This window comes from Nicotiana tomentosiformis, chromosome 6, assembly GCF_000390325.3.
Source record: "Nicotiana tomentosiformis chromosome 6, ASM39032v3, whole genome shotgun sequence".
NCBI lineage: Eukaryota > Viridiplantae > Streptophyta > Magnoliopsida > Solanales > Solanaceae > Nicotiana > Nicotiana tomentosiformis.
The window spans coordinates 68,074,062-68,146,150 of record NC_090817.1 but is presented as its reverse complement, the minus strand read 5'-3'; the positions used below and the strand labels follow the sequence as shown (position 1 = coordinate 68,146,150).

The window sequence follows — 72,089 nt, the reverse complement described above, 5'->3', positions numbered from 1 at the left end:
TTCATAATCCAATTACCAAAAACGAAGATAAAATCACGAAATATAATCATGAGTCAAGAATGCTTACCCCAAGTCACTTGGTGAATTTTCTCTCCAAAGGCGCCCAAACCGAACTTCAAAATCTCAAAATTGAGTAAAAAGTCAAACCCTCAAACTTAAAGGATTTGCCTAGGCCTCTTCACACTTGCGACAACAGGCTCAGCTCTTGCGCAATCGCAGGTGCGGATCAGCTTCACGCATCCACGTTGCCTCACGCTTCTGCGCCCATTTTCCCCGCTTCTGCGAAGTTGCAGATGCGACTCAAATTCTGCTCCAATACCACATTTCTGAACTTCTGGTCGCAATTGTGAACCTTTGCTGCAATTGCGCACATGTGGTCTCGCAATTGCGAACTTTTGGTCGCAAATGCGATATCTGTAGCTGGGTGGAATTTCGAGATTTAGCTCATTTTTTCATGTTTTGAACCCTAGACTCGGTAGGAGGCGATTTGGAGAGGGGTTTTTCATCTCCAATCATTGAGTAAGAGGTTATAATCAATTTCCAACTATATTTCATGATTATATATTAGATTTAACATCAAATTTATAAGAATCAAAGAGGAAATTTGGGCATTTTTGTCAAAGTTTTGAAAAATAAAAATTTGGATTTTGAGAGTCGATTTGGACTCGGATTTGAAAACAAAATACATATATAGACTCGTGGGGTCATGGATAATCGAAATCTTCCCTTGGAACCAGGTTTTGACCGGGCAAGCTCGGGGTTGACCTTTTTGATATTTGGAAAATTATGTAAAGATCATAGCTTTATCTATCGTAATTAGTTTCCCTTGCATTGTTTGATGATATTAAGTCATTTTTGGTTAGATTTAAGCCATGTAGGGGTAAATTTTAGGGGAAAAGCTATTTTCAAGGGTTGATTTGGCCTAGTTGAGGTAAGTATCTTGTCTAACTTTGTGGGAGAGGGGAACTACCCCTTAGAGATTGGTTTGATTGCAATATTTAAATTACATGAAAGACGTGTATACAAGGTGACGAGTGTGTACATAGTCTTATATGTGGAAATTTGACCGGTTTAGACTCTTAGGCTTCTTTTATGCATCTAATTGAAGTTTCACTATCATGTTATATCTCCATAGTTATATTTACTCTTACATATTTTATTTGAAGTTGTTAGTACGTGTTCTATTTTTATTGTCAAATATACTCTTATATGCTTTAATTGAAATTGTTGCATCTTTTATTGACATGTTATCTCTTCCATTGTTGGTTTATTCTTATTTGAAATCATTGTTATATGTTATCTTTCTCATTGTTGAGTTATTCTTATTTGAAGTCATTATTACTTGTTGTCTCTTTCATTGTTAAGCTTATTCCTCTGTTTCATTGCATGGTTGTAATTCTTGTGTTGATTTACTTGTTTTACTCCTGTGTTGTTGTTGTTGTTGTTGTTGTACTCGGTGTTGTTGAGCAGTGGGCTATTGGTTGTGGTATCAGAATTGTTGTTATGGAAATATTTGTGGCAAATGGGCACATGTAGTGCGAGTTGTTATATTGTGTTATTATATTTTTAGTCCACGTGGGATTGTTGAGAGGATTGTCGGGGTGTTTTGAACGTGAGTTACCATGCTATTGCTATTATTAATATTTGCACATGCATTGAGACAAGGTGAGATGTATATATATGTCGGGTTTGTGCATATGGCGAGACAAGGTGGGATAATTATCTATGCGTGTATGGCGAGATAAGGCAGACATTTACTTTATTGTCATGTACGCAGCGAGACAACGTGGGCTATGTTGTAGATGATCTATGATAGTCCGGGGGCATTGTTATTGATGATATTTATGTGATGGTGTGACCTTCTTGTCATGCATATTACGGGTTTTGTGGTGATGTTTCAAACGTGCTACTTGGTTCTCTGATTTTACCTATTGACATGAACCGCGATAGTATACTTGCACAATACACCGTAACATGTCACCTATATCAGTCCAGGAGTATGAAACTTGATGTTTATTGATCATGTGCATGAATTCTTATATACCTGCCTACTGTGCGTGGATTGAACAGTTGTTTCGTGAGTTGTCCGAGCGGATATGAAGTATTGTTAGTATTGGTACGTGAGTCGTCCATGCAGATCTGAGGTATTAATGGTATTGGCACGTGAGTGGTCCGTGCAGCATGTAAGTAGTCCATGTGATTATAATTAGAAATGTGGGCATGAGATGTCGTGGGATTATGATTTGTGATTTGGGACCTATGACTTGTGATCATGAGGTGTAGTACATGGAGGTGATTCTTGTGTAAACCTTGTGAAAGAACGGTTGATTATTTGGTTGTTATTTATTTTTCTTAATTATGTTCACTTGTACTTTAATTGTGTTCTGATTACTTTGCGGCGTTATCACCTGTTTACTCCTTGTTGCTATTGGTTGCTTCTTCTTTTCATTTGCTAGTATTATATTGTTATTCTTTCCATGTTTAGCTTTATATTGATATTCGTTCCTCTGTTAGTTTGTATTAATATTTGCATAGGTTATTATGTCTAGTAGGTGTCTCGACTGTACCTCGTCACTACTCCACCGAGATTTGTCTTGATACTTACTGAGTACTGGTGTGGTGTACTCATGCTACGTTTCTGCACATTATTGTGCAGATGCAGGTACATCTAAGCGTGCCGGACGCTAGCTAGCTGTTGAAAATTTGCTACGGAGACTTCAAGCTTTACCTGCCACTACGCTCGCAGGCTTCAAAGTCACCTTCTGTAGCTTTATATTATTACTGTTTACTTCTATTCCAAACAGTGATGTACTTAATATTCTTAATTACGCTTAGAATGGCTTATGACTTCATACTATCGATTGTGGGATATTGTAAATCTATTGATGGTTGTTGGCTATGCATGGAAATTACTGATTCCTGTTTAATAGTTAAATGGTTTAAATCTGCTAATAACTCGACATGTATTTGGCTATTCTAGTCTTAGGGATTAAGTGCCATCACAATATCCTAAGGTGTAAATTTGGTGTCGTGACAAAATCCCCAGCCCGCAATGGATGTGGGAACTCAGCAACCCTCCACACCAACCGTTCATTAGTTCGCGTAGATTATATAAACACACTAACTGACAATTTGGAAACCAAATTCGAGATATTCCTTGGAAGGTGTTTTGAGTTTCACACAAGGAACCTTCTGCTTTGAAGGATAAATTATGACATTTGATGGAATATTAGGTCAGTCACGTAATTTGCCCTTATGTTGAACGAACTTAACATGCGCCTTTAGTGCTTCCATTAGTTTTATGACTTGTATGTCCTCATATTCCATCAATAAATTTTCTGCTTACTTACTAAAAATCATAAAATAATTACGAAAACCATGAGTATTTCTCTAGGAAAATATTTTTTGCGAAAAATATTTTTCTTTCTTATCAAACACCGCCAACATCTTTTACAATTTACATGCACTGAAATTACTTAATTGTGTTAATCAATATATATTTTATCCCTTAATCTATCATAAGGTTAAAGATGATCCATTATCTTATATTTGATAGAGCTTTCCAAGATTTACGCATATTTGTATATTTAATACTAACGAGTTCCTAGGAGTTAGCGTGGTGGAAATAATTTATTTACACCAATGTTTATATTAAATTAACAAGTAGATAACACATATATTTCATAATTTATATACACATCAATATGGCTGCTTATCGGGCGGATCAGACGGTTATTTACGCCTAACGGTTCGGCTTATCGGTTATCGATTTTTAAATGTATTAATTCGCTAGCCATTCGATAAGATATCGGGCGGATTGGTATCAGTTTAGCTATTATCGGGCGATTATCGAGCAGTTTATCGGTCTATTTATATATATTCTATGTATGTTTACATATTTTCTTAGAGATGCATATGATATTCTTTGACTTTTAGAAAAATAATTATGCAATTAGATGTTTAGTGACTTGACTGGAATTGTTACTGATTCATCCACCGAATTAATGAGATGCATTATTACCTTAATTAACAGTATAAAACAACTACAGAACTAACTAAATTTTGTTTTTTACTTTGTGAGTTGGTTTAGGCTGATCCTCACTTAAGCTTAAGAAAATTCAAATAAAAATAAACTAATGTTCGAAAAATAAATAGCAACAGAAAAGAGGTAGCAAACTAGCTTGCTAGTGTTCGAATTCTTACTAGATATATTAGAACTGAATCGAAATCGAATTAGAAAGTAAATTTATTTCCTGACAAAGTATGACGAGGAAAATGACATTCTTCTGCCACGAAATTCCTCTTTTAATCCCCAGAATAATTTTGACATTTTCTCAAAATTTTACATATATTTGGTCTATTTTATCAATAGCAGAACTAAAGATTCGACCATCAAGTAAAGATTCGAAAATGAGAAGAAAGAAACTTACCGTCTGTTGCTCTGGCTATGGCCATAACTGAGAGTCTGAGATCTAGTTATGAGATTAGAGCTATAGAGCTATGGAGGAAAGACCCTTGAGAAGAGAATGGGGGAGAGAGTGAGAGGCAACGGCTAGAGAAATTGGGAAGTCTAGATTTTAGGGTTTTTAAATTCTAAATTGCTAATAGAGTAAATTGTACTATACATCTTTTTCTCTATATTTAATACAATGGTGAGTGATGACCACTAAGGCACTAACCGGGAAAAATAAAAAAGAAAAGGCATGTATTTTGGCACCAATACCAACACTTGTTAATGGAAAATTGGGAATTGATACTTGACACTTGACAGAAGCTATATACTTGTTAATGGGAAATTGGGAATTGATACTTGACACTTGACAGAAGTTTATATATATATATATTTCTTAATGGGTTAACGGATTATCCGTTAAGAAAATTGAATAATCCGCCCCCAAACCGATAAGCCGTTAATAAAACAATTTCAATCTGTTCCCCGTCTGTTAAACCGTTAACCTGATACTAATAAACCATTAAGCTTCGGTTTCAGTTTGATTTTCGATTTTGGTTCGGTTTTGAACACCCCTACACATCAATCACTTAATTATATTCAATTTATATATATTTAGCTCAGTTTATAATTTAATTATAATAAATTAATGTAGTTTGATGTAAATATCGTACATGATTGAATTTTTATCCTGACAAGTTGCATGCAGGGGCGGATCTACAAAGGAGGAAGGGGGTGGTACGCCACCCGCACACCTCTGTCACGACCTAATTTCTCTTATAGGCTGTGATGGTGCCAACGTCGCCGCTAGACAAGCCAACGGTGAACTAACTACGTGATTACTCTTTTTTTAAAAAAAAGGCTTTCAAGTAATTAAATTTTATTTATTAAGAGATTTAAGAAGTAGAAAGTTTAATAATTAAAACGGAAGCAACTGAGTGCAATCATAGATATATAAATACTCCAAAACCATAAAGTTTACTAGAGTGTGTGCCAAGACCTGGTGTCACAAGTGTATGAGCACTAATAGAATGTACAAAACTCTAACTACTGTTTGAAATAACATAGATAGAAAATAAATACAAAAGAAAGGCTCTAGGTGTTGCAGAACGGCTCAAGAAGCAGCTCACAACTAGGCCTCAGGGTATCGGGGATGCGCGCCGGTGTGACCGCCAGATGCACCTGCCTCACATCCTGCATAGTTAGTGCAGAAGTGTAGCGTGAGTACATAAATAATATGTACCCAGTAAGTATCAAGTCTAACCTCGAAGAAGTAGTGACGAGGGGTCGACATCGACACTTACTATGGGCTAACAGTAAAGAAATACAGAAGTTCTAAATAAGCATAGGTTATGCAAAATAATAATAATAACTCAATAACAAGCGGGAAGTAAATAATTCTTTCACACATGGTAAGTCCCAAATAAATTTTTGTCTTATATAATATTAGCCTCTCAAGGCAGGAAAAGATATCAAATATATAATGACACTTCGAGTGTTATCACGCACAATTATGCCGAGGTCATACGGCCCGATTCAGAATAATGTGTACACTGCAGAGGGTCGAGCGGCATGAACCATAGATGCATGTATCTACTGCCAAAGCGTTCGACCCGCTCCACAAGAAGAGAGGATACTTTATAAACATCCGATTTAAGAGCTAATACAAGGCTAATGCGCAAAGAAGCACAAATTCTATTAACGATTAAGTAACCCGCCAAAACTTAAGTAAGTGAAATTCGGTCATTTACAATTCCTTAAACGAGTTCCTATATAATTTAGACACTTTAATTAACAAGCAGGGTGCAAACATTATAAGTATTTCATGATTCGGGTCCTAAACTACCCGGACATAAGAATAACTAGTAGCTACGCACGGACTCTCGTTACCTCGTGCGTACGTAGCCCCCACAATTAGAAGCAAATAGCAATTTAAATCACCTATGGGGTAAATTTCCTCTTACAAGGTTAGGCAAGAGACTAACCTTGTCTCAAAGCTCGCTTTCCGGCCTCAAATTTACCCTAAAGCCTTCCCTTAATGCTCGGGTGCCTTTGTAGAACAATATGCTTCAGCTATTCGTGCCTCGGGACTTGACACTTAGACACCGGGAAGCGGCCCGTATGGTTGCGGGAGAACTAAGGATTTCGTGCACGGTGCCGAACAATCCGAAACTAGTCAAATATTGTATAAATTAATCAATATACTCTCAAAAGTTAATGATTTAGCTATTAGAGTAATCCCCCAACCCAAATTGGAAGATTCTTAAAATTCACCCTGGGGCCACGTGCCCGGATTTCAGAAATTTTCGAAGAAAGTTATTATCCATAACCTTACGAACTCAAATATATAATTTTCACTCAATCCCATAACCATTTTAGTGGGTAAATCCCATTTTTATCAAAATCTAGGATTATTCATCTAAACCCATAATTTTTACAAATCTACATGTTAAAATCTACCCATAATCTATGTATTTAACTTACATTGGATAGAAATTACTTTTCTCAAATATCTAGGTGGGAATCTCTCTCTAGGAAGCTCCAAATTCGCCCCAAGAAATGAAATAAATGAACCAAAAATGACGTAAGTCCTAAATAAATGGACCTCACTGCCTCCAGGACTTTCATATCTGCGGCCCAAGGGCCGCATCTGCGGAACGTTTATCGCAGATGCGGTCCTCTCTTGGCTGGCCTAAATCCGCATCTGCGGAAGAATGGCTCGCTTCTACGAGCCCGCTCCTGTGGCGCGAGAGCCGCACCTGCGCCCTTCCTCACTTCTGCGGTCCCTTGACCACTTCTGCGGTCGCACATCTATGCCCACCGCATCCGCATTTGCGATACCTAGGCTGCCTAAGCTAGGCCACTCCTACGGCTGCTGGCTCTCTTCTTGCGAGCTCATACCTGCGGCTGGCCCTCCGCAGGTGCGATTGCACCAGAAGCTGGATGCTTCAGCTGATCACCCAAGGCCAAACTACTTCTGCGCGTCGTTCGAATGGATCCGAGGCCCCCGAGGCTCCGTCCAAACATACCAACAAGTTTGTAAACATCAAATGGACTCACTCACACCCTCGGAATGCGGAAAACAACATTAAAACTAGGAATCACAACCCAAAACCAATAGGATCTACTTATGAACTTCAAATTCTTCCAACTTACTCAAAATGCGCCGATTCATACTTAAACTACTCGAAAAGGCACCAAATTTTGGGTCTTAAATCACCATACGAAACTATTTTCAGGCTCGGAATACAAACTGACCTTGATAACACCAAAATCTACTCCAAACCAAATTCAAAGAACTTTTAAACCTTCAATAAGCCAACTTTCAACATTAAGCATCGAAACATTCCCGGAGTCATCCAAAACCCAATCCGAACATACGCCCAAGTCCAAAATAGTCATACGAACCTGTTAGAATTGTCAAATCCCGGTACTGAGGTCGTTTACTCAAAATATTTATCAAAGTCAAACTTATCCCTTTAAAGCCAAACTAAGGAACAAAGTGTTCCGATTTCAACCCGAACCCTCCAAATCCTGAACTAACCATCCCCGCAAGTCATAAAATGGTATAAGCAGATACTGGGAGTCTTATTTAGTGGTATGGGGATCTAGAAAGCAAAATGACCAGTCGGGTTGTTACATTCTCCACCTCTTAAACAAATGTTCATCCTCGAACGGGTCTAGAATCATACCTGGAGTGCTGAATAGGTGTGGATATCTGCTCCGCATGTCCTCCTCGGCCTCCCAAGTCGCATTTTCAACTGGTTGGCCCCTTCACTGAAATTTTGCCGCCAAAATCTTCTTGGACCTCAACTGGCGAACCTGTCTGTCAGTAACGGCAATTGGCTCCTCCTCATAACCGAGACTATCATCTAGTTGAACCGTGCTGAAGTCTTACACATGCGACTTGTCGGCATGATACCTCCATAGCATAGACACGTGGAAAACTGAATGAACTCCCTACAGACTGGGAGGCAAAGCAGGCTCATAAGCAACCTCTCCAACTTGTCTCAACACCTCAAATGGACCTATAAACCTTGGGCTCAACTTGCCCTTCTTCCCGAACCTCATGATTCCCTTCATCGGGGAGACTTTCAAGAGAACCTTCTCGCCCACCATAAATGATAAATCACGCGCCTTCTGATCTGCGTAACTCTTCTGTCTGGACTGTGCTGTGTGAATCGCTCCTGAATCAACTTTACCTTTTCCAAGGCATCTTTCACTAAATCAGTACCATATAACTTAGCCTCGCTGGGCTCAAACCATCCGATAGGAGAACGATATCGCCGATCATATAAAGCCTCAAATGGAGCCATCTCGATGCTGGACTGATAACTGTAGTTGTAAGCAAACTCGGCCAAAAGCAAGAATTGACCCCACTGCCCTCCAAAGTCAATCATACATGCTTTGAGCATATCCTCCAAGATCTGAACTGTCCGCTCCGACTGCCCGTCGGTCTGCGGATGAAAGGTTGTGCTGAGATCTAACCGGGTCCCCAACTCACTCTGTACGACCCTCCAGAAATACAAAGTAAATTAAGGGCCTCTATCTGATATAATGGAGACAGGCACATTGTGCAACTGAACAATCTCCTGAATGTAAATATGAGCCAACCTCTCTAAAGAATATGTGGTAACAACCGGAATAAAGTGTGCCGACTTGGTAAACCTGTCAACAATGACCCAAACTGCATCAAACTTCTGCAAGGTCCGCGACAACCCAACTACAAAGTCCATAGTAATGCGCTCCTATTTCCACTCAGATATAGTCATATGCTGAAGTAGGCCACCTGGCCTCTGATGCTCGTACATAACCTATTGGCAATTTAGGCACCTCGCTACATACTCAAATATGTCCTTCTTCATCCGCCGCCACCAATAATGCTGCCTCAGGCCGCGATACATCTTCGTAGCACCTGGATGAATAGAATACCGAGAATTGTGTGCCTCCTCTAGAATCATTTCCCTTAATCCATCAACATTAAGGACATATAGGCAACCCTGGAGTCGCAGAAGACCATCCTCCCTGACTGTAACCTCTTTGGCACCACCATGTAGTACCGTCTCTCTAAGAACCAATAAGTGCGAATCATCAAACAGACGAGCCTTGATCTGCTCGGATAGTGAAGACTGGGCGACAATGCATGCAAGAACTCGGTTGGGCTCTGAAATATCCAACCTTACAAGTTTGTTATCCAAGGACTGAATGTCCAAAGCTTATGGCCTCTCCTCTGCTGAAATGAATGCTAAACTGCCCATACTCTCTGCCTTTCTTTTCAAGGCATCCACAACTATATTAGCCTTGCTTGGATGATAAATGATGGTAATATCATAATCATATAGTAACTTAAGCCACTTGCGCTGCCTCAAATTGAGACCCCTCTGCTTGAACAAATGCTGCAAGATGCGATGATCTATGTAAACCTCACAGGACACCCCATAAAGATAATGCCTCCAGATCTTGAGAGCATGAACAATCGTGACCAACTCTAAATCGTGAACATGGTAATTCTTCTCGTGGGGCTTCAGCTAACGTGAAGAATATGCAATAACTCACCCCTCCTGTGTCAATACACAACCCAAACCAATGCGTAAAGCATCACAATACATAGTATATATCCCTGAACCGGAAGGCAACACTAACACTGGTGCTGAAGTCAATGCGGTTTTGAGCTTCTAAAAGCTTGCCTCGCAATCATCGGAGTATCAGAACGGAGCACCATTTTGGGTCAATCTAGTAAAAGGTGCTGTAATAGATGAGAAGCCCTCCACAAACCTACAATAATAACCTGCTAACCCCAGGAAGCTCCCGATCTCAGTCGCCGTGGTAGGATGAGGCCAACTCTGAACTGCCTCGATCTTCTTAGGATCTACCTTAATACCCTCGCCTGATACTACATGTCCCAAGAATGCCACAGTATCTAGCCAGAACTCACACTTGGAGAACATAACATATAGTTTATGTTCTCGCAAGGTCTGAAGCACCACTCTCAAATATTACTTGTGCTCCTCCATGCTACGTGAGTAGATCAAAATGTCATCAATAAAGACAATGACAAACGAATCAATATATGGCCTGAACACCCGATTCATCAAATCCATAAATGCAGTCGGGTTGTTAGTCAAACCGAAAGACATCACTAGAAACTCATAATGGCCATATCTAGTCCGAAAAGCCATCTTCAGAATTTCGGAATCCCGAATCTTCAACTGATGGTACCCCGATCTCAAGTCGATCTTAGAGAACGCCCTAGCACCATGCAACTAGTCAAATAAATCATCAATACGCATCAATGGGTACTTGTTCTTAATGGTAACTTTAATCAACTGGCGGTAATCAATGCACATCCGCATAGTCCCATCTTTCTTCTTTACAAGTAACACCGGTGCACCCCAAGGTGACACTCGGTCTGACAAACCCCTTTGCTAGAAACTCCTCAACCTGTTCCTTTAAATCCCTCAACTCTTTCGGAGCCATGCGGTATGGTGGAATAGATATAGGCTGGGTACCTGGAGCCAAATCAATATAGAAATCGATATCATGATCGGGTGGCATGCCTGGAAGATCAGAAGGAAACACTCTGAGAACTCCTGGACTACGGGCACTGAATCAATCGCCGAAGTCTCTATAGTAATATCCCGAACATAATCTAGATAAGCCAAACAACCCTTCTCGACCATGTGTCGAGCCTTCAGAAAGAATATAACCCGACTAGATGTACTGACAGACAAACCCTTCCACTCTAATCTAGACAACTCTAGCATCGCCAAGGTAACAGTATTTGCATGGCAATCAAGGATGACATGATATAGAGACAACCAATCCATGCACAGGATGACCTCAAAGTCAGTCATATCGAGCAACAGAAGATCCGCTCGGGTCTCATAACCACAAAAAGTAACAATGCAGGACCGATAGACCCGATCCACGACAACAGAATCGCTCACTGGTGTGGACACATACACTAGAGTACCCAAGGACTCACAAGGAACTCCCAGGAAATGAGCAAACATAGATGAAACATATGAATATGTAGACCCTAGATCAAATAGTACCGAAACATCCCTATCGCAGACAGAAATAATACCTGTGATCACAGCATCTGAAGCTACTGTATCTATCTAGCTGGGAAGGCATAGAATATGGCCGGAGCGCTTCCTGGCTGGCCTCTACCTCTAGGATGGCCCCTACCCACCTGCCCTCTGCCTCTGAGCGGCCGGATGACTGGTGGGGCAGCTGGTGTTGTAATCATAGGCTGCTGACCCTGCTATACTGCCTTGCCCCGAAGCCTGGGGCAGAACTTCCGCACATGACTCAGATCCCCGCACTCAAAACAACCTCTCGGTATGGTGGACTGCTGATCTGAAGCCTGACCCTGATGACCTAAATACCCACTGGAGGATCCCTGAATAGTTGGTGGGCGGTAGGAACTCTCTGGCATGGCGCTTAAATAAGGTCGCACTGGAGCACCCCGAGGAGGCGGCGGTGATGGATATGTGGGCCCGCTAGACTGACCTCTCATGAACTAACCCCTGCCCCCAGCCGTTGCACCACTGAACTCTCCAGAATATCAAAACCGCTTATCCCTCATCGCCTGCTCTCGGCTCCACTGAAGGACACCCTCGATCCTCCGAGCTATCTCCACAACTAGCCCGTTAAAAGTCCCAATCTTCATCTCTTAAGCCATGGTGGCCTGGATACCAGAGTGCAACCTGGCAACAAACCTCCGCACTCTATCTGCATCGGTAGGAAGTATCATAAGTGCATTGATAGATAACTTAGAGAATCTCGCCTCATAGTCGATCACCGACATCTAGCCCTGGTGAAGCTACTCGAACTGAAACCGCAACTCTTCCCTCTGAGAGGATGGAATATATCTGTCCAAGAAGAGGCATGTGAACTGATCCCAAGTCATGGGAGGAGAACCTGCTGGTCTGATGAGAAGATAGGACTGCCACCATCTACGGGTCCTACCCTCTAGCTAAAAGGTGGTAAAGTCCAAGCCGTGGGACTCCAATATCCTCATATTATGCAGTCTTTCCCTGCACCGATCAATAAAGTCCTGGGGATCCTCATGTCGCTCACCTCCAAAGACAGGGGGACGAAGCCTGCTCCATCTGTCTAATAGCTTCTGCGGATCGCCGACCGCAACTGGTCTGGGCTAAGGTATAGCTGCTGCAACTGGCTAAGCTCTGCCCACGGGTAGTGCGCCCTGGGTCCGATATACAATAGCTACATGCCCGAGAGCCTGAGCGGTAGGGGTCTGTGTTCCCCCTCCCGCCTGAGATATGGCCGGGTCTGCTGGAAATAAACCAGCCTAAGTCATAGAATCCATGAATCGCAGCATACGGCCCATGACCTCGTGGCATCCCGGTGTAGACATGAAATCCACAGGGGCTGGCTCTGCTGCAGGCACCTCGCCCTGCTCCTCAATAATAATATCCTCTACTAGATCCACTAGTAGCATGACTGGAACAACTCTAGGATGCCCTCATCCTCTACCAAGAGCTGGAGCCCTCCCTCGGCCTCTTCCTTAACCTCTAGCAGTAGGGGGAAGCAACTCCTCCATGATCTGGTACATCTTCCGCGCCTGTTCTCACCATCTGTGAGAGAATAAGAGAATGATACTTGGCATAACATCAACTGCACGATAGGAGATGAAGAAAAGAGTAGTTTCCTAACACCATATAGCCTCTCGAAGATAAGTATGGATGTCTCCGCACCAATCCGCAAGACTCTATTAAGCCTGCTCATAACTTGCGAGACCTATGTGAACCTAGTGCTCTGATACCATATTGTCACGACCCAATTTCTCCTATAGGTCGTGATGGCGCCAACGCCGCTGCTAGGCAAGCAGACGATGAACTAACTATGTGATTACTCTTTTTGTTTTTTTTAAAAAGGCTTCCAAGTAATTAAATTCCATTTATTAAGAGATATAAGAAGTAGAAAGTTTAATAATTAAAACGGAAGCAACTGAGTGCAATCATAGATATATAAATACTCCAAAACTATAAAGTTTATTAGAGTTTATGCCAAGAACTGGTGTCACAAGTGTATGAGCACTAGTAGAATATAAAAAATTCTAACTACTGTATGAAATAACATAGACAGAAAATAAGTATAAAAGAAAGGCTCTAGGTGCTGCAGAACAGCTCAAGAAGCATCTCACCACTAGGCTTCAGGGTATCGCGGATGCGCGCCGGTGTGACCGCCAGATGCACCTGCTTCACATTCTGCACAGTTAGTGCAGAAGTGTAGTGTGAGTACATAAATAACATGTACCCAGTAAGTATCAAGTCTAACCTCGAAGAAGTAGTGACGAGGGGTCGACATCGACACTTACTATGAGCTAACAGTAAAGAAATACAAAAGATCTAAATAAGCATGGGTTATGTAAATAATAATAATAACTCAATAACAAGCGGGAAGTAAATAATTATTTCACACATGGTAAGTCCCAAATAAATTTTTGTCTTATATAATATTAGCCTCTCAAGGCAGGAAAAGATATCAAATATATAATGACACTACGAGTGTTATCACGCATGATTATGCCGAGGTCGTACGACCCGATCCAGAATAATGTGTACACTACAGAGGGTCGAGCGGCACGAACCATAGATGCACTATCTACTGCTAAAGCGTTCGACCCGCTCCACAAGAAGAGAGGATACTTTATAAATAACCGATTTAAGAGCTAATACAAGGCTAATGCGCAAAGAAGCACAATTTCTATTAACGGTCAAGTAACCCGCCAAAACTTAAGTAAGTGAAATTCGGTCATTTACAATTCCTTAAACGAGTTCCAATATAATTTAGGAACTTTAATTAACAAGTAGGATGCAAAAATTACAAGTATTTCATGATTCGGGTCCTAAACTACCCGGACATAAGAATAACTCACAGACTCTCGTCACCTCGTGCGTACGTAGCCCCCGTAATTAGAAGCAAATAGAAATTTAAATCACCTATGGGGTAAATTTCCTCTTACAAGGTTAGGCAAGAGACTTACCTTGTCTCAAAGCTCGCTTTCTGGCCTCAAATTCACCCTAAAGCATCAACTCGGTGCTGAACAATCCGAAACTAATCAAATATTTTATAAATTAATCAATATACGCTCAGAAGTTAATGATTTAGCTATTAGAGTAATTCTCCAACCCAAATTGAAAGATTCATAAAATTCACCCCGAGCCCACGTGCCTGGATTCAGAAAATTTTCGAAGAAAGTATTTACCCATAACCTCACGAACTCAAATATATAATTTTCACTCAATCCCATAACCATTTTCGTGGGTAATCCCATTTTATCAAAACCTAGGGTTATACATCTAAACCCATGATTTATACAAATCTACATGTTAAAATCTACCCATAATCTATGTATTTAACTTACATTGGATAGAAATTACTTTTCTCAAATATCTAGGTGGGAATCTCTCTCTAGGAAGCTCCAAAATCGCCCCAAGAAGTGAAATAAATGAACCAAAAATGACCTAAGTCCGAAATAAATGGACCTCACTGCCTCCAGGACTTTCATATCTGAAGCCCAAGGGCCGCATCTGCGGAAGATTCATCGCAGATGTGGTCCTCTTTTGGCTGGCCTAAATCCGCATTTGCGGAAGAATGGCTCGCTTCTGCGAGCCCACTCCTGCGGTGCGAGAGCCGCACCTGCGCCCTTCCTCACTTTTGCGGTCCCTTGACCGCTTCTGCGCCTACCGCATCCGGATCTGCGATACCTGGGCTGTCTAAGCTGGGCCGCTTCTGCGGCTACTGGCTCGCTTTTGCGAGCTCGCACCTGCGGCTGACCCTCCGCATGTGCGATTGCACCAAAGGCTGGATGCTTCAGTTGATCACCCAAGGCCAAACGACTTTCGCGCATCGTCCGAATAGCATCCGGGGCCCTCGAGTCCCTGTCCAAACTACCAACAAGTTTCTAAACATAAAATAGACTTGCTCATACCCTCGAAATGCGGAAAACAACATTTAAACTAGGAATCGCAACCCAAAACCAATATGTACAACTTATGAACTTCAAATTCTTCCAACTTACTCCGAACATGCCGATTCATACTTAAATTACTCGGAAAGGCACCAAATTTTGCGTGCAGGTCTTAAATCACCATACGGAACTATTCCGAGACTCGGAATACAAACGGACCTCGATAACACCAAAGCCTACTCCAAACCAAATTCAAAGAACTTTTAAACCTTCAATAAGCCTATTTTCAACATTAAGCACCGAAACGCTCTCGGGTCATCCAAAACCCGATCCGAACATACGTCCAAGTCCAAAATCGTCATACGAACCTACTGGAACCGTCAAATTCCGATTTCGAGGTCGTTTACTCAAAACGTTGACCAAAGTCAAACTTGGCCTTTTAAAGTAAAACTAAGGAACCAAGTGTTCCGATTTCAATTCGAACCCTTCCAATCCCTGAACTAACTATCCCCGCAAGTCATAAAATGGTAAAAACACATGCGGGGAGTTATTTAGGGGAACGGGGATCTAGAAAATAAAACGACCGATCGGATCGTTACAACCTCGGTCGAAATGTTGTATGTATATATATGTATATATAGAAAATTGGATAAATAAATAAAGTGGCACCCGAGATAACAAATGACTGCTTGGTGCCACTGGCGCAGGCTTAAAGTTTCCTTCTCAGGGCATGGGATCGAGCCCAAGTTTATTGCATTTTTCGTAACTAATTCTGTTTTGCTGCTTACAGAAGATTCATTCTCCTTTTTTTTCCTTCTTCTTTTCTTTCTTTTCCTTGTTTTTTTTTTTTACTTTCCTCCAATTGTTGCTGACTCTTTTTTTTTCTTATGAGTTCTTATTGACTTTCTTAATTGCATTTTTCGTAACTAACTTCTTCTTTTCTTTCTTTTCCTTTTTTTTTTTTTTTTTTTTACTTTCCTCCAATTGTTGCTGACTCTTTTTTTTCTTATGAGTTCTTATTGACTTTCTTAATTTTATATATTCTTGCTTTTATTTCAAAGTTTATACTAGTGTTCTACCAAAAAAAAAACTTTCTAGTATTTATTAAGTAAGTTGTTGCTTTGAGTATCTAAATATGCATCTACGATGAGTTTTAGTCCTATTTGCCCATCTTTTAGTCAAACATAGCTCCAGTCAATTATAAATGAATAATACTACCTTTTGTTGATATTAGTTATATTATTGAAGTTTTGTGCTTTGCTCACCATAATTATTAAATTATTTTATTTAATCGATTTGTCTATATAAACCCAAAGGACGAATAATCCGAACCGAAACTCAAAAGAGATCAAGTCAAAGTCCAAAGCAATATGGCACCCGAAACCTTCAAATTCTGGATCCGCCTCTGGTTTCATGGTTTCTTCCATAGCTCCTTAGCTTACATACAATTTAGTGTCGTGTACTAGAGTTACTTACCGTTTGGTGCCATGTACTAGACCTGCAAATTTTAGCTTACACTTCCCATAATCAAGTTTTCCAACCAGGGGCAGATTTAAAGGGAAGATATAGGTTCAAGGGCGAATCTAGTAGCCAAATAAAATATATGTAATAAAAAATCTACTAAATATTAATAATATTGATATCAATTATTATCGTCAATTAATTTTATATTTATTATAATAACTCGTAAACTTAAAACCTGTCTAACCTAACTATGAGTTCCGAAACTAGTCTTTCATAGGTATGTTGTCGTTGGGTTTGTTACATGGCACAACATTTATCGTAATATGTAAACTCTTTGACCAAAAGAATAATGGAGTTATTTTCCAGGTAAGATATTCGTGTTGAATGATGGAAGTTCACAATCCAGCCTCTCTCCCCCCTGCGTTTATACTTAACAGAATTAACAACCCAAACTTCTTTAATTTATCAGAAAAAACTCCCAATATACATGAAGATAACACAGAGAAAAAAATAAAAAACTCAAAAATGGGGTCTCTTCCACCATCATCATTATCGTTGGACCATTGCTCTAAAGAATCCTCAATAGACTCAACCCATCTTCTTAACCTCTTCAAATCTCAACAAAATTACGTCGATCAATCACTTCTTCCAAAATTTGGATCTCTCTCAAAATCTAACCTTCACCTAGACTCTCCTCAATTCCAAAGGCACAATTGTTTGGAAAATCAGTCTAAGAAAATCTCACAAACCTTCATTTCTCTTGGAATAAATATCTTGGGTGGTTTTTATCCGTTGCGGATGCACGCACTTCATGGAGATACAGGAATCTTAGGTTCTAATTATGTTTGGACGTTATGTTCAGCAAGAGCGAGAATACAGAAGAATTGTTAAGGCTTGTGCCTTGTGCTAAGGCTAAAGGGGTGTATTTGATTTGTGTGACTTGTGTAATTGATGGGGTTGTGTGATATGAATGTGCATTTGCCTCAGGAGAGAGAAATGTGGTGTCCTTTTGATTTGGAACCCGTGACATCTACTGCTATTCAGATGGGGACCAGGAATTCTAGCAGAGAAAGGTTTGTCGTGAATCACCGTGCTGGGAGGATCGGGAAAAGCTTCATCTTTAAGGTGATTAATTAAGATAATTATCTCTCTTTTTTGTGAAAATGTGAAAAGACGTACGTGGTGTTTTTAAAATTCTAAAATAAATTTAGATTAGTTAATGCTTGAGTCTGATTCTATTGATGGCATTTTGTCCTTATCTTAAAATTTGTTGCATGTTCACCTTGCATAAAAATGCTGGAATGTATGAACATGGACAAGGTTCTATCTTGTTCCAGCTTCCCTCTGCCACTTCCTATTGAAAAACAATGTTTGGAATCTTAGTAATGAAAGCTTTGGTTTCTTTAATATGACTTTGTACGTCTAGCTTTAGAGAACCCTTAAATGGTACGACAGATTGAGGGTATTGGAATGAAATCAAACCAAGTAGCACAAAATGGATATAGACATTCATATTGCTAATCACAACTAGCTTGGGATTGAGGAGTTCTAGTAGTAAATGTCATTCTACTATGTACAGTATTGGTTGTTTCAAAGATTTCGAGTCTTAATGCTTCTTTCATTACATGCTAATGCAACCCTAGATAGTTATGCTCCATTGCAATTAGTTGATGGTAAGTAGAGGTGACAAAATGAGTAAAAAGAAAACAGTTATCCACCCATATTATTCATTAAAAAATAGGTTGGATAATAAATTTTTTAAAAATGGGTTGAGTATGGATAAGAACCATGCATATTATCCACTTAGAAAATGGTTAACCAAATGGATAACTAATATGTTTAACTTTTACATTTGTAAAGCCTCAAATTGGGGTTTCCTCAAGTTTGGGAGATTAGGAATTCCCCCATAAGTGATCATATTCAAAAAGCCATGGATAATATGGATATTCATATTATCCGTCGGATAACCCGTTTTTACCCGTCTCAAATACGGGTCGGGTCAGGTAATTTATCCATTTTTTGAATTACCCGTTTTCGATCCGCGAATATCCGACCCGACCCGCCCGTTTGCCAAGCATATCAGATAACACAAGTTAAATGTTGGGGCTTCAAATTCCAGCATCTTATGCGGTTGTTCCGCTTGGGTACGGATAATATCCCGTCAATCCTTGAAATGATGCTTAAATTCACTTGTTTTCCCTTGAGATGATTGGACATGCAAGGTAATATCACTTGGACTAGCTGATTTTTAATCTTCAGCAGCGTGCTAAGAATTGGACATGTCACGACCCCAGTTTCCCATCTTAGGATGTCGTAATGGCACCTAATCTCTAAGATTAGGTGAACATAACATACATTGAGGACTAGCAGAAATAACAACTTAGATATCAAGTTAAGTTGTTAAACTATCATAAATAAACTCAAACGGCACAACTGTCAAATAACTCCCAAAACCTGGTGGAACCGAGTCGTAGTTCTACAGAGAGTGCACTAATAATCTCAAAGTACAATACTGTTTTGAACGGGAAATAAACAGTAATACAACTAAATCAGAAGGTGACTTTGAGGCTTGCGAACGTCGAGCAGGTGTACCTTGAAGTCTCCGAATATAACTGATCAATCACTAACGTTCGACACGAGCAGATGTACCTGGATCTGCACAAAAATGTGTAGAACGTAGCATGAGTATACCATAACGGTACCCAGTAAGTATCAAGTGTAACCTCGATAGAGTAGTGATGAGGCCAGGCTAAGACACCTACTAGGACAAGAAAACTGAACAGAGTATCACATAGTCTAATAATGGAAAGCGAGAAAATAAATGACAACAAAGTAGTACAATAATGTAGGCTAACGACGAAATTTAAGGCAATAAAGGCAACAAAGAGTGAACACATGATAAGAACAACAAGTGATCAAGTACCGTAAAATATAAGTAAAAACAATAAAGAAAAGATAATGATTGTTCCAAATAAACAAGCCTTTTTAACATATAATGTACAACAAGAATCACAACCGAGGTACCACACCTCATAATCTCATTTCACAAGTCACAATCATAATCTTCCTTATATCAATGCATGAGCCTTGCATTTATTTTGAAAATATTTTTTCAAAATAGCTACATGCATTTTAGCCTCCTTATCTCACCGAGTGGCTTTAAGTAATTCCTTTACTAGCACCACGAGTATAAATCCCGCCTTATCTCACCTCATGCCTATCAACCCTATCCTTATACCACCTGTAACGACCCAACCTGTCGTTTTGCCTTCTAGAACCCCGTTCCCCTAAATAAGACTCCCCGTATATACTTTTACTATTTTATGACTTGCGGGGATAGTTAGTTCGGATTGGAAGGGTTCAGATTGAAATCAGAATACTTGGTTTCTTAGTTTGGTTTTAAAAGGCTAAGTTTTATTTTGGTCAATATTTTGAGTAAACGACCTAGGAATCGATATTTGACAGTTCCATTAGGTTCGTATGATAATTCTGGACTTGGGCGTATATTCGGATCAGGTTTTGGACGAACCGGGAGCGTTTCGGCGCTTAATAGTGAAAGTTAGCTATTTTAAGGTTTAAAGTTCTTCAAATTTGGTTTGGAGTAGGTTTTGGAGTAATCGAGGTTAGTTTGGAATTCCAAGCCTGAGAATAGTTTCTTATGGTGATTTAAGACTTGCACGCAAAATTTGGTGTCATTCCGAGTAATCTAAGTATGATTCGGCGCGTTCGGAGCAATTTGGAAACTCGAAGTTCATATTTTAATTCAATTCGATTTTGGGGTGTGATTCTTAGTTTCGTTGTTGATTTACTCATTTCGAGAATTTGAGCAGGTCCGTATTATGTTTACAGACTTGTTGGTGAATTTGGACGGGGTCCCGAGTGGCTCGGGTGAGTTTCGGACCGCCCGGAGCAATGTTGGAAAAACCAGATTTTCTAGTTCTGGCTTCCTTCTTCGCGCACGCGGAAGGACTCATGCGTTCACGATGAAGGATTTGGGGAGCTGGGCAGTTACCCTTCGCATTCACGGGAAGGGGGTCGCGTTCGCGACGCTTGGGGATCCCAGGCCTACGCCTTCGCGAAGGCCTTCTTGCGTTCTCATAGAAGGACGTGGCATGGGAGGGGTCAACATATTTTACCCTTCGCGTTCACGAAGGGTAGGCCAAGTAAGCCTTCACGTTCGCGAGGCACGTACCACGTTCGCGAAGAAGGATTTTATTGTGCCAGACAGAATGTCTTAAAAACGGGGCTCAGTTATTTTTTAGCCCTTTTTTCTCCATTCTTGGGCGATTTTAGAGTTTCTTGAGAGGGGTGTTCACCTAACAACTTGGAGGTAAGTTAATTCTACCTATTGTGAGTTTAATACATAGATTATAGGTAGATTATAACATGTAAATTGTGAAAATCAAGGGTTTAGATGAAAAACCTAGGCTTTGATAAAAATGAGATTCTAACCACGAAAATGGTTATGGAATGGGATGAAAATTATATATTTGAGTTCTTCCGAACATTTTCAGAATCCGGGTACGTGGGCACGGGGTGAATTTTAGGAATTTTACCAAATTGGGTTGGTTAATTACTCTAATAGATAAATTATGAAATATTGAGTATGCATTGATTAAATTATATAACATTTGGCTAGTTTCGGATTTTTCGGCACCAAATTGAGGCCTTAACGCGAAACCGTGACCGGGAAGTTAGCTTTGAGGTGAGATAAGTCTCTTGTCTAACCTTGTAAGAGGAAAATTACACCATAGGTGATTTAAATAAATATTTACTTCCAATTGAGGGGGCTACGTACGTACGAGGTGACGAGAGTCCGTGCGTAGCTACTATTATGCTATTGTCAGGATAGTTTTAGGACCCCATTCATGAATTATTTGGAAATATTGCATCATACTTGTTAATTTAAAAATACCTAAATTATATTAGTATTTATTGGAGAAATTGTGGAAGATCGTTAATGAACTTTGTATATCCTTCTCTTCTTGTGGAGCGGGCCGATCACCTCGGCAGTAGATAGATGCATTTATGGTTCATGCCGCTCGACCCTCGGGAGTATACATATTATTCCGGATCGAGCCGTATGACCTCAACATAAATCGTGCTTAATAATAATAAGAATTACACGATGTCTTGACATTATTATTGTAGCTTGTGAAGATAAATGACTTATTGGAAAATTTTAAATTGTGAAAGAATTATTTTTTTTCCTGCTTTTTAAAGAAATTTGTTATTATTCCCATAAACCGTGTTTATTTAAATATTCCTATCTTAATATTATTAACCCATAGTAAGTGTCGAAGTCGACCTCTTGTCACTACTTCTTCGAGATTAGACTTTATACTTACTCGGTACACGTTGTTTACGTACTCATGCTACACTTGCTACACTTTTTGTGCAGGATCTGAGACAGGTGCATCAGGCGGTCCCACCGGCGCGCATCTCAGATATCCCGATGCTTAGTGGTGAGCTGCTTTCTGAGCCGTTCTGCAGCTCCTAGAGCCTCTCCTTTGTATTTGTATTCTGTCTATTTCATGTTCAAATATTTGTTGAGTTTTGTATAATCTACTAAATGCTCATACACTTGTGACACCAGGTCTTGTCACACACGCTTGTAGAATTGTGGTTTGAAATTATTACTTTGGTTTTTATTTATTAGACTTTTTATTTTTCTTAAATCTTGCAAGTAAGGAAAGTTTAATTACTCGAAAATTTATTAAAAGAGGAAATATATGTTTAATTCACTAGTTGGCTTACCTTGCGGTGATGTTGGGCGCCATCACGATCTATTGGTGAAATTGGATTGTGACAACATGGTATCCGAGTACTAGATTCACGTAGGTCTCACAAGTTATGAGCATGCCTAATAGAGTCTTGCGGATCGGTACAGAGATGTTTGTACTTATCTTCGAGAGGCTATAGGGTGTTAGGAAACTACCTTTCTCCATCTCCTATCGTGCAGTTGATGTAATACTAACTATCTTTCCCTTATTCCCTCACAGATAGTGATGACACGCTCTACGGAGGTTCCAGACTAGGGAAGAACTGCTCCCCCTGTTGCTAGAGACTGAGGCAGAGGTCGGCGGAGGGCTCCAGCCCGTGGTAGGGGACGAGGATATACCAGAGTTGCTCCTGCTATGCCACCAGTGGATCCAGTAGAGTATCATATTATTAAGAAAAAGGGCGAGGTGCATGCTGCAGGGCCAGCTCCGGTGGATTTCACAACTGCTCCGTAATTTCAGGAGGTTATGGGCCATATGCTGCGGTTTATGGATACTATGACTCAGGCCGATTTATTTTCGGTAGACCCAACCACATATCAGACGGAAGGGGGGAGGCTCATGGGCATGCAACTGTTGTGCACTACTCGTGGGCGGAGCACAACCAGTTACAACAGCTATACCGGAGCCCATACCAGCCGTGGTAGGTGTTTCGCACAAGCTATTGGACAGATGGACCAGGCTTCATCCTTCTCCTTTCGGAGGTGAGCGACATGAGGACCCCCAGGACTTTATTGATCAGTCCAGGGACAAACTGCATAACATGAGGATACTAGAGTCTCACAGGGTAGACTTCACCACTTTTCAGTTGGAGGGCAGGGACCGTAAGTGGTGGCAGTCACATCTTCTCAGCATACCAGCAGGTTCCCCTCACATGACTTGGGAACAGTTCACACACCTCTTCTTTGACAAATACATTCGACCCTCTCAGAGGGAAGAGTTGCGGTTCCAGTTCGAGCAGCTCCAACAGGGTCAGATGTCAGTGACTAACTATGAGGTAGATTCTCTGAGTTGTCTCGCCATGCACTTATGATACTACCTACCATTGAAGAGAGAGTGCAGAGGTTTGTCGCCGGATTGCACTCTAGTATTCAGGCCAAAATGGCTCGAGAGGTGGAGATGGGAACTTTTTACGGGCTAGTTATGGAGATTGCTCGGAGGATCGAGGTTGTCCGTCAGTGGAGCTGAGAGCAGGTGGAGTGGGACAAGCGGTTTTGATATTCGGGAGAGTTCAGTAGTGCCCCGGCTAGGGGCAAAGGTCAGTTCGTGAGGGGTCAGTCCAGCAGGCCCCCATGTCTAGCACATCCACCTCCTCGGAATGCTCCAAATGCGACCTTATTTCAGTGCTATACCAGAGAGTTCTTACCGCTCACCAGCTATTCAGGGCTCCTCCAGTGGGTATTCAGGTCATCAGGGACAGATTTTAGGTCAGCAATCCACCATACTGAGGAATTGTTTCGAGTGCAGGGATTTTAGTCATGTGCGGAGATTCTTCCCCAGGCTTTGGGGCAAGGCAGTGCAACAAGGTCAGCAGTCTATGATTACAGCACCAGTTGTTCCACTAGCCGTATGGCCACCCAAAGGTGGAGGGAAGGTGGGTAGAGGCCGTCCTAGAGGTGGAGGACAGTCAGGTGGAGGCCAGTTATGTGGCGCTCTAGCTAGGTTCTATGCGTTTCTGGCCAGACCAGATGCAGTGGCCTTAGATGGCATGATCACATGTATTATTTCTATCTGCGGTTGAGATGCTTCAGTATTATTTGATCTAGGGTCTACGTATTTATATGTGTCATCTCTGTTTGCTCATTTTCTGGATGTTTCTCGTGAGTCCTTGGGTAATCATATTTATGTGTCCACTCCTGTGGGCGATTCTGTTGTTGTAGATCGGATCTACTGGACCTGCATTATTACATTCTGTGGTTACGAAACTAGAGCAGATCTTATGCTTCTTTATATGAACGACTTTGAGATCATCATGGGCATGGACTAGTTATCTCCATATCATGCCATCCTAGATTGCCATGCCAGGACTGTTACCTTGGCGATGCCGGAGTTGCCTAGATTGGAATGGAAGGGTTCGTCTGTTAGTGCATCTAGTTGGGTTATTTCCTTTCTGAAGGCTCGACACATGGTCGAGCAGGGTTGTTTGGCTTATTTGGCCTATGTTCGGCACACTGCTACAGAGAATCCAGCAATTGATTTAGTGCTCGTAGTCTGAGAGTTCTCCGATGTGTTTCCTTCAGATCTTCCAGGCATGCCATCAGATCATGATATTGATTTCTGTATTGATTCTACCCCAGGTACCCAACCTATATCTATCCCACTGTACCGAATGGCTCCGAAAGAGTTGAAGGAGTTGAAGGAACAACTTGAGGAGTTATTAGCAAAGGGGTTCGTCAGGCCGAGTGTGTCGCCTTGAGGCGCACCGCTACTATTTGTGTAGAATAAGGATGGGACTATGCGGATGTGTATTGATTATCTCCAATTGAACAAAGTCACTATTAAGAACAAGTACCTGTTGCCGCGTATTGATGATTTGTTTGACCAGTTATAAGGTGCCAGAGTGTTCTCTAAGATCGACTTGAGATCATCGTACCATCAGTTGAAGATTCGAGATTCAGATATTTCGAAGATTGCTTTCCGGACTAGATATGGCCATTATGAGTTTCTGGCAATGTCCTTCAGTATGACTAACAACCCGACGACGTTTATGGATCTGATGAACTGGGTGTTCAGGTCGTATATCGACTCGTTTGTCATCGTCTTCATTGATGATATTTTGATCTATTCGCGTGGTATGGAGGAGCACGAGCAACATTTGAGAGTGGTGCTTCAGACCTTGTTGGAACAAAAGCTATATGCTAAGTTCTGCAAGTGTGAATTTTGGCTAGACTCTGTAGCATTCTTTGGACATATTGTATCGGGCGATGGTATTAAAGTTGATCCCAGAAAGATCGAGACAGTTCAAAATTGGCATCGTCCCACTTCGGCGACTGAAACCAGGAGTTTCCTGGGGTTAGCAAGTTATTATCGTCGGTTTGTGAAGGGTTTTCATCTATTGCAGCACCTTTGACCAAATTGACCCAGCAGGGTGCTCCATTCCGATAGTCTGATGATTCTGAGGTGAGCTTTTAAAATCTCAAGAGAGTATTGACTTCAGCACCGGTGTCAGTGTTGCCTTCTAGTTCAAGGATGTATATAATGTATTGCGACGCTTCACGCGTTGGCCTAGGTTGTGTAATGATGCAGGAGGGGCGAGTTATTGCATATGATTCACGTCAACTGAAGCCCCATGAGAAGAATTATCTGGTGCATGATTTGGAGTTGGCTGTGATTGTTCACGCTCTAGAAATTTGGAGGCATTATCTTTATGGAGTGTCCTGTGATGTTTACACCGATCATCGCAGCTTATAACATTTGTTCAAGCAAAATGATCTAAATTTGAGGCAACGCAAGTGGCTTGAGTTACTAAAAGATTATGATATTACTATCCATTATCATCCGGATAAAGCAAACGTAGTTGCAGACGCCTTGAGCAGAAAGGCGGAGACTATGGGTAGTTTGGCCTTCATTTCAGTAGAGGAGAGGCCATTAGCTTTGGACATTTAATCCTTGGCTAACGGACTTGTAAGTCTGGATATTTTAGAACCCAATTGAGTTCTTGCATGTGTTGTTGCTCAGTCTTCACTATTTGAGCGGATCAAGGCTTGACAGTTTGATGATCCACACTTGTTGGTTCTCCGAGAGACGGTACTGCGGGGTGGTGCCAAGGAGGTTACTATCGACGAAGATAGTGTTCTGCGACTCCAGGGTCGTCTATGTGTTCCTAATGTGGATGGGCTGAGGGAAAAGATCCTAGAAGAAGCACACAGTTCTCGGTATTCTATTCATCCAGGTGCTACTAAGATGTATCGTGACCTGAGGCAGCATTATTGATGGCGGCGGATGAAGAAAGACATAGTTGAGTATGTAGCTAGGTGCCTAAATTGCCAGCAAGTTAAGTATGAGCACTAGAGGCCAGGTGGCCTACTTCAACAGATGACTATACCAAAGTGGAAATGAGAGCGCATTACTATTGACTTCGTAGTTGGGTTGCTGCGGACCTTGCGGAAGTTCGATGCAGTTTGGGTCATTGTCGATAGGTTGATCAAGTCGGCACACTTCATTCCGGTTGTGACTACGTATACTTTAGAGAGGTTGGCCCAAATTTATATTCAGGAGATATTTCGGTTGCATGATGTGCCAATTTCCATCATATCAGATAGAGGCCCTCAGTTTACTTCACATTTCTGGAGAGCGGTACAGAATGAATTGGGGACCCGTGTAGAGCTCAGCACAACTTTCCACCCGCAGACCAACGGGCAGTCAGAGCGGACAGTTCAGATCTTGGAGGGAGCATGTGTGATTGACTTCGGAGGTTAGTGGGATCGTTTCTTGCCTTTGGCCGAGTTTTCTTACAATAGCCGTTACCAATCCAGCATCGAGATGGCTCCATTTGAGGCTTTATATGGTCGGCGATACTGTTCGTCCATCGGATGGTTTGAGCCTGGCGAGGCTAAGTTATATGGTACTGATTTGGTGTAGGATGCATTGGACAAGGTAAAGTTGATTCAGGAGCAACTTCATACAGCACAGTCCAGACATAGAGTTACACGGATCAGAAAGCGCGTGATTTATCATTCATGGTGGGTGAGAAAGTTCTCCTGAAGGTTTCGCCGATGAAGGGAATCATGAGGTTCGGGAAGAATGGCAAGTTGAGCCCAAGGTTTATAGGCCCATTTGAGGTATTGAGACGAGTTGTGGAGGTTGCTTATGAGCTTGCTTTGCCTCCCAGTCTATCAGGAGTTCATCCGATTTTCCATGTATCTATGCTCTGGAAGTATCGTGCTGACCTGTCGCATGTGTTAGACTTCAGCACGGTTAAGCTAGATGAGAGCTTGGGTTATAAGGATGAGCTAGTTGCCATTGTTGATAGGCAGGTTCGCCAATTGAGGTCCAAGAGGATTTCTGCGGTAAAAGTTCAGTGGCGAGGCCGACCAGTCGAGTAAGAGTCTTGGGAGGCCAAGGAGGATATGCGGAGCAGATATCCACACTTATTCAGCAGTCCAGGTATCATTCTAAACCCTTTCGAGGACGAATATTTGTTTAAGAGGTGGAGAATGTAATGACCCAACCGGCCGTTTTGCCTTCTAGAACTCCATTACCCTAAATAAGACTCCCCGTATGTGCTTTTACTATTTTATGACTTGCGGGGATGGTTAGTTCAGGGATTGGAAGGGTTCAGGTTAAAATCGGAACACTTGGTTCCTTAGTTTGGCTTTAAAAGGGTAAGTTTGACTTCGATCAACGTTTTGAGTAAACGACATCGGAATCGGGATTTGATGGTTCCAATAGTTTCGTATGATGATTCTGGACTTGGGCGTATGTTCGGATCGGGTTTTGGGCGATCCGGGAGCGTTTCGGTGCTTAATAGTGAAAATTGGCTATTTGAAGGTTTAAAGTTCTTCAAATATGGTTTGGATTAGGTTTTGGAGTAATCGAGGTCCGTTTGAAATTTCAAGCCTGGGAATAGTTCTGTATGGTGATTTAAGAGTTGCAAGCAAAATTTGGATTCATTCCGAGTAGTCCAAGTATGATTCGGCGCATTCGGAGCAATTTGGGAACTTGAAGTTCACATTTTGATTCAATTCGGTTTTGGGGTGCGATTCTTAGTTTCGTTGTCGATTTACGCATTTCGAGAGTTCGGACAGGTCCGTATTATATTTATAGACTTCTTGGTGCATTTGGATGGGGTCCCGAGTAGCTCGGGTGAGTTTTGGATAGCCCAGAGCAATGTTGGAAAAACCAAATTTTTCAGTTCTGGTTTCCTTCTTCGCGAACGCGGAAGGACTCACGCATTCGCGATGAAGGATTTGGGGAGCTGGGAAGTTACCCTTCATGTTCGGGGGAAGGGGGTCGCGTTCGCGAAGCTTAGGGATCCCAGGCCTACGCGTACGCGAAGGCCGTCTTGCGTTCGCATAGAAGGACGGGGTATGGGAGGGGTCAGCATAATTTACCCTTTGCGTTCGCGAAGGGTAGGCCAAGTAAGCCTTCGCATTCGCGAGACTTCTGTCACGTTCACGAAGGGCATTTTTAGGGCCTGGGGAATTTTACCTTCGCGAACACGAGGCAATTACAGCATTCGCAAAGAAGGATTTTACTGTGCCGGACAGAATGTCTTAAAAACGGGGTTCAACCATTTTTAGCCCATTTTCTCCATTCTTGGGCGATTATGGAGCTTCTTGAGAGGGTGTTCACCTATCAACTGGGAGATAATTTAATTTTACCTACTGTGAGTTAAATACATAGATTATGAGTAAATTATTATATATAAATTGTGAAAATCAAGGGTTTAGATGAAAAACCTAGGTTTTGATAAAAATGAGATTTTAACCAAGAAAATGGTTTTGGAATGGGATGAAAATTGTATATTTGAGTTCTTGCGGTTATGGGTGACGATTTCCTCCGAATATTTCCGGAATCCGGGTACGTGGGCCCGGGGTGAATTTTAAAAATTTTACCAAATTGGGTTGTGTAATTACTCTAATAGATAAATTATGAAATATTGAGTATGTATTGATTAAATTATATAACATTTGGCTAGTTTCGAATTTTTCGGTACCAAATTGAGGCCTTAACGTGAAATCGTGACCGTGAAGTTAGCTTTGAGGCGAGGTAAGTCTCTGGTCTAACCTTATAATAGAGAATTTACCCCATAGGTGATTTAAATAAATATTTATTTCTAATTGAGGGGGCTACGTACGTACGAGATGACGAGAGTCCGTGCGTAGCTACTATTATGCTATTGTCCGAGTAGTTTTAGGACCCAATTCATGAATTATTTGGAAATCTTGCATCATACTTGTTAATTTAAAAATGCCTAAATTATATTAGTATTTGTTGGAGAAATTGTGGAAGATCGTTAATGAAGTTTGTATTATTTTTGTATAAAACCTAAGTAATATTTATGTGGAATGCTTATAAAATATCCTTCTCTTCTTGTGTAGCGGGCCGAACGCTTCGACAGTAGATAGATGCATTTATGGTTCGTGCCGCTCGACCCTCGACAGTGTACATATTATTCCGGATCGTGTCGTACGACCTCGACATAAATTGTTATTTATAATAATAACAATTACACGGTGTCTTGACATTATTATTGCAGTTTGTGAAGATAAATGAATTATTGAAAAATTTTAAATTGTGAAAGAATTATTTTTTATCCTGCTTGTTAAGGAAATTTGTTATTATTCCCATAAATCGTGTTTATTTAAATATTCCTATCTTAATATTATTGACCCATAGTAAGTGTCGAAATCGACCTCTCGTCACTACTTCTTCGAGATTAGACTTTATACTTACTAGTTACACGTTGTTTACCTACTCATGCTACACTTGCTGCACTTTTTGTGCAGGATCTGAGACAGGTGCATCAGGCGGTCCTACCGGCGCGCATCCGAGATATCCCGAGGCTTAGTGGTGAGCTGCTTTCTGAGCTGTTCTGCAGCTCCTAGAGCCTCTCCTTTGTATTTGTATTCAGTCTATTTCATGTTCAGACAGTTGTTGAGTTTCGTATAATCTACTAGATGCTCATACACTTGTGACACCAGGTCTTGGCACACACGCTAGTAGAATTGTGGTTTGAAATTATTACTTTGGTTTTTATTAATTTATACTTCTTATTCTTCTTACATCTTGCAAGTAAGGAAAGTTTAATTACTCGAAAATTTATTAAAAGAGGAAATATATGTTTAATTCACTAGTTGGCTTGCCTAGCAGTGATGTTGGGCTCCATCATGATCTATATGTGAAATTGGGTCGTGACACCACTGCATGCGTATCACAACACAATAATCAACTCGCACCACACGTGTCCATATGCCATAACAATTGTCAAAATCAATAATACCAATGTTACCACAATATATAGCCAACAACTCAACCACAATATGAACAAGAATCTCAATAATAACAAAATGAATGAGAAATACTCAACAAGGAAAGATATCTTAATAATCAATAACTTCGACCTCAATGTGTTAATAGCTTTCACAACTTCAACTTTAATAACTCAAAATGAAGGTATTTCCATGAAATGACAACTTTTAATTCAAGCGTATATCATAAGCTAAATGATGAATAAGATAGTATTAAATAGAAACTATGTCTAAGTGCATAAGAATACACAACGCGAAAAGACATCATGTAATAACAACTTCAAATAAGAATAATTCAACAATAAAAGAGGTAATCAAGATAATAAGAGAGGTAACAACTTCAACTAAAGCATATAAGAACAAACTTGACAATAAAAGATAGAACATGTGCTAACAACGTCAAATAGAGCTTGTGAGAGTAAATTTAATAATGGAAGATACAACATGTTACGACAATTTCAATTAAATGCATGGAAGAAGCCTAAGAACCTAAACCGGTCAAATACCTTATATAAGCATGTGTACACACTCGTCGCCTCGTGTACACGTCTTCCACATAATTCAAATAACATGATCAACCCAAATCCTAAGGGGTAGTTCTCCCCCTCCCCCCCCACAAAGTTAGGCAAGATACTTACCTCAACTAGGCCAAAATCAACACTCAAAAATAGCTTTTTCACAAAAATTCATCTCTACACGGCTCAAATCTAACCAAAAATGACTTAATAACATCAAACAATGCAAGAGAAACCAATTACGTTATATAAAGTTATGATCATCACGCAATTTCCCAAAAGTCAACCCCGGGTACGCCCCGTCAAAACCCGAGTTCAAGGGTAGATCTTGACTACCCATAACCCCACGAGTCTATGTATGTGTTTTATTTTCAAATCCGAGTCCAATTCGACTCTCAAATCCAAAATTTTTATTTTCCAAAACTTAGACAAAAATTTCCAAAATTCCTCTTTGATTCTCATAAATCTGATGTTAAATATCATATATAATCATGAAATATAGTTGAAAACTTATTAGAATCATGTACCAAATGATTGTAGGTGAAAATTCCCTCCCCAAATCACCTCCTACCGAGTCTAGGGTTCTAAAATGAGAGAAAATGAGATAAAATCCAGACTTTCTAGCCTTTTGTTCAGTTGCAGATGTCGCATTTGCGACACTGGGTTTGCAATTGCGAACCCTTGTAATTGTGAAGAAAGCCTCGCAATTGCGCTTCCTGACAGCCTAAGAGGAAGTCGCAAATGCGAGCCTACCCTAATCTGGTCCTGCGACACCAGAGACCCTCTGCTATGATCGCAATTGTGATGTTGGTGTTCGCAATTGTGACACATGAGACACCAGCACACCAGCAACCTGTAATTGGGTCCAAACCTTTCTAAAATACATCCGAAACTCACCTGAGCCTCAGGGGCTCCAAACTAAATATCCTTATAAGTCTAAAAATATCATACGAACTCGCTCTCATGATCAAAATAAGAAAATAACATCTAGAACTACGAATCGGACATCCAAACTCATGAATTTCAAAAGAAAACTCAAGAACCTTTAGAATTGCAACCAAGTGTCTGAATCCTATCGAACCAACTCCAAATAACACGAAATTTTGCAGACAAGTTACAAATAGCAAAATAGACCTATTCTAAGTCCCAAAACGAAATTTCGATCCTGATAGTCAAATGTCAACCTACAGTCAAACTTGGAAAAACTTTTAAACCTCAAATTGCCAATTTTCGGCAAAACAAGACAAATTAACCTAGGGACCCCTGAATTCGATTTCAAGCATATGCCCCAGTCCAAAATTATGATACGAACGTGTCAGTGCCATCAAAATACCGTTTCATGGTCGTTTTTACAAAAGTCAAACTTCGATCAACATTTTCAACTTAGGCTTCTCAACCAAGAATTAAAGGGTCCAAATCAACCCAAAACCTTTGCGGAACGAACCTAACTAACCTCGCAAGTCATAAAACCACAAATGCACATGTATGAAGTATAAAAAGGAAAAATGGGGCTCAAATACACAAAACGACCAATCGGGTCATTGCATGACCAAATATCTGCATCTTGATAAGTCAAAAGGAGTCTTGACTCACAACAACTGCAAGCCATTGAGTGAATTGAGAACTTTATGTTGCTAAAGTTGAATGGTTCCAGATACCTGAGCTTATCGTTATTCTGCAGAGTTTCATTGAAGATAAAAGATTGGTTTGCTAACAGGTTGCTTTTCAGGTGAGAGATGTGATGAAAATGAAAGAAAACCTTCTAATATGCAAGGAACAAGATCTTATTATGGATCAACTGGTAGGGATGATTGGAAAAGCTGTGGGTCCCTGCTTGTTATTGATGACGGGTTTCATCTACTGGGCATATTCGCTGATGGTGATTTACGTCAGACATTGAAAGCTAGTGGGGCAAGAATCTTCAAGTTTACTGTAGGAGAGATGTGTAACATGTCATTTCTAGCTTATGCATATGTTTAATATTTGTTGCATTAATATGTCAGCACTAAACACTGCCCACATAAGAGAATCACTTATGTGAGTGGCATCTGATGCTCAGAAAGGGAAAATAAGATTTTCTTATCGATGCATTTTTGTTGTGCGTGAAATGTGTGCAGTTTTCTTATTTATTTCCTGTTATAATTCTCCATTTCCGGATTCTTGCTTATTGGCTGGAAAAATTTCCAAGCAATGCATGTATTTTCCGTTGTTGAAATGTGATTAATCTTTTTGTTGTTATTTGCCTGGAATTTGTTTTAGTAGGACTCTTCCCAATGTGATTGGTTGGAAAGAGTTTTGCAGTTTGAGCAAATGCATGGTGGCATATATTATATTTCCTTAGGGGTAAATATGTGTAACGATCCGATCGGTCATTCTGATCATTAGCATTTCGTTTAGTGGTTTAAGGTTTGAGAAGCTTCATATTATGTATTATGACTTGCATGTATGGTCGGTTTCACTTTTCGGGCAATTGGGGATTTATGTGGAGGATTGATTCTTGTTTTAGAAGCTTAAGTGGTAAGAATTGACCGGAGTTTGCTTTTTGTGTAGATGACTCTGAAATGGTGTTTTGATGATTTCAATAGTTTCGTATGGTGATTTTGGACTTAGTTGATATTGAGAGTTGAGAGGTTTGACTGGGAGTTGACTTTATTGATATCGGGTTCGGATTGTAATTCCGGAAGTTGGTATAGCTCCATTGTGTCATTTGGGACTTACATGCAAAATTTGTGGTCATTCCGAGTTGATTTGATATGATTCGGCGCGAGTTGTAGAAGTTGAAAGTTCATTACTTTCATTTGGCTTAAATTGGGGTGTGATTCATAGTTTCGATATTGTTTGGTATGATTTGAGGTCTCGAGTAGGTCCACGTTATGTTTTGGGACTGGTTAGTATGATTGGACGGGGTCTCGGGGGCACAGGGTGTTTTTCGGATGAGTTGCAAATCATTTTGGAACCTTGTTGTATTGATGAAAAATTTGTGTGTTGATGCCTTCGCACCTGCGGATAATGGACCGCAGATGCGGTGCCACAGAAGCGGCCAAGGGAATGCAAGTGCGGACTTTGGTAGGAGAAGGTAGGGACCGCATATGTGGTCGTCCAATCGCAGAAGCGAAACCGCACCTAATGGGCGCAGAAGGTCTCTATGAACCGCAGATGCGGTGGGGCGCCAGTTGTTGGGTTCTCACTTATGCAAGACATTTACCACAGAAGCATCCATCGCAGATGCGATAATTGATCACAAAAGTCGATTTCACTGGCAGCATGTATATAGTTCGAGGGTTTGGTTATTTTATCATATTTGAGTTATAGAGCTCGGATTTGGGTGATATTTGAAGGGTTTTCATGATTTGGATTGGAGTGAGTATTCTTGATTAGAATTTGGTTACATTTCATGATTCCATCTTTGCTTTTTTCATTTAATTAGTGATTTGAATTGGAGAAAATTTGGAATTTTTGTAAAAACTTTCTAAAATATAAAATGATGATTTGAAGGCCGATTTGACGTCAGAATTGGATGATTTTAGTATGGTTGGACTCGTATTAGAATGAGTGTTCGAATTTTATATGTTTTGTCGAGTTCTGAGGTGCGGGCCCGGGATTAACATTTTGGGTTAACTTTTTGGTTTTCATTAAAGATCGAAGCTTTATTATCCGTAATTATTTCCTATTGCTTTTATTTATGATATTAAGTTATTTTGGCTAGATTCGAACAGTCCAGGAGGTTGTTTCACATGGAGAGGACCTTTTAGATTATTGATTTTGTTTCTTTGAGGTAAGTATCTTGTCTAACTTTGTGTGAGGAAACTACCCTTTAGGATTTGGGTTAGTTTTATTGTTTGAATTATATGGAAGACATGTACATAAGGTGACGAGTGTGTACCCTACTTATACGTGGAAAACTTTACCGGTTTAGACTATTAGGTTACTTTATGCATTTAATTAGAAGTTGTTATTACTTGTTACATCTTTCGTTGTTGAGCTCATTCTTATATGCTTAGATTGTAGACGTTATTTCATGCTCTAGCTTCCATTTTTGAGTTTGCTCTTATGTGTCTTAATTGAAGTTACTATTACGTGCTATATCTTTCATTGTCAAGTTTATTATGCTTTAACCACAATTGTTAGTACATGTTCTATCTATCGTTGTTGAGTTACTCTTATATGCATTCAATTGAAGTTGTTAGTATATGTCATGCCTTTCATTGTTAAGTTCATTCATAAGAAAGTAATTGAAGTTGGAGTTATTGAGATTTATTTACCTATTTAGGTTGAAGTGTTATTTATGGAGTATCCTTCATTGTCGAGTTATTTTCCATTGCATTATGTTGTTTTGAGATTCCTGTTCACATCGTGGTTGAGCTGTAGCATATGTGTTGTGGTAACATCGGTATTGTTATTTTGGGAAGGTTGTGGCATATGTGCACTTATGGTAGGAATTGATATGTCGTATTGTTGTGATGTTAGAACATGTGGATTTATGTGTGGATTGATTGTTGCAGTGCGGAGCATAAGGGTGGCATCTCACTGTTTTTTATCATGTAGAGTGATATGGTTGGCTATTGTGATTTATTGTCTGGTGGCATGATACGGGTGGTTATTTTGGTTATTGTCTGGGTGGAGCGATAAGGGTGGCTATTATGCGGAGTGATACGGGTGGCCATTATGATGTATTTTCTGGGCGGAGCGACAAGGATGGATATTATGATATTGCCAATACGGAGAGACAAGAGTGGCTATGTCAGGGATGATATTTGACGGTCGAGCGGGCATAATGTTGATGATATTCGTGTGATGGAGTATTTTCCTTGTGTATGTCAGGCACCTTACGTGTCTTGTTGTTTTATTTCCAATAAGCTACTCGATATCTTTGATATTACTTGTTGACTTGGACCGTAATAGTACACTCGCACAAGCATATATAGTAGCATGCCACTTACACCAATTCAGAAGTATGAAACTTGAGATTAATTAATCATGCACATGTATCCTTGTATTATTGGCTTTCATTGTGATATTGAGCCTGTGACCACGCTGGGCGGATTGTGATAGTGAGTCTGTGATTATGCTAGGCGGATTGAGATATTGGCATGTGAGTTGTCCATGCGGTAGTGATTGATAATTTGGGCATGAGGTGCCATGAGCATATGATTTTTGATTCGGGACTCATGACTTGTGATTTTGAGATGAGGTATCTCGGAGTAATTCTGTTGTAAAATTATGCTAGAACAACTTCATTATTCGGTTGTCACTTGTTTACCTTATTTGGTTTTACTAGTACTTTAATAGTGTTCTGATTACTTTATTGTTTTTATCACATGCTTATTCCTTGTTGCCATTTATTGATTCTTGCTCCCATTATTAGCTTCATACTTATATATTGCACAGGTTATTATGACTAGTAGGTGTCTTTTGTACATCATCACTACTCCACCAAGGTTAGTCTTGATACTTATTGGGTACCGACTGAGGTGTGCTTATACTACAAAATTGCATATTTTTGTGCAGATCTAGGTATTGGAGATCACAGACTTAGACAGAGTTCGCTTCTTGATCGCGAGGATTCAAGGTAGAGTTACTTGGTTGTTGCACTCCCTTGGAGTCATTGTTCTTTCAATTGTACTGTTAATTCGTTATTCGAACACTATTGTATTTAGTTTTTGAGATATCTTTATGTATTCATTTAGAGTTCGTGACTTTGTACTACCTAGTCTTGGGAGGATTATTGTGATTATTGCTGCGTGGCGTTATATCACCTCCATATATGTATATATATTAAACTCTTTTTTTAAAAATATCACGTTTAACTGGCTTAACTGTTGTAAGTAACCGATTTACCTAGTCTTAGAGACTAGGTGCCATCACGACGCCTAATGTGGGATTTTGGGTCGTGACAAAGTTGGTATCAGAGCTCTAGGTTCATAGGTTCTACGAGTCACAAGAAAGTTTAGTAGAGTCTTGAGGACTGATACAGAGATGTCTGTACCTATCTTCGAGAGTCTACAGAACTATTAGGAAACTTCAACTTCTTTCATTCGTATCATGAGGATTCATTGCTTTCGTAGTTTAAGCCTTTGCATTTCTATTCTCTCACAGATAGTGAGGACACACACTACCAGATCAGTTGAGTAGACCCCCGCGCCTACTGCTAGAGCTGCGAGAGGCCGGGGCTGAGGTAGAGTCAGAGAAGGGGCACGTGCCGCAGCTAGAGCACTTGCCAGAGTAGCACCTGAGGAGCCACCGGTAGCTCTGGTTGAGGGACATACATCAGATGTGCATGTTGCTACCCCCAGAGTTCAGGAGCCTTTAGCGCATTTCTTGAGCATGTGTGGTACATTGGCTCATGCGGGATTGATCCCAGTTATACCAGCTACTTCAGAGATTGGGGGAGGAGTTCAGACTCCCGCCGCTCATACACCAAAGCCGTGGGCTCACATTGGTCAAGTTTCGGGTGTTATGTTGATACAACCTGTTATTCCGATTCAGCCTGAGGTCAGGCCGAGGTCATCAAAGGAGGAGCAGAAGAGGCCTGAGAGGTTCAAGAAGTATGATCCACCTACTTTTAGTGGCACAACTACCAAGGATGCACAAGGTTTTCTAGAGAAGTGTCATTGTAGTCTCCGCACCACGAGTAATTATGGAGGTAAGTGGAGTAGTTTTTATTATATTTCAGCTATCAGGAGCAGCGTATCAGTAGTGGAAGAATTATAAGAAGGTTAGGCCAGCTGATGCAGCACCACTCACTTAGACTTAGTTTTTAGAGATGTTTTTGAGGGAATTTGTTCCCTAGACCCCTAGGGATGCGTGGAACACAAAGTTCGAGAAGATGCACCAGGGCGCTATGATAGTGTCAGAGTACGCCATCAGGTTCAGCGAGTTGTCCTGACATGCATCTACCCTGGTCCCTAAAGTCATAGAGCGAGTCAGCAGATTTATCGAGGGACTCGGTTATGGCCTTAGATTCATCATGGCTTGGGAGTTGGAGACTGATACTCAATTTCAGCAAGTTGTGGAGATTGGCAGGAGGTTAGAGCGTATTCGAGCTGAGGATAGGGAGGATAAGGACGACAAGAAGTCTCGAGGTTCTATAGGATTCAATGGATTCTACTCTTCAGCTATGACCCATCATAGAGGAGGCTCAGGCAGTCGGCTAGCCTAGTCCGCCCTTCAAAATACTCGTGGTGCTCCAGCTAGTTAGGGACCTAAGGGTACTCATATGGGGCAGTCATCATTTAGTGCTCCACTTGCACGAGGTTCCTACAATAGTTATTCCAGTTATCCGACATAGACTCAATACCAACAGCCACGCCTGTAGAAGGGTTGTTATGAGTGTGGCAATACTATACATATCATGAGAGGTTGTTCCAGACTCGGGAGAGGTGGATTTTATTAGGGCACTCAGTCTATGGTCTCCATTCCAGTTGCTACTCCACCTGCACAGCAAGCTAGAGGTAGAGGACGGGCGGGTAGAGGGCGTCCTAGAGGGGGAGGCCCAGCCGTTGATATGCTTTCTTTTGTAGAGGGTGGTTTTGGTTTGTTATAGAGGAACATCAATATTATTTTGATCCGGTCTTATTTATGAGTGTGAGTCCTCCTATCTGCTTCATATATGGGTGAGTTTCGTGATTCCTGTACCCTACTTATGTGTTTACCTTTGTTGAGATATTCTATAGTTGTAGCCCATGTCTATCATTTCGGTTTGTTCACTATTGAGAGCTATGAGACTAGAATGAACTTTCTATTACTCATTACTGTAAGTTTTGATGTGGTTTCTAGATGGTTTGACGATGACTTGTGATTTAGGCGCCCTACAAGTATGGGAAGTCTGTTACGTGTTGTGATTTTGTTCTGCAAAAGTTTTTCACTGGTATGATGTGTATACTACTTGTGATTCAGAGTTGAGGATAGAATCCTCGTATTTCCATGTGGATTGATATGTTTGGACCGGGCTACGTGCCGTGGTGGAGTTATATTAGGATGAGATCCTTGTGATTAGTTCATATATTTTGTTTCTCCCTTGTGGAATGGATTCGTAGTATGATACCGATGGTGAGCTGTACCTGTTGGACTTGTTTGTAGTTCTCTCATGTATTTCTCTTTTCATATTCAGTCATATTCGTGTTGTGCTTGTTGGGTTCAAATTTTGAGGTATGTGCCTAGGTGGAGTTGGATGTAACTTGTTGATTGTGTGAGTGGTTATGAGATGTTCATGTTTCTTACATCATTATAAGTGTTGTGAAAGTTTGAGACGAGTTTCTATCTTATATAAGGTTATTTGCCGGTGCTGGATTTAATTATGGACAGTTATTGCAGTCAGAGTTGTTGATATGGGCAGATGGCTGATGTGTTATGTCGTGTGGTTATAGCTTGTGGGTGTATGCATGAGCTATTGTAGTTGGTTGAGACTGATACAATATGTATGTGTTGGGAATTGGGTCTTTGGAAAAATGCTGGGATGTTGAAATTTAGTTCTAAGACTTATCGGTGTAGATTGAAGGAATAATCTTCAGTTGAGATAGTGTTGTCGGGCTTATGCGGATTGGGGTGGGGTGGGACCACCCGTGAGTATGTGTATGGTGAGTTCATTCAGCGATTTGATGACTTCGGAACAGTTCTTGGCACGTTCAAGGATGAACATTTATTTAAGAGAGGGAGAATGTAACAACCCGACCAGTCGTTTTGAGCCTTAGTATTTCGTTTTGTGGTTTAAGGCTTGAGAAGCTTCACATTATGTATTATGACTTGCGTGCATGGTCAGTTTCGGTTTCCAGGCGATTCGAGATTGATTTTGTGTAGACGACTCTGGAGTGGTATTTCGATGATTCTAATAGCTTTGTAGGGTAATTTTGGACTTAGGCATAAGTCCGGATTTAGATTTGGAGGTCCGTAGGTTTATTTGATGCTTTTTGGTGAAAGTTGAAAAGTTGAAGGTTTGGAAGGTTGAGAGGTTTGACCGGGAGTTGACTTTGTTGATATCGGGTTGGATTGTGATTTTGGGAGTTGGTTTTGGAACTTTGCATGCAAAATTTGATGTCATTCCAAGTTAATTTAATATGATTCGACGCGAGTTGTAGAAGTTGAAAGTTCATTAGTTTCATTAGGCTTGAATTGGGGTGCGATTCATAGTTTCGATGTTGTTTGGTATGATATGAGGCCTCGAGTAGGTTCGCGTTATGTTTTGAGATTGGTTAGTATGATTGGACGGGGTCCTGGGGGGGGGGGGCATGTTTCGAACAAGTTGCAGATCATTTTAAAACCTTGTTGTATTGTTGAAAAATCTGTGTACTGATGCCTTTGCACCTACGGATAAGGGGCCGCAGATGTGGTGCTACAGAAGCAGCCAAGCAAACATAGGTGCGGACTTTGGTTGGAGAAGTTAGGGACCGCAGATGCTGTCATCCAATCGCATAAGCGAAACCGCACCTGCAGCGTGCTGGTCACATAAGCATAAGTGCTGAAGCGCTTTGTGAACTGCAGATGCGGTGGGGCACCAATTGTTGGGTTCTCGCAGATGCGAGACATTTGCCACAGAAGCGTCCATCGCAGATGCGATAATTGACCGCAAAAGCGGATTTCACTGGAAACATGAATATGGTTCGAGGGTTTGGTTATTTTATCATATTCGAGTTGTAGAGCTCGGTTTTGGGCAATTTTGGAGGGAATTTAACGATTTGGATCAAGGTAAGTATTCTTGACTCGGATTTGGTTATATTTCGTGATTCCATCTTTGTTTTTATCATTTAATTAGTGATTTGAATTGAAGGAAATTGGGAATTTTTTGTAAAAACTTTCTAAAATTTAAAATAATTATTTGAAGGCCGATTTGAGGTCGGAATTAGATGATTTTGGTTTGGTTGGACTCGTATCGAAATGAGTGTTCGGATTTTGTGAGTTTTGTCAAGTTTCGAGGTGCGGGTCAAGGGTTGACTTTTTGGTTTTCATTAAAGATGAGAGTTTTATTATCAAGAATTATTTCCTATGGCTTTTATTTATGATATTAAGTTATTTTGGCTAGATTCGAGCTATTCAGGAGGTTGTTTCACACGGAGAGGACCTTTTAGAGTAATGATTTAGCTTCTTTGAGGTAAGTATCTTGGCTAACCTTGTGTGGGAGAACTATCCCTTAGGATTTGGGTTGGTTGTATTGCTTGAATTATGTGGAAGACATATACATGAGGTGGAGAGTGTCTACCCGGCTTATATGTTGCAAAATTGACCGGTTTAGACTCTTAGGTTACTTTATGCATTTAATTAGAAGTTGTTATTACTTGTTACATCTTTTGTTGTTGAGCTCATTCTTATATGCTTAGATTGTAGACGTTATTTCATGCTCTAGGTTCCATTGTTGAGTTTGCTCTTATGTGTCTTAATTGATGTTACTATTACATGCTATATCTTTCATTATCAAGTTTATTATGCTTTAACCGAAGTTATTAGTACATGTTCTCTCCATCGTTGTTGAGTTACTCTTTTATGCGTTCAATTGAAGTTGTTAGTATACGTCATGCCTTTCATTGTTAAGTTCATTCATAAGAAATTAATTGAAGATGGAGTTATTGAGAGTTATTTATCTGTTTGGGTTGAGAGTTATTTATCTGTTTGGGTTGAGAGTTATTTATCTGTTTAGAGTCATGATTGAAGTTCATTCCGCTTACACCAGTTCAGGAGTATGAAACTTGACATTCATTGATCATGAACATGTATCCTTGTATTATCTGCTTCCATTGTGATATTGAGCCTATGACCACGCCGAGCGGATTGTGATAGTGAGTCTGTGACTACACTGGGTAGATTGAGATATTGGCATATGAGTTGTCCGTGCGATCGTGATTAATAATGTGGACATGAGGTACTGTGAGCATATGATTTGTGATTCGAGACTCGTGACTTGTGATTTTGAGACAAGGTATCTCAGAGTAATTCTGTTGTGAAACTTGTACTAGAAAGACTTGATTATTCGATTGTCATTTTTTTTACCTTATTTGGTTTCACTTGTACTTTAACAGTGTTCTGATTACTTTACTTTTGTTATCACATGTTTATTTCTTGTTGCCATTTATTGATTCTTGCACCTATTATTAGGTTCATACTTATATACTGCACAGGTAATTATGACTAGTTGGTGTCTTTTGTACCTCGTCACTACTCCACAGAGGTTAGTCATGATACTTATTGGGTATCGACCGTGGTTGTAACGACCCGGCTAGTCGTTTTGAGTATTTTAGCCCCAATAACCTATTTATTGCCTCCTCTATGTTTTATTATGATTATGTGACTTGTCGGGGTGTTTGGTTATTGTTTCGGGTGAGTTTCGCAGTGAAATGAGACACATAGTCCCTAAGTTAGAGCTTTAAGTTGAAAGAGTTGACCATAATTTAAATTTTGTGTAGACGACTCCGGAATGGAGTTTTGATGATTCCAATAGCTCCGTATGGTGATTTTGGACTTAGGATCATGTTCGGATGTTGATTTGAAGGTCTGTAGGACGTTTCGACTTGAATTGGCTAAAGTTGGAAAGTTGAAGGTTTGGAAGATTGAAAAGTTTGACCGGGATATGAATTTATTGATATCTGGTGGGATTCCGATTCTGAAAGGTGGAATAGGCCTGTCATGTCATTTATGACTTGTGTACAAAATTCGAAGTCAATCGGGGTTGTTTTGGTATGAATCAACATTAGTTTTGGAATTCAGAAGTTCATAGTTTTAATAGGTTTGAATTGGGTTGAGATTCATAGAATCGATGTTGTTTGATGTGATATTTGGCCCTGAGTAGGTCCATTATATGTTTTAGAACTTGTTGGTATATTCGAACGGGGTCCCGGGGGCCCCCGGGTGTGATTCGGATTGAATCCGGAACTATTTTGGACCTTATGCATCGCTGAAGTTTTGTTGTGACTGGTGCAATCGCACCTGCGCATTTCAGGTCGTAGTTGCAGCGCCGCAGGTGCGTCACTCAATCCGCATAAGTGAATATTGTCATGACCAGCTGGGACCGCAGGTGCGGTCCATGTTCCACAGAAGCGAACTCGTCGATGCAAGGAATGCATCACAGAAGCGGAGATGGCCAGGGAGGCCTTGGATCGTAGAAGCGGACATCGTCCACATAAGCACATGCGCAGAAGCGCATTTTGTCCGCAGATGTGGAGGTACATACACACGTTTGGTCCGCAGAAGCGGAATTTCATGACTTAAGGTGGAACCGCACCAGCAATGGTTTTTTCGCAGGTGCGGCATCACACATGCGATTGGGTGACCGCAGATGCGGAATCACTAGGAAGAAAAGGGATAAGTTTGAGGGTTTGATTTCATTATTCATTTTTGGACCTAAAGAGCTCGGTTGGTGGCGATATTTTGAGGGATGTTTAAGGAAATCTTTGGGGTAAGTGATTCTAATTCGGATTTAACTATGTTTCACGAATCAATAGTTATTTTCATCATTTAATTAGTGATTTGAGTTGGAAATTTGGGGAAAAATTATGAAAACTTCTTAGGCTAAATTTTGGGGATTTGAAAGGCAATTTGAGGTTGAATTTGAGTAATTCTTGTATGGTTGAACTCCTTATCGAATGGGTATTTGGATTTTGTAATTTTGGTCGGGTTTCGGGACGCGGGCTCGAGATGACTTTTTGAGTTGACTTTTGTTTCTCTTTAAAGATCGTAACTTTATTGTTCGGAATAGTTTCCTATAGTTTATATTTATGGTATGAAGTTGTTTTGGCTATATTCGAGCCGTTCGGAGTTAGATAATCAAGGAAAAGTCTTACTAGTGGATTCAGTTAGCGTGTTTTGAGGTAAGTGTCTTGCCTAACTTTGTATGGGGGAATTACCCCTTAGGACTTGTGTTTGTTTTTGTTAATTGTGATATGTGAAAGCCATATATGCAAGGTGACAAGTGTGTACACGGGCTAAATGTGAAAGTTGACCGGTTTTAGCTATGTAGATTCCTTTCATGCCTTAATTGTGTTACCTTAACATGTTATATTCATCATTATTAGTATATCTTCACATGCTCTAGCTGTCTTATCTTTTATTTGTTATTTGCCTTTACATGTTTAGCTGAAGTATTGTTTCCTCTATTCCTTATTCATTATTTAACCGTTGAGTTCTTTACTTGAAGTTGTTATTTTTGTAATATCTTATTGTTGAAATTAGTATTGAGTTATAAAGGCCGTGATTTACATTGAGGCAAGGTAATAAAGTTGTGAAATACTATTATTGTTGAGTTATTCACTTCCGGTATTTATTGTGAGACTCATGTGCATATTATGGTTGAGCCATGGGCTATTTGATGTGAAAATACTATTGTTGTTGGTTTCTTGGCAAGTTGTGATATTGGGCACTTGATGTGCGATTTGTGATACGTTGTGATATTGATACACATGCGCTGGTATAAGGATTTGGGGTTGAAACGCATGCGGTGAGATAAGGTGGGCTTGATACGCGTGTTGCTAGTAGGGGAACTACTTGAAGCCACACGGTGTGATAAGGTGTGCTAAAACGCGGGAAGCTATTTCGGGAAAAAATAATTTTTAAAACTAAATGCAAGGCTCCCGCGGTGATATAAGGAAAGATTGTGAAATATTTTATGATTTGAGACTACGAGGCGGTACCTCAGTAGTGATTCTTGTTGATACTTTTCTATTACTTCACTAGTGTTTTGTTGCTTTGTTTCGTGCCATAACATTCCTTGTTTTCTTCTGTGATGTATTATTTGCCTTAGTTTAGTTTAGCTATCCTCAGTGTATTTCTTTACTGTCTCATTTCTATTGTTATCATTCTTACACTGTTATATAATTGTTCAGTTTCTTATTTATTCCCGTAGGGCCTTGACCTGACCTCGTCACTATTCTACTGAGGTTGGGTTTGGCACATATTGAGTACCGTTGTGGTGTACTCATGCTACGCTTCTGCGCTTCTGCACATCTTTTTGTGCAGATCTAGGTACCTCCTACCAGTCCAAGCTTCAAGGTATACCACTGAGACGAGCCCAGTTCAGAGACTTCAAGGTATACCTGCCGGCGTACGCAAGCCTCGGATTCACCCTCTATCTTGTCTATTTTATTTTCTTATCCTTTTATAGACACTAATGTATAGGGATGTTCTGTACCATCTTATAGAGCTTGTGACTTGTATTCGCCGGATTTTGGGAAGTTGTGTTTCTGTTGAGTTAAGGAGTTTCTTTATATGATAGTGGTTGAGTAATTTGAAGGTTCTTTATAAATTTTGACTTAATATTGAGTAATTTGAAGGTTCTTTATAAATTGTGACTTAATATTGCATGTGTGTTAGGCTTTCCTAGTCTTAGATACTATGTGTCATCACGACATCCTACGGAGGGAAATTGGAGTCGTGACAGGTTGGTATCTGAGCTCTAGGTTCATAGGTGTTACGAGTCAAAAGCAGGTTTAGTAGAGTCTCGCGGTTTGTTACAGAGACGTCTGTACTTATCTTCGGAAGGCTGTGGAATTTTTAGGAAAGGTTTCAATTCTTTGATTCCTTATTGTGCGAAATTGTTGACTTTGAAAATCTAAATCTCTAGTTTTCTATTCTCTCACAGATGGTGAGGACACGCACAACTGGATCTAATGATCAGACACCCATGCCTCGTGCTAGAGCCGCGAGAGCTCGGGGCCGGGCCAAAGGCCGAGGACAGGCATGTGGTGCAGCCAGAGCACCTGCCCGAACTGCCATAGAGGAGACACTAGTAGTTCTAGTTGGAGGGCAGGCACCCGAGATGCCTGTTACTACCCCTACACTTTGGGAGACCTTCGCCCAAGTTTGGAGCATGTCTGGCACTCTAGCTCAGGCGGGGCTAATTCCACTTGATCCTGCCACATCTCAGGCCGGGGGAGGAGCACAGACTCCCACCGCTAGTACCCCAGAGTAGCGAGTCCAGGTTGACCAGGTCCCAGAGGTCATACCAGTGCAGCCAGTTATCCCAGTTCATCCCGAGGTTAGGGCAACAACATCTGAGGGGGAGAAGCTCAGGCTCAAGAGGTACAAGAAGTACCACCCTCCTACTTTCAGCCCTTTAGAGGATGAATAGGGTTTTCTTGAGGAGTTCCATCATATCCTTCATACTATGGGTATTGTGGAGTCGAGTGCGGTTGCTTTCATTACGTTCCAACTTAAGGGAGTGGCTTTTCAGTGGTGGCGAGATTATGAGTTGGGTAGCCTGACCGAGGTAGCTTCACTCACATGGGATCGGTTTTCAGAGATGTTCATGAGAGAGTTTGTTCCCCAGAGCCTTCATGATGCATAGCGCGCATATTTTGAGCAGTTGTGCCAAGGTGCTATGACCGTGTCAGAGTATAGTGTCAGGTTCAGTGAGTTGTCCCGACACGTACCAGCCTTAGTCTCCACATTCAAGGAGCGAGTCCGTCGATTTATTAAGGGGCTCAAATACGGTATTAGATTCAACATGGCTCGAGAGTTAGAGAATAACACCCCATACTAGCAGGTGGTGGAGATCGCTCGGAGATTGGAGGGTATGTGGAGCCGAGAGAGAGAGGCGAGGAAGGCCAAGATGCCTCAAGATTCTGGCACATATAGTGGTGCCCGTGCCCCAGTTGCAACCCGTCATGGTAGAGGCTATGTGAGTCGTCCTATTCATTTAGCACTTCCAGCTTCCAACGGTGTTCCGGCCACTCCCAGGTCTTAGGTTGCCCATTATGCACCGCCATTGTCTAGTGCACCTTCTACACGGGGTGCTTTCAGCAGTCAGTCCAGCCAATCAGGACCGAGCCAGTCTCAAAAGCCACATCCCCCGAGAGCTTGTTTTTAGTGTGGTGACACTCGTCATATGGTGAGGCACTGCTCTAGACTCAGTAGGGGTGCACCTCCATCGGCCACTTAGGCTCCACGTATTCCACAGGGTCCCCAGACTTCTCAGGCCGTGGTTATCACACCAGTTGCCACTCCACCTGCACAGCCAGCTAGAGGTAGGTCTCGGGCGGGTAGGGGTCGCCCTAGAAAGGGAGGCCAGGCTAGATGTTATGCTCTTCTGACTAGGACGGAGGTGGTTGCATCTGACTCAGTTATCACATGTATTGTTCCAGTTTGTCATAGAGATGCATCAGTCTTATTTGATCCATGCTCCACTTATTCTTATGTATCATCTTACTTTGCTTCATATTTGGGTATATCCCGTGATTCCTTGAGTTCTCCTGTCTATGTGTCCATACCAGTGGGAGATTCCATCATTGTTGAATGTGTGTATCGGTCGTGTTTAGTTGTTCTTGGTGGTTTTTAGACCAGAGTTGACCTATTGTTGCTCAGTATGAAAGATTTTGATGTTATTTTGGGCATGGACTGGTTCTCACCCTATCATGCTATTCTTGATTGTCACGCTAATACGGTGACATTAACTATGCCAGGTTTGCTGCGATTGGAGCGGAGGGGTACTTTGGACTATGTTCCTAGCAGGGTGGTGTCCTTCCTTAAGGCACAACGAATGGTTGGGAAGGGGTGTAAGGCATATTTAGACTTTGTGAGAGATGTCGGTGTTGATACTCCTACCGTTTATTCAGTTCCGGTAGTGATAGACTATCCATATATATTTCTAGCGGATCATCCGGGCATGCCGCCCGATAGGGATATCGATTTTGGTATTGATTTGTTGACGGGCACTCAGCCCATCTCTATTCCACCGTATCGTATGGCCCCAACGGAGTTGAAGGAGTTAAAGGAGTAGTTGCAAGAGTTGTTTGATAAGGGTTTCATTCGAACCAGTGTATCACCTTGGGGGGTGCTCCGGTCTTGCTTGTAAAGAAGAAGGATGGTTCTATGCGTATGTGTATTGATTATCATCATTGAACAAGGTTACAATGAAGAACAAGTATCCATTTCCACACATTCACGACCTATTTGATCAGCTACTGGGTGCCAGAGTGTTCTCAAAGATTTATTTGCGGTCATGCTATCATCAAGTGAAGATTCAGGATCCGAATATTCCGAAGACTACCTTTAGGACTCTGTATGGTCATTATGAGTTCCTTGTGATGTCATTTGGGCTGACCAATGCCTCAGTAACATTCATGCACTTGATGAACAGTGTTCTATGCGTATTTTGTTTAATGATGACATCTTGGTGTACTCCCGGAGTCGGGAGGATCATAAGCAGCACCTGAGGACCGTGCTCCAGACCTTGAGAGAAAAGAAGTTGTATACAAAATTTTCAAAGTGTGAATTCTGTCTTGATTCGGTGCCGTTTTTAGGACATGTAGTGTCGAGTGAGGGGATCAAGGTAGATCCGAAAAAGATTTAAGCGATGCAGAGTTGGCCCAGACCATCTGCAGCTACTGAGATCCAGAGTTTTCTTGGTTTGGCAGGGTATTACGATCGATTCATAGAGGGTTTCTCATATATTGCTACAACTATGAGAAGATTGACCCAGAAGGGTGCTCCGTTCAGATGGACCAAAAAGTGTGAGGAGAGCTTTCAAAAGCTCAAGACTGCTTTGACTATAGCCCCACCGTTGGTGTTGCCTACGTGTTCGGTGTCTTACATTGTGTACTATGATGCATCGCGTGTTGGCCTCAGCGCGGTGTTGATGCCAGACTATAGGGTTATTGCCTACGTGTCTAGAAAGTTAAAGTTACATGAGAATAATTATCATGTCCATGACCTTGAGTTAGCAGCTATTGTTCATGCCTTGAAGATTTGGCGGCACTATTTGTCGGTGTCCCTTGTGATGTCTATACCGACCACCGGAGTCTACAACATCTTTTCAAACAAAAGGACCTGAACTTGCGGAAATGTATATGGTTAGAGTTGCTTAAGGACTATGTGGTGGCCGATGCCTTGAGTCATAAGGCATTTAGCTTGGGCAGTTTGGCATATCTATCGGCAATGGAGAGGCCATTAGCATTGGATGTTCAGGCCTTGGCCAACCAATTTGTTAGACTTGATGTTTCGAAGCCGAGTCGAGTTTTGCATTGTGTGGTTTCTTGGTCTTCTCTATATGATCGTATCAGAGAGCGTCGGTATGACGACCCCCATTTTCTTGTCCGCAAGGACACAGTTCAGCAAAACAATGCCAATAAGGTCACTATTGGGGATGACAGTATGTTACGGATGCAGGGCCGGCTATGTGTGCCCATTGTAGATGGTTTGTGCGAGTTAATTCTTTAGGAGGCCCACAGTTCGTGGTAATCCATTCATCTAGGTGCCGCTAAGATGTATCAGGACTTGAGGCAGCACTATTGGTGGAGGAGAATGAAGAAAGAATTTGTGGAGTATGTGGATCGGTGCCTAAATTGTCAGCAGGTGAAGTATGAATATCAGCGGCCAGGTGGATTGCTTCAGAGGCTAGAGATTCCAGAGTGGAAATGGGAGTAGGTTACTATGGATTTTGTTGTTGGGCTCCCACAGACTCAGAAGAAATTTGATGCAGTATGGTTGATTGTGGGAAGGTTAACTAAGTCGGCTCATTTCATTTCAGTGGCGACTACATATTCTTCAGAAGAGCTGTCTCAGGTCTATATTCGCGAGATTATCAAACATCATGGTATCCATCATCTCTAACCAGCATACAAAGTTTATTTTAGTCACGTGAGTTGAGTTGAGTACAATATTCCACCCTCAAATGGATGGACAGTCTGAGCGCACTATTCATATATTAGAGGATATGCTTCATGCATGTGTCTTGGAGTTCGGGGGTTTTTGGGATCAGTTCTTACCGCTTGCGGAGTTTGCCTACAACAACAGCTACCAGTCGAGCATTCAGATGGCTCCATATGAGGCCTTGTATGGGTGGCGGTATCGGTCTTCGGTGGGTTGATTTGAGTTGGGTGAGGCTAGGCTATTTGGTACAGACCTAGTTCAGGATGCTTTGGAAAAGGTTAAATTGATTCAAGATCGACTTCGTACAGCCCAATCAAGACAGAAAAGTTATGCGGATCGGAAGGTTAGCGACGTTGCATTCATGGTTGGGGAGCGGGTCCTGCTCCGGGTTTCGCCCATGAAGGGTGTTATGAGGTTCAGGAAGAAGGGCAAGTTGAGCCCTAAGTATATCAGACCTTTTGAGATTATTGAGAGGATTGGGGAGGTGGCCTACAAGCTTGCACTTCCATCTAGTCTAGCTGCAGTTCATCTGGTATTCCTTATTTCTACGCTTCGAAAGTATCACGGTGATCCAACTCATGTGTCGGATTTCAGCTCAGTCCAGTTGGACAAGGATTCGTCTTATGATGAGGAGCCGGTAGCTATTTTGGACAGACAGTTCCGAAAGTTGAGGTCGAAGAACATTGCTTCAGTGAAGGATCAGTGGAGGGGTCAACCGGTCGAGGAGGCGACTTGGGAGACCGAGCATGATATGCGTAGCCCTTATCCTCATCTTTTCCCCACTTCAGGTATGTCTCTATACTCGTTCGAGGATGAATATTTGTTTTAAGAGGGGGGAATGTAACAACCCGGCCAACCGTTTTGAGTATTTTAGCCCTGATACCCTATTTATTGCCTCCTCTATATTATATTATGGTTATCTGATTTGCCGGGGTGTTTGGTTTTTGTTTCGTGTGAGTTTCGAAGTGAAATGGGACATATAGTCCCTAAGTTGGAGCTTTAAGTTAAAAGAGTTGATTGTAGTTTGACTTTTGTGTAGACGACTCCGGCATGGAGTTTTGATGGTTCCAATAGCTCCGTATGGGGATTTTAGACTTAGGAGCATGTCCGGATGTGGATTCGGAGGTTCATAGGTCGTTTCGGCTTGAATTGGCGAAAGTTAGAAAGTTAAAGGTTTGGAAGATTGGAAATTTTGACCGAAAGTTTACTTTATTGATATCGGGGTCAGATTCTGATTCCGAAAGTTGAAATAGGTTTGTCATGTCATGTATGACTTGTGCACAAAATTTGAAGTCAATCGGAGTCATTTTGGTATGAATCGGCATTAGTTTTGGAATTCGGAAGTTCATAGTTTCAATAGGCTTGTGACTTGTAGAATCGATATTGTTTGATGTGATTTACGGTCTCGAGTAGGTCCATTATGTGTTTAAGAACTTATTAGTATATTTGGACGCGGTCCTGGGGGCCTCAAGTGTGATTCAGATTGAATGTGGAACAATTTTGGAACTTATGCATTGCTGAAGTTTTGCTTTGACTGGTGTAATCACACATGCACATTTTGGGTCGCAGGTGCGGCACTGCAAGAGCAGCCCTCGAGCCGCAGAAACAAATATTGTCATGACCAGCTCGGACCGCAGATGCAGTCCATGTTCCACAAAAGCGGACTCGTCGGTGAGGGGAGTGCATCGCCGAAGCGGATATGGCCAGGGAGGCCTTGGATAGTAGATGTGGACAGCGTCCGCAGAAGCACATTTTGTCCGCAAATGTGGAAGCGCAGAAACGTATTTGGTCAAAAAGAGCAAAATTTCGTGTCTTAAGCTGGAACTGCACCTGCGATATTTTTTCCGCAGGTGCGGTGTCGCAGATGAGATTGGGTGACTGTAGATGCGGAATCACTGGGCAGAAAAGGGCTAAGTTCGAGGGTTTGATTTCATTATTCATTTTTGGACCTAGAGAGCTCGGTTTGTGGAAATGTTTCGAAGGACTTTCAAGGAAATCTTTAGGGTAAGTGATTCTATCCAGGATTTGACTATATTTCACGAATCCATAGTTATTTTCATTATTTAATTAGTGATTTGAGTTGGAAATTTGGGGAAAACTGTGAAAACTTCTTAGGCTAAATTTTGGGGATTTGAAAGGCGATTTGAGGACGAATTTGAGTAATTCTTGTATGGTTGAACTCGTTATCGAATGGGTGGTCGGATTTTGTAATTTTGGTTGGGTTACAAGACGCAACCCCGGGTTGACTTTTTTATTTGACTTTTTGTTTATTTGTAAAGATCGTAACTTTATTGTTCAGAATAGTTTCCTATAGTTTATATTTATGGTATGAAGTTGTTTTGAGTAGATTCGAGGGAAAGGCTTATTAGTGGATTGAGTTAGTGTGTTTTGAGGTAAGTGTCTTGTCTAACTTTGTGTGGGAGAATTACCCCTTAGGATTGGTATTGGTTTGTGTTAATTGTGATATGTGAAAGCCATGTACGCAGGTAACGAGTGTGTTTACGGGCCAAATGTGAAAGTTGACTGGTTTTAGCTATGTAGATTCCTTTAATGCCTTAATTGAGTTACCTTAGCATATTATATTCATCATCATTAGTCTATCTTCACATGCTCTACTTGTCTTATATTTTATTTGTTATTTGCGTTTACATGTTTAGCTGAAGTATCGTTTCCTCTATTCCTTATTCATTATTTAATCGTTGAGTTCTTTACTTGAAGTTGTTATTTTTGGAATACTTTGTTGTTGAAATTGGTATTGAGTTATAAAATCCGTGATTTACATTGCAGCAATGTTGTAAAGTTGTGAAATACTATTCTTGTTGAGTTATTCATTTCCGGTTATTATTGTGAGACTCTTGTGCATATTGTGGTTGAACCATGGGCTATTTGTTGTGAAAATACTATTGTTGTTAGTTTCTTGGCAAGTTGTTATATTGGGCACTTGAGGTGCAATTTGTGATACGTTGTAATATTGATACACATGCGCTGGTATAAGGATTTGGGGTTGAAACGCATGCGGTGAGATAAGGTGGGCTTGATACGCGTGTTGCTAGTAGGGGAACTACTGGAAGCCACGCGGTGTGAAAAGGTGGGCTAAAACACGGGAAGCTATTTCGGGAAAAATAATTTTCAAAACTAAATGCAAGGCTCCCGCGGTGATATACGGAAAAATTGTGAAATGTTTTGTGATTTGAGACTACGAGGCGGTACCTCAGTAGTGATTCTTGTTGATACTTTTCTATTACTTCACTAGTGTTTTGTTGCTTTGTTCTATGCCATAGTATTCCTTGTTTTCTTATGTGATGCATTATTTGCCTTAGTTCAGTGTAGCTATCCTCGGTGTATTTCTTTACTGTCTCATTTCTAATGTTATCATTATTACACTGTTATATACCTATTTAGTTTCTTATTTATTCCCGTAGGGCCTTGACCTGACCTCGTCACTATTCTACCGAGGTTAGGCTTGGTACTTACTGGGTACCATTGTGTTGTACTCATGCTACGCTTCTGCACATCTTTTTTTGCATCTCCAGGTACCTCCTACCAGTCCAGGCACCAGTGAGACGAGCCCAGTTCGGAGACGTTGAGGTATACCTGCCAGCATTCAGATGCCTTGGAGTCACCCTCTATGTAGTATATTTTTCTTTTCTTATCTTTTTATAGACACTGATGTATAGGGATGTTCAGTACCATCTTATAGAGCTTGTGACTTCTTTACGTCGGATTTTGTGAAGTTATGTTTTTGTTGAGTTACGGAGTTTTTTTATATGATAATGGTTGAGTTATTTGAAGGTTATTTATAAATTCTAAGTTAATATTACATGTATGTTAGTCTTAGAGACTAGGTGCCATCACGACATCCGATAGAGGAAAATTGGGGTCGTGACAAGTTGGTATCAGAGATCTAAGTTCATAGGTGTTACGAATCATAAGCATGTTTAGTAGAGTCTCTCGGATCGGTACGGAGACGTTTGTACTTATCTTCTGCAGGCTATGGGGTTGTTAGGAAAAGTTTTACTTCTTTGATTTCTTATCATGCAAAATTGTTGACTTCGAAATTCTAAATCTCTATCTTTATATTCCCTCATAGATGGTGAGGACACGTACAGATGGATCTGATGATCAGACACCCGCGCCCCCTGATAGAGCCGCGAGAGCCCTGGACCGAGGTAGAGGCCTAGGATAGGCACGTTGTGCAGCTAGAGCACCTGCCCGAGCTACCACAGAGGAGCCACCATTAGCTCTAATTTGAGGGAAGGCACCTGAGACGCCTGTTACTAGCCCTGCACTTCAGGAAACCCTCACCCAGTTTTGAGCATGTTTGGCACTCTAGCTCGAGCAGGGTTGTTTCCACTTGCTCCTCTTCCATATCTCAGGGCGGGAGAGAAGCACAGACTCCCGTCGCCCGTATCCCAGAGCAGCGGGTCCTGGTTGACCAGGTCCCAAAGGTCATACTAGTGTAGCCAGTTATCCCAGTTCAGCCCGAGGTTAGGGCAGTAGCATCTGAAGGGGAGTAGTTTAGGCTCCAGAGTTACAAGAAGTACCACCCTCCTACTTTCAGTGGCTTAGCTTCAGATGATGCACAGGATTTTCTTGAGAGATGCCACTGTATCCTCCGTATTATTGGTATTGTGGAGTCGAGTGGGGTTGCTTTCATTATGTTCCAGCTTAAGGGAGCGGCTTATTAGTGGTGGCGAGCATATGAGTTGGGTAGTCCAGTCGAGGCAGCTTCACTCACATGGGCTCAGTTTTCAGAGATGTTCATGAAAGAGTTTGTTCCTCAAAGCCTTCATGATGCATGGCGCGCAGAGTTTGAGAAGTTGTGCCAGAGTGCTATGACCGTGTCAGAGTATGTTGTTAGGTTCAGCGAGTTGTCCCAATATGCACTAGCCTTAGTCTCCACAATCAGGGAGCGAGTCCGTCGATTTATCGAGGGCTCAACCATGATATTAAATTCAGGATGGCTCGAGAGTTGTAGACTAACAACCCATACCAGCAGGTGGTGGAGATCGCTCGGAGATTGGAGGGTATATGGGGACGGGAGAGAGAGGAGAGGGAGGCCAATAGGCCTTGAGATTCTGGCAAATATAGTGGTGCACGTGCCCCAGTTGCAGCCCTTTATGGTAGAGGCTATGTGAGCCGTCTTGTTCATTCAGCACTTCAAGCTTCCAACGGTATTCCGGCCACTCCCAGGTCTCAGGTTGCCCATTATGCACCGCCACTGTCTAGTGCACCTCCTGCACGTGGTGCTTTCAGCAGTCAGTCCAGTTGACTAGGCCTGAGACAGCCTCACTAGTCACATCCTCCGAGAGCTTGTTTTGAGTGTGGTGACACTCATCATATGGTGAGGGAGTTCCCCAGACTCAGGAGTAGTGCACCTCCATCGGCCACTCAGGCTCCACATATTCCATAGGGTCCCTAGACTTCTCAGGCTATGGTTACTGCACCAGTTGCCACTCCACCTGCATAGCCAGCTAGAGGTAGGGGTCGAGTGGGTAGGGGTCGCCCTAGAGGGGGAGGCCAGGCTAGATGTTATGCTCTCCCGACTAGGACGGAGGCGGTTGCATCTGACTTAGTTATCATATGTATTGTTTCGGTTTGTCATAGAGATGCAGCAGTCTTATTTGATCCAGGCTCCACTTAATCTTATATATCATCTTACTTTGCTCCATATTTCGGTATATTCCGTGATTCCGTGAGTTCTCCTGTCTATGTGTCCATGCTAGTTAGAGATTCCATCTTTGTTGACCATGTGTATCAGTCGTGTTTAGTTGTTCTTGGTGCTTTTGAGACCAAAACTGACCTATTATTTCTCAGTATGGTAAATTTTGAGGTTATTTCGGGCATGGACTGGTTGTCGCCCTATCATGCTATTCTTGATTGTCACGTCAAGTCTGTGATGTTGGCTATGCCAGGTTTGCCGCGGTTGGATTGGAGGGGTACTTTGGACTATGTTCCTAGCAGGGTGGTGTCCTTCCTTAAGGCACATCGGATGGTTGGAAAAGGGTGTGAGGCATATCTAGCCTTTGTGAGAGATGCCAGTGTTAATACTCCTACCATCGTGTCAGTTCCGATAGTGAGAGACTATCCAAATGTATTTCCGGCAGATCTTCCGGGCATACCGCCCGATAGGGATATCGATTTTGGTATTGATTTGTTGCCAGGAACTCAACCCATCTCTATTCCACTATATCGTATGGCCCTAGTAGACTTGAAGGAGTTAATAGAGCAGTTGCAAGAGTTGCTTGATCAGGGTTTCATTCGGCCTAGTGTATCACCTTGAGTGCTCCGGTCTTATTTGTAAAGAAGAAGGATTGTTCTATGCGTATGTGTATTGATTATCGTCAGTTGAACAAGGTTACAGAGAAGAACAAGTATCCATTGCCACGCATTGACAACCAATTTGATCAGTTATATGGTGCTAGAGTGTTCTCAAATATTGATTTGCGGTCAGGCTATCATCAACTGAAGATTCGGGATCTGGATATTTCGAAGACTGCCTTTAGGACTCGGTATGGTCATTACGAGTTCCTTTTGATATCATTTGGGATGAACAACGCCCCAGCAGCATTCATGGACTTGATGAACAGTGTATTCCAGCCCTATCTTGACTCATTCGTCATTATGTTTATTGACGACATCTTGGTGTACTCCGGGAGCCAGGAGGATCATGAGAAGCACCTGAGGACCGTGATCCAGACCTTGAGAGAAAAGAAGTTATATGCAAAAATTTTAAAGTGTGAATTTTGGCTTGATTCAGTGGCATTTTTGGTACATGTAGTGTCAAGTGAGGGGATCAAGGTAGATTCGAAGAAGATTGAAGTGGTGCATAGTTTGCCCAGACCGTCTTCAGCTATTGATATCCGGAGTTTTCTTGGTTTGGTATGGTATTACCATCGATTCGTAAAAGGGTTTCTCATCTATTGCTGTACCTATGACCAAATTAACCCAGAAAGGTGCTCCGTTTAGATGGATCGAGGAGTGTGAGGAGATCTTTCAAAAACTCAAGACTACTTTGACTACAGTCCCAGTGTTGGTGTTGCCTACGGGTTCAGGGTCTTACACTATGTACTTTGATGCGTCGCGTGTTGGCCTCGGTGCGATGTTGATGCAAGACGGTAGGGTGATTGTCTACGCGTCTAGACAGTTGAAGGTACATGAGAAGAATTATCATGTCCACGACCTTGAGTTAGCAGCTATTGTTCATGCTTTGAAGATTTGGCGGCACTATATGTATGGTGTCCCTTGTGAGGTCTATACCGACCACCGGAGTCTACAACATCTGTTCAAACAGAAGGACCTTAACTTGTGGTAGCGGAGATGGTTAAAGTTGCTTAAGGACTACGATATCACCTTTTTATATCATCCCATGAAGGCCGATGCCTTGAGTCTTAAGACATAGAGCTTGGGCAGTTTAGCATATTTACCGGGAACGGAGAGGCCATTAGCATTGGATGTTCAAGCCTTCGCCAACCAATTTGTTAGATCGGATATTTCTGAGCAGAGTTGAGTTTTGGCTTGCGTGGTTTCTCATTCTTCTCTATATGATCGTATCAGAGAGCGTCAGTATGGCGACCCTTGCTTGCTTGTCCTCAAGGACACGGTTAAGCACGGCGATGTAAATGAGGTCACTATTGGGGATGAAGGTGTGTTACGGACACATGGCCGGCTATGTGTACCCAATGTAGATGGTTTGCGCGAGTTGATTCTCCAAGAGGCCCACAGTTCTCGATACTCCATTCATCCGAGCACCGCTAAGATGTATTAGGACTTAAGGCAGCACTATTGGTGGAGGAGAATGAATATAGACATAGTGGAGTATGTAGCTCGGTGCCTAAATTATAAGCAGGCGAAGTATAAGCATCAATGACTAGGTGGATTGCTTCAGAGTGGAAATGGGAGCGGGTTATTATGGATTTTGTTATTAGGCTCCCACGGACTCAAAAGAAGTTTGATGCAGTGTGGGTGATTGTGGATAGGTTGACCAAGTGGGCTCATTTCATTCCAGTGGTGACTACTTATTCTTCAGAGCAGCTGGCTCAGGTATATATTCGCGAGATTGCCAAACTTCATGGCATGCCGGTATGTATCATCTCTGACCGGGGTGCGCATTTTACATCACGGTTCTGGAAGTCCGTACAACGTGAGTTAGTCACGCGAGTTGAGTTGAGTATATCATTCCTCCCTCAGATGGACGGACAGTCCGAGTGCACTATTCAGATATTAGAGGATATGCTTTGTGCATGTGTCATGGAGTTCGGGGGTCCTTGGGATCAGTTCTTGCCGCTTGCGAAGTTTGCCTACAACAACAACTACCAGTCGAGCACTCAGATGGCTCCATATGAGGCATTGTATGGTAGGCAGTGTCGATCTCCGGTGGGTTGGTTTGAGCCGGGTGAGGCTAGGCTATTGGGTATAGACTTGGTTCAGGTATGTTTCTATACACTTCAGGTATGTCTCTATCCTCATCTTTTTTACCACTTCAGGTATGTCTCTATACTCATTCGAGGACGAATATTTGTTTTAAGAGGGGGAGGATGTAATAACCCGGCCGGTCGTTTTGTGTATTTTAGTCCCGATCCCCTATTTATTGCCTCCTCTATGTTGTATTATGGTTATGTGACTTGCCGGAGTATTTGATTTTGGTTTCGAGTGAGTTTCTGAATGAAATGGGACATATAGTCCCTAAGTTAGAGCTTTAAGTTAAAAGAATTGACCGTAGTTTGACTTTTGTGTAGACGACTCCAGAATGAAGTTTTGACGGTTTCAATAGCTCCATATGGTAATTTTGGACTTAGAAGCGTGTCTAGATATTGATTTGGAGGTTCGTAGGTCGTTTCGGCTTGAATTGGCAAAAGTTAGAAAGTTGAAGGTTTGGAATATTGGAAAGTTTGACCGGGAGTTGATTTTATTTATATCGGGGTAGGATTCCGATTTCGGAAGTTGAAACAGGTCTGTCAGGTCATTTATGACTTATGTGCAAAATTTGAAGTCAATCGAAGTTGTTTTAGTATGAATCAACATTATTTTTGGATTTCGGGATTTCATAGTTTCAATAGGCATGAATTGGGTTGTGATTCATAGAATTGATATTGTTTGATGTAATTTTTGGCCTCGAGTACGTTTGTTATGTGTTTTAGAACTTGTTGGTATATTCAGACGGGGTCTTGGGGCCCCCGGGTGTGATTCGTATTGAATCCGGAATAATTTTGGACCTTATGCATTGCTGAAGTTTTGTTGTGACTAGTGCAATCGCACCTGCGTATTTCGGGTCGTAGGTACGGCTCCGTAAGAGCGCCCCTCGAGCCACAGAAGAGATAATTGTCATGACTAGCTGGGACCGCAGGTGCAGTCCATGCTCCGCAAAAGCGGACTCGCCAATGCTGGGAATGCAGCATAGAAGCGGATATGACCAAGGAGGCCTTGGATCGCAGAAACGGACAACGTCTGCAGTAGCGCATGAGCAGAAGCGCATTTTGTCCGCAGACGTGGAAGCGCAAAAGCATGTTTGGTCCACAGAAGCGGAATTTTGTGACTTAAACTAGAACCGCACCTGCAATCATTTTTCTGCAGGTGCGGCATCGTAGATACGGCTGGGTGACCGAAGATACGGAATCACTGGGCAGAAAAGAGCTAAGTTCGAGGGTTTGATTTCATTATTAAATTTTTGACCTAGAGAGCTCAGTTTGTGGTAATGTTTCAAGGGATTTTCAAGAAAATCTTTGGGATAAGTGATTCTAACCCGGAATTGATTATATTTCACGAATTCATAGTTATTTTCATTATTTAATTAATGATTTGAGTAGTAAATTTGGGAAAAAATTGTGAAAACTTTTTAGGCTAATTTTTGGGGATTTGAAAGGCGATTTGAGGTCGAATTTGAGTAATTCTTGTATATTTGAACTCGTTATCGAATGAGTATTCGGATTTTATAATTTTGGTCAGATTCCGGGACGCAAGCTTGGATTGACTTTTTGAGTTGACTTTTTATTTCTTTTTAAAGATCGTAACTTTATTGTTCAGAACAGTTTTCTACAGTTTATATTTATGGTATGAAGTTGTTTTGGCTAGATTTGAGCCATTCGGAGTTGAATAATCAAGGGAAAGGCTTACTAGTGGATTGAGTTAGCGTGTTTTGAGGTAAGTATCTTGCCTAACTTTGTGTAGGGGAATTACCCCTTAGGGCCGTGTACGCAAGGTGACGAGTGTGTACACGAGCTAAATGTGAAAGTTGACCGGTTTGAGCTATGTAGATTCCTTCCATGCCTTAATTGAGTTATCTTAACATGTTATATTCATCATCATTAGTCTATCTTCATATGCTCTACTTGTCTTATCTTTTATTTGTTATTTGCCTTTACATGTTTAGCTGAAGCATTGTTTCCTCTATTCCTTATTCATTATTTAACCGTTGAGTTATTTACTTTAAGTTGTTATTTTTGGAATATCTTGTTGTTGAAATTGGTATTGAGTTTTAAAGGTCGTGCTTTATATTGAGGCAAGGTTGTAAAGTTGTGAAATACTATTCTTGTTGAGTTATTCACTTCCGGTATTTATTGTGAGACTCGTGTGCATATTATGGTTGAGCCATGGGTTATTTATTGTGAAAATACTATTGTTGTTGGTTTCTTGGCAAGTTGTTATATGGGGCACTTGAGGTGCAATTTGTGATACGTTGTGATATTGATACGTATGCGGTGGTATGAAGATTTGGGGTTGAAACACATGTGGTGAGATAAGGTAGGCTTGATACGCGTGTTGCTAGTAGGGGAACTACTTGAAGCCACGCAGTGTGAAAAGGTGAGCTAAAATGCGGGAAGCTATTTCTGGACAAAATAATTTTCAAAACTAAATGCAAGGCTCCCGTGGTGATATAAGGAAAGATTGTTAAATGTTTTGTGATTTGAGACTACGAGGCGGTACCTCAGTAGTGATTCTTGTTGATACTTTTCTATTACTTCACTACTGTTTTGTTGCTTTGTTCTGTGCCATAGCATTCCTTGTTTTCTTCTGTGATGCATTATTTGCCTTAGTTCAGTATAGCTATCCTCGGTGTATTTCTTTAATGTCTTATTTCTATTGTTATCATTATTACACTGTTATATACCTGTTCAGTTTCTTATTTATTCCCGTAGGGCCTTGACCTGACCTCGTCACTACTCTACTGAGATTAGGCTTGGCACTTACTGGGTACTGTTGTAGTGTACTCATGCTACACTTCTGCACATCTTTTTATGCAGATCCAGGTACCTCCTACCAGTCCAGGCACCAGTGAGATGAGCTCAGTTCGGAGACTTCAAAGTATACCTGCCGGCGTCTGCAGGTCTCGGAGTCACCCTATATGTAGTCTATTTTCTTTTCTAATCCTTTTATAGACACTGATGTATAGGGATATTCTATGCCATCTTATAGAGCTTGTGACTTGTATTCATCGGATTTTGGGAAGTTGTGTTTCCGTTGAGTTACGGAGTTTTTTTATATGATAGTGGTTGAGTTATTTGAAGGTTCTTTATAAGTCTCAGTTAATATTGCATGTATGTTAGGCTTACCTAGTCTTAGAGACTAGGTGCCATCACGACATCCTACGGAGGGAAATTGGGGTCGTGACAGTGGTGTACTCTTACTATACTTCTGCACATTTTTGTACAGATCCAAGTATTGGAGATAACAGACTCAGGCAGAGTTAGCTTCTTGATCGTGAGAATTCAAAGTAGAGCTGCTTGGTCGCTGCATTCCCTTTGAGTCCTTTTCCTTTCGATTGTACTATTTATTCGTTATCTGAATAATATTGTATTTAGTTTTTGAGATATTCCTATGTATTCATCTAGAGTTCGGGACTCTGTACTACCTAGTCTTGGGAGGATTGTTATGATTATTGCCGCGTGGGCTTGTATCACCTTCATATCGGTATTTATATTAAACTATGTTTTAAAAATATCATGTTTAACTGGTTTAACTGTTGTAAGTAATCGGCTTACCTAGTTTTAAATACTAGGTGTCATCACGAGCCTAAGGTGAGATTTTGGGTCGTGACAATATATGATAGTAGCATGACTCTCTTTTACAAAACAATCTGTAGCCTTTTCTTCTCATTAGAAGCTCAACTCTTTCTCCCCAAAGATTTGGTGGACCACTACAGGAGGTCAAAATTGCTTTCTTATCATACCATTTGAAACTTCAAATGTGCCAATATTAAAATTTAAGAGAAATAAATGATATACTCAAAGGCATCTTAGCTTTTGGAAGGAACAGGTGGTAATTGCCTCCTGTATGCACCATGTAACGTAATCATGCTTGTAAATGTTAGTAGGAGTTGAGGCTTTTGAATCTACCAAATTATGTTGCTCTAGTGGGCAAAGTAGGGATGAAAATGGCTAAATGTGTTTCTATGTGAATTCAGAATATTGTAGTAGACTGCAGTTTTAGAGCATCAGAGCAGGAGCAATTCTGCTGACCTGTCTCTCTTTTTCTCAGTAAAGAAAAACAAAGAAGTTGCAGTTCTCAACATGGAGTCATTGCTTTATTTTGAACAGAATCTTTGATTTTGCTTCAGCATAATCCTGCATGTATCATGTGTCATATCGTGATTTAATTTTTATCTGCGTCAAACATAAGTAAATGTTACAGGCCCTGCCGCCCTGGTACTTTATATTTTCTTATGAAGTACTAAGATGATTTTATAGATCACCATTGTGAGCATTGATAAAATCATCATCAAATATCGATTGAGGTTTTTAGGTCAATTTCGGACTTCCTTCCAATGAGCATATGCGTTTTTTGATATTAACTTCTTATTTCAGTACGAGTTAGTGTTTGTCTTGTTTGTACTATCAAAGTTTGACATGGTCTTTTAACTGGCCACACAAGTACAGTGAGTTGTTTTTTTGGTTTTGCCTTTAAAGCCCGTTGTTGGTGATTGTAGAAGTAGTTTATCATACCTTCTCATCCTTTTCACCTTCAACAGATACATGGACAATTCGCTAAAGAAATTGGGACTATCAAGGAGGTTTACTATAAAATATCCTTTCACTACCTAAGAAACAAGAATTGTTGGCAATGATCAAGTCTGTTCCCTGAGAAAATATATTCCTGTAGTCAGTTTCTTTTCATCTTGTAAACATCAAATCATGCTTACTTTAACATTGATTACTCGGTCATTATCAAACTGACAACAATCTTTTTCTATTTGTGGAGATCTCATCCGTGTGCCTTTTATTTTTAATAGGCCATTAACTAGATCAAAATTATTCTCAACGAGTCCATAAGAAGTGAACCCATTTTTTTCATTGGGTCCAAATAAAGACCAAAGATTTTGAGCGATCAATCCGGCAGAACAACTCAAAAGATAAAGAAGTATCGTTAATCTCTTCATGCTCGTTCCAAGCTCGAGATCTTAGTTTTGATGTTTCTTTATAGCTTGCCATTTCAAGTTAACCATGGGGATTTTCTCTAGAGGTTGTTCTAATTACTAGTAAGGTGTTTAAGTTCTACAATATGTCGGGAAGGAAGATATGCCACTTTTAGATTTTTCTTATAGCAAACACTACGAAATTGTAATTGTCTTTTCGTGAAAAAATTTATTATTTAATAGTTGAAGTTGTGTAAGTTATTTTTACATGTTTTTTGGTGGTACAAGAAGCCAAGGACAATTGGTCCTGATGCAATGGCGGCAGAAGCAATGCAGAAAACGAAGTCTCCACCATCTCCAGTTCAATTCTTACCAGTCATTGACCATCAAAATATTTTGATTGGTATTGTTACATTACATGGGCTGGTCTCCGTAGGCTTGTGAACTTTTTGCCAATGTAACACATTCTCTGCTTCATTGTTTGAGTCATTAGTTGTTGCATATTTTTGGTTTCTTTTTCACATGTTGTTAAGCTGATGATTTGCTTAATGTAACATTAACAGATTATAGTCATGTTATTAGAGGAAGAGACCAAATCTCGCTATTCCCCACCAGGCACATCCCCCGTCTAAAGTCGAACTAGCACTAGCTTCCTCCATACATTCAAGAGTAAACAGTACTACGTAAAATTTTCAAAAATTAAAATCTTAAGTACATTGTGCGTGCTCACCGAATAATACATTGAAATTTCCCGAGTTTCTTCACAGATTAAACAAACAACAATTACACCTCAGTCCCAAACAAGTTGGATATCATAAAATGCGCAACCCTTCTCCTTTTCATGGACATGAAATCGATAATGTTCTAATCGCGTTATTCTTCCTCACTTCTATAGAAGTTAAAAGTTTAATTGTCATTGCACCTAAAGTTGTTGTTCCTTCTGACACCTTACTGGTTCTCTTCATCACTCTCTTTCTCCTCATCCCTACCCCAAGAGGAGAACACAGAAAAGTTCTAGGTTGTGTTGGCAGAGGATAAAAACTGGATGCTGATGATTTTTAATTATTCTTCTACAAACAGGAATATTGAACTGAAAAGTTGAAGCAGCGGCAGGTTTACCTTGGGCACAGGGACCCCTCATCGAAAAATTCATTGTGAATATATATAAATGAATATATGTAGGTTTCCTTGACATAAGGAATGCCTCTAGAGCAAGAATAAAGGATCGATGTTCAAATATTATGTGAGCTCTTATACCCGAGTCATTTGTACCCTTTTTTATTTTTTTAAAATCTTCTTGGTGAAAATTCTGAGTCCTGAATTGAAGTACATTTTCATGTTAGGATGGGCTACTCTCATCTTTCTTTATTTCTTTGTTCTTTTATATCTTTTCTCGTCTTCATTTTGGTTGTGATGAGTTTACCTTTTATGGGAAGGGGACTGTTAGTGATATCTTATCCCTTGATTGATCTTTCGATCTGTATATTTGATATAGTTTCTATCCTAATTAGGAGAAGACCAATATTCTTTATTAGTTGATTCATTCCTTATTAGTTGATTTAATGTTGTGTAAATACCATTTCATGTAAATACCTTTACACTAGCTATGTAAAACTTGTGTATTTGTCCGCGCTTTGCGCGGTTATCAAAAAATAAAAAAAATCATAAAAGAGTAATGTTATAATTTTTCTATAAGCAAATAATGTTTACTAATCAACCACTTTTACATGATTTTATCATCTTTTCTCTCTTTTCATGATATGATTTTTACATGATTTTATCATCTTTTCTCTCTTTTCATGATATGATTCTCTTAAAACACTATATAAAATTTTTTTACAGTAAAATCTTTTCATGATTTTGTTTAGATATATATATATATATATATATATATATATATATATATATATATATATATATATATATATATATATATATATATATATATATATATATATAAAATAACGGGACAAATTGTGAATACCCTTGGTTTTGAAACAGTTCATTTAAAATCATTTAGATAAATACATGTTACTTGAATTAGGAAAACACAATTTTTTAAAGAAAGAACTAATGAAAAAATAGAAAAAATGATAAGACAAAAATCTGGGAATATAAATCTATGATATCGTTTGCATTCTTTTCTTTCTCTAAGGCTTCTTTTCCTTAATTTTTTTATTTTTTACGAAGTAGTAATTGTTCATATATATGTTTCATAAAGTACACAGTTTTTCAATTCTCTCAAATAAAAATTAATCAAAGAAGTAAAAAGAGAAGGATAGAAAAAAGAAATAATTAAAAAAAAAAAGGAAATTGAAGAAAAAAAAGAATCAACTAAATGTATTTCTCTTACTTAAGTACTTATTCATCCGTCCCTTCTTCCTTTTTAAAACTTTAATAGATGGAGTTTCTTTTCCTTTCTTTCTTCTTTTTCTTCGCCATCACTCATAATTAAATACTGCGCCAAACAAGCGTGTAGTGAACTTCTTCTTCAATGACAAAGGCAAACACTTCAAGTAGCCCTTGACAAAAAGATAACCCAAACGTTGTACGCAGAATAAAGTTGTTGTAAGAATACGTCACTCTATTGGCTTGGTAAAGTTCCTTTCGACTCCACATCTCACGATATCATATTTACTAATTATCGGGTTTGCGTCGTCTATTGATGTTTGATGACAATGTCGCATATTTTCAATATTTGCCATAAAGTAGGATATCAAAAAGTTAAGTAACCAAAAATCTTCAAATTAAAGACTTTGTCAAAAAAATATGAAATTAATAAAATGATACAATTTGTCGATATATTATTACCTCGACGTTATTACAGTGCCATAAACTGCTCATTGGGAAGTACTTATGAGAATGGGGAAGAAAAATATGTGAAATATAGAATGACTCATAAGAGAGTCTTACATTTTGATTTATAAAGAAAAAGGACTCATAATAGATGTAGAAGAAGTAGTAAACCCATACCAGTTTCGTTGCCTCGTTAGTTTTCTTTTTTCTGTTATGCAAGCGCCTTCTCTTCTTCAGCTGTTGGGTTATCTTCTCCCAATTCTTCAGATCTTCAGATGTAGATTTTTCTCAAGAAGTGTAGTAAGTGCTTTTGACTTTTAGATGCAATCAACTCAACATAATAATGAACAAACTATCGGATAAAAAAAAATTGTGAAAGATAAAACTTAAGCTTGGAATATGGAAAGACTATTCTGCAAGCCAAGAGGCACTTGTGCAACTTTAACGACTCATTATTTCAATTCAATGGTTGCAACTTTAATGACCCATTTTAGTATCAATTCAATCGTTGTAAGCGTTAGTTTAATTGTTGCAACGTTTTAAATTCTCCAAGTTGAAACAAAGAAAATAAGACATTTAAACTTAATAAAAAATTAGAGGAAAAGCCCAAAAAAGAAGAAAAAAGATAAGTGAGTTTCTTGGCCAAAGAAATGTGCCACCCCACTTTTTTATTGCTCTCTTTTATATATATATATATATAATATATATATATATATATATATATATATATATATATATATATATATATAGATAGATAGATGTATAAGTTTCCTTTTTAAAACTCTACAATAAAGAGCAGTGCTCCTTTGGAATACATTTATTTGGATGTTTGGGATCCAGCACCAGAATTTTCAATACATAGTTTTTAATATTATTTAATATTTGTTGATCATTACATGAAATACATCTGGTTCTTTCCCTTAAAACGAAAATCTGATGTATCCATTATCTTTCCCAAATTTAAGAAAGTTGTAGAAAAGCTCTTTCAAAAGCCCGCCATCTCTTTTTTTTCTGATAATGGTGGTGATTTCATTCACTCTCAATCATTCTTTGAAGATAATTGGATTTCTCACCTTCTTACTCCTCCACATACCCCTGAACACAATGCAACTGCCGAACGTAGTCATCGTCATATTGTCGAAACAGTTATCACCCTATAACATAATGCGAGTCTCCCTCTAAAATTTTGGTCGTATGTCTTTACTACTATCACGATCTCAATTTTCCTCCGTAGGATGTCGTGATGGCATCTAGTCTCTAAGACTAGGTAATCCTAATAATTATGCAGAAATGACTGAAGCAATAAATTAAAGTCTCAAAACTTCAACAACTATATAAAATAAAGCCTCCAACTCAATATGTATAATTCCCAAAACCCGGTAAAATACAAGTCACAAGCTCTAAGTATTAGTACTGAATACTCCTATACATCAATGTCTATAAAAAGTATAATGAAATAAGGGAATCTAGGTAGAAGGGGACTCTGAGGCATGCGGACACCGGATGGTATACCTTGAAATCTCCGCAGCTGAGCTCTCGCTAACACATGGGCTGGTCGGAGGTACCTGGTTCTGCACAAAAAGATGTGCAAAAGCGTATCATGAGTATACCACAACAGTACCCAATAAGTGCCAAGCCTAATCTCGGTAGAGTAGTGACAAGGTCAGGTCAAGGCCCTACTGGTTTTAAACAAGAAAAACTGTATGAGTATATGACAGTGTAGAAATGATAGACATGAAATTGAAACGGTAAATAACATATCAAGGTAGATACACAGAACTAAAACAAATAATGCAACACGGAGGAAACAAGGGATGGTATGTAAAGAAACAAAACAACCAAAGGCAAGTGCAGCCAAAGAGAGATACTAACAAGAGTCACTATCGAGGTACCGCCTCGTAGTCTCAAATCACAAGAATAAATCACAACCTTTCCTTATATCACCGAGGGAGTCTTTACATTTTGTTTCAAAAATTATTTTTTCGAAATAGCATCCCGCATTTTAGCCCACCTTATCACACCGCATGACTTCTAGTAGTTCCCCTACTAGCCACGCGTATCAAGCCCACCTTATCTGAGAGCATGCGTTTCAATCCTAAAATCTTATATCACTGCATGCGTATCAATATCACAACGTATCACAAATCGCACCACAAGTACCCAATATCACAAATTACCACATAAACCAACAATAACAGTGTTTTCATAATAAAGAGCCCATGGCTCAACCACAATGTACACAAGAGTCTCAACAACAATAACCGATAGTGAATAACTCAACAAGAATAGTATTTTATAACTTAACATTTTGCCTCAATGCAATTTACGACTTTTATAACTCAATACCAATTTCAACAACAAGATATTCCAAGAATAACAACTTCAAGTAAAGAGTTCAACGATTAAACAATGAATACAGAATAAAGGAAACAAGAACTTCAATTAAACATGTAGAGAAATTAGCAAGTAAGAGATAAGGCAAGGAGACATGTGACAATAGACTAGAAATAATGACTATAATATATTAAGGTAGCTCAATTAAGGCATGAAAGGAATCTACATAGCTAAAACCGATAATTTCCATATTTAGATACATATACACACTCGTCACCTTGCGATCACGATTTTCACATATCAGAATTATTACAACCAACACAAATCCTAAGGGGTAATTCTCCCACACAAGGTTAGGCAAGTTACTTACTTCGAATCACGCTAACTCAATCCACTAATAGGCCTTTTTATCGATTATCCAACTCTGGACGGTTCGAATCTAGCCAAAATAACTTCATACTATAAATATAAACTATAAGAAACTAATTCGAACAATAAAATTATGATCTTCCTAGAGAATTAAAAAGTCAACCCAGGCCCGCATCTCATAACCCGACCAAAATTATAAAATGCGAACACGCATTCGATAATGAGTCCAACCATATAAGAATTACTCAAATCCGACCTCAAATCGCCTTTCAAATCCCCAAATATTGCCGAAGAAGTTTCACAAATATTTTCCAAATTTCCAACTCCAAAACATTAATTTAATGATGAAAACAACAATAGACTCGTGTAATTTTACCAAAATCAATTTAGAAATTCTTGCCCCAATATTTTCCTTGAAAATCTCCCGAAATATCGCCTCACACCGAGTTCTCTAATTCCAAAAATGGAATATGAAACAAACCCTCGAAATTCCCTATTTTGTGCCGAGTGATTCTGCTTTTGCGGCCCTTTAGTCACATCTGCGATGCAGCACCAGTGAAAAAACTATCGCAAGTGCGGATTTCACTTAACTCCAGGGATTCCGCTTCTGCGGAAAAATCGCGCCCCTGCGCGTCCGCCCCTGCGAAGAAACATGTGCATCTGCACTCTCGCACCTGCAGAAGGGTTCCGCTTCTGTGACCCTAGGCTTGGCCAGCCATTTCCGCTTCTGCACTTCCTCACTTGCTTCTGCGAGACTCTAACTGCGTCGGCGGTCCCAGCTGGACAGGCCACCATTCACTTCTGTGATCAAGCCCTCGCATTTGCGAGTCCGCACATACGGCCAATAGTGCACAGTTGTGATTGCACCAGATACAACCCAACTTCAACGATGAGGTTAAGTCCAAATTGTTTCGGATTCGATTGGAATCACACCAGAGCCCCCGGGACCCCGTCCGAATATACCAACAAGTATCAAAGCACATAACGGACCTACTCGAGACCAAAAATCTCATCAAACAACACTGATTCTACGAATTGCAACCCAATTCAAGCCTATGAAACTATAAACTTCAGAATTCTGAAACCAATGCCGATTCATACCAAAACAACTTCGATTGACTTCAAATTTTGCACACAAAGTCATAAATGACATGATGGACCTATTTTAATTTCCGTAATCAGGATCCGACCCTGATATCAATAAAGTCAACTCCCGATCAAACTTTCCAATCTTCCAAACCTTAAATTTTCTAACTTTCGCCAACTCACGCCGAAACGACCGACAGACTTCCAAATCAACATCCGAACACGCTCCTAAGTCCAAAATCACCACAAGGAGCTATTGGAATCGTCAAAACTTTATTTCGGAGTCATTTACACAAAATTTAAACTACGATCAACTCTTTCAACTTAAAGCTCCAACTTAGGGACTATGTGTCCCATTTCATTCGAAACTCACCCGAACCAAAACCAAATACCCCCGACAAGTCACATAATCATGATGCAAAATAGAAGAGGCAATAAATAGGAAATCGGGGCTAAACTACTCAAAACGATCGGCCGAGTCGTTACATCTTCCCCCTCTTAATACAAACGTTCGTCCTCGAATGAGTATAGAGACACACCTGAAGTGGTGAAAAGATGAGGATAACGGCTACACATATCATGCTCGGTCTCCCAAATCACCTCCTCAACTGGTTGACCTCTCAATTGAACCTTCGCTGAAGTAATGTTCTTCGACCTCAACTTTCGGACCTGCCTGTCCAGAATGGCCACTGGCTCCTCAACATAAGACAAATCTTTATCCGATTGGACTGAGTTGAAATCTAACACATGAGACGGATAATCATGATACTTCTGGAGCTTAGAAAGATAGAATACTAGATGAACTGCAGCTAGACTAGGTGGTAGTTCAAGCTTGTAGACCACCTCTCCAATCCTCTCAAGAATCTCAAAAGGTCTGATATACCTAGGGATCAACTTGCCCTTTTTTCTGAACCTCATAACACCCTTTATGGGCGAAACCCGGAGCAAGACCCGCTCTCCAACCATGAATGCAACGTCGCGAACCTTCTGATCCGCATAACTCTTCTGTCTAGATTGGGTTATGTGAAGCCGATCTTGAATTAATTTAACCTTTTCCAAAGCATCCTGAACCAAGTCTGTACCCAATATCCTAGCCTCACCCGGCTCGAACCAATCCATCGGAGACCGACACCGCCTCACATACAAAGCTTCATACGGAGCCATTTGAATGCTCGACTGGTAGTTGTTGTTGTAGGCAAACTCCTCAAGCAGCAAGAACTGATCCCAAGAACCTCCAAACCCCATCACACACGCACAGAGCATATCCTCCAATATCTGAATAGTGCGCTCAGACTGTCCGTCCGTCTGAGGGTGAAATGTTGTATTCAACTCAACCCGCGTGTCTAACTCACGTTGTATGGCCCTCCAAAATTGCGATGTAAATTACGTACCCCGGTCAGAGATGATGGATACCGACACGCCATGAAGTCTGATAATCTCGCGAATATAAACCTAAGCCAGCTGCTATGAAGAATAAGTAGTCACCACTAGAATGAAATGAGCCGACTTGGTCAACCTATCCACAATTACCTATACTGCATCGAACATCCTCTGAGTCCCTAGGAGACCAACAACAAAATCCATAGTAACCCGCTCCCATTTCCACTCTGGAATCTCTAGCCTCTGCAGCAATCCACCTGGCCGCTGATGCTCATACTTCACCTGCTAACAGTTAGGCACCGAGCTACATAATCCACTATGTCCTTCTTCATTCTCCTCCACCAATAGTGCTGCCTCAAGTCCTGATACATCTTGGTGGCACCCGGATGAATGGATTACCGCAAACTGTGGGCCTCCTGAAGAATCATCTCACGCAGACTATCTACATTGGGCACACATAGCCTGCCCTGCATCCGTAACAGACTGTCATCCCCAATAATGACGTCCTTGGCATCGCTGTGCTGAACCATGTCCTTAAGGACAGGTAGATGGGGGTCGTCATACTAACACTCTCTTATACGATCATACAGAGAAGACCGAGAAACCATACAAGCCAAAACTCAACTCGGCTCCGAAACATCCAATCTAACAAACTGGTTGGCCAAGGCCTGAACATCCAATGCTAATGGCCTCTCCGTTGTCGGTAGATATGCTAAACTGCCCAAGCTATCCACCTTTTGACTCAAGGCATCGGCCACCACATTGGCCTTCCCGGGATGATATAGAACGGTAATGTCATAGTCCTTAAGTAACTCTAACCATCTCTGGTGACGCAAGTTAAGATCTTTCTGTTTGAACAGATGCTGTAGACTCTAGTGGTCGGTATAGACCTCACAAAGGACACCGTACAAATAGTGCAGCCAAATCTTCAAGGCATGAACAATAGCTGCTAACTCAAGGTCGTGGACATGATAGTTCTTCTCATGCACCTTTAAAAGTCTAGACGCGTAGGCAATCACCCTACCTTCCTGCATCAACACCACGCCGAGGCCAATACGCAATGCATCACAGTGCACAGTATAAGACCC

General features: G+C 40.7%; 1 pseudogene; it reads left to right on the top strand.

The window, feature by feature from the left end:
- Window positions 1–17,108: 17,108 nt before the first annotated feature.
- LOC104119417 (probable arabinose 5-phosphate isomerase) lies at window positions 17,109–63,480 on the top strand (annotated as a pseudogene).
- Window positions 63,481–72,089: the final 8,609 nt, after the last annotated feature.